The following is a 72,089-nucleotide window of genomic DNA, read 5'->3' on the forward strand; positions in this document are numbered from 1 at the left end:
TAGTTGGTGAAGTGGGAACAGTAGTTGTTGGATACGTAGGTGGTAAAGTAGACGTTGCAGTTTCGAGCGTGGTTGTTGTTAAGGTAGTTGGTGAAGTGGGAACAGTAGTTGTTGGATACGTAGGTGGTAAAGTAGACGTTGTAGTTTCGGGCGTGGTTGTTGTTAAGGTAGTTGGTGAAGTGGGAACAGTAGTTGTTGGATACGTAGGTGGTAAAGTAGACGTTGCAGTTTCGGGCGTGGTTGTTGTTAAGGTAGTTGGTGAAGTGGGAACAGTAGTTGTTGGGTGCGTAGGTGGTAAAGTAGACGTTGTAGTTTCGGGCGTTGTTGTTGGTAAGGTAGTTGGTGAAGTGGGAACAGTAGTTGTTGGATGCATAGGTGGTAAAGTAGACGTTGTAGTTTCGGGCGTAGTTGTTAAGGTTGTTGGTGAAGTGGGAACAGTAGTTGTTGGATACGTAGGTGGTAAAGTAGACGTTGTAGTTTCGGGCGTGGTTGTTGTTAAGGTAGTTGGTGAAGTGGGAACAGTAGTTGTTGAATGCGTAGGTGGTAAAGTACAAGGTGTAGTTTCGGGCGTGGTTGTTGTTAAGGTAGTTGGTGAAGTGGGAACAGTAGATGTTGGGTGCGTAGGTGGTAAAGTACAGGGTGTAGTTTCGGGCGTGGTTGTTGTTAAGGTAGTTGGTGAAGTGGGAACAGCAGTTGTTGGCAAAGTAGATGATGTAGTAGAATTTTCGATCTCTGGCAATGGAGTTGCTACTAAAAGGTGAGAGAATATAAGTAAATACCCATAGTGCAGTTTTATTTTGTAGAAGTAGAGATGATACTTACTACTTAAAACGACTTCAATCACCAGATTGTTGTAATTTGGTTGGCGAACCGAAACGTTAGCAAGTGAGGGGCCTGAAAATATAACTAAATATGAAGCATTCAAACATAAACATAAAATATAAAGAAAAATTAGAGATTACTTTCGCGCTTACCAGTTTTCAGCGCACCAGCCGAATCTGCGATCGAAAGTTTGAAGTGTTTGAAAAAACAGAAAATTGACAAAAATATTAAAAATTATTTTCACACTTACCAGTTCCCTCCGCACCAACTTGCCCGCGCTGCCATAAAATAAAAGCGACTCCAGTCATTATTTGCCAAATCGCGATAGTTCGTTTAATTTCCATCATTTTTTGCGATATTCCTATAAGCAACAAAACAAATTTGAATTTTTCTAGAGGAGCACACAATGGAGTACTCAGAGAGAGGAAAAGATGCCTACAATTAATTCAGCTACTTTTTTTATATATCGATGCAGCATCGGCTAATAAAGGCATGTCACAAATCATAGTAAACTAGTCTAAAAGTCACACAACGTGGCTGAAATGAGCTTCTGAGGACAATAAATCTAAAACTTACATTGAAATTGCTTTAACGCTAATGAAATGAAATAATCCCAATATCTTCACCCTTAATTTCCGGTAGACTAGCGTACAAAAATATGGTTTCACAATTTAGACTCTTCCCTAACGAGATATGGTAATTCAATTCCTGGAGTTCAGTTACAAATCGAGAACCGGTTACTCCACAACCAGAAAGAGCAGACTGACCTTTAGCGTCGATGCACGTTTGAAAAATTGAACCCGCATTCAGAGGGACAGCAGAGGTTGGACGAGTCTCGTGGTCTCTGATGCCGAAGCCTGGGTAATTTAGAGACCCGAAACTACAGCCAATTGGGGCTGAGAAAGCATGGAAAGCGACTATTGAAAGTGACATTATTCATCGAAAACAAATTTCTGAGGAAAGATAGTGGCTGGACAGTCTGAACTCGCTGGCTATATCTTGCAACACGACAACACGCTGGCCCATTCCTCGTTTATTGTATAGGAATTTTTAGCGAAAAAATAGATTCCAGTGTTCACGCATCTACTCTAAAGCATGAATATGTCCATCTGCGTCTTTCTTTCTTTAATATTTTTAAATTGTTTTCTAATTTATACACTTCTTTTATTTTTTCAAGTTTTTATTATTTTTTATTAAATTTTTTTATAAATTTGTTATTAAACATATATTTTTTTATAAATAGTTCCTTTTTCGTTATTTTTTTTTTAATTTTTGATTTTGTAAATTTTTGAAATTGTGTTTAAGTTTTTACGAAATGTTTATTTATTTCATTATTTATAATTTTTTAGTAGTTTTCGTTTGTTTTTTTGTACAAACTTTTTTTAATTCTTTTTTACGTTTGTTCATGAAGAACAAAATTTTTTAATTTTTTTTAACCTTTTAATATTTTAATAACAAAGTTTTTAATTTTTTGTTTTGTTGTTTTTTAGTTTTTACCATTTTTCAATTTTTTTATTATTATTAATTTTTTAATATTTTTCATACAATTTTTTATTAATGTTTTTTATAAAAGGCGGAACTAAGTTTTAAGTTTATTTATGTTTATAAGACAAAATTTATATATGTTTTATTATTAAATATTTTATATTTTTGTATACTTGTTTATATTTTTTTTATATCATACTTCCCTACAATTTTTTTAATACTTTTAATTTCTTAATTTTTTTATTAATTGATATTTGTATTATTTTTATAAAAAAAAAATTTTTTTATAAAAATTTTTGAGAAATATTTAAACCTTTTTTTTTTAATTTTAATAATAATAAATTGAATAAAGTGAAGCTGAGCAATTTTATTTACTTAAAATTTTCTTTACTTCTTTTCGTTCTAAATACACATCGATGTACCTTTCCTTTGAAATCAGTTGCTTATTTAGCTTATTTACCACCAGGACCAAATGGAGCACCAAATGCAGGACTTTATAATTATCTTTGATTATTTATACAGGAAATGTTTTAAGGCCACGCGACAAAGTAACTAACTACTCACTACTTCCACACAGTTAATTCTGTAAAAATGGACCCTGCCTGTTTAAATATTAAATACTATATTTAGTCGTAGGCTTAATAAACCTGTTATATATTTGCTAAAATTGCATAGTTGAATTTAAAAAATGTGCGTATCGGCATTGAACGTGTTTTACATAAGATGTACATGCAAATGTGATTGAAGCAAATTCTAAATAGAGCACGCGTAACATTTTTTCTAATATTACATGTGTTATTTAAAATTAACAAATATTTTAGCGTAATTTTCAAAATATCAATAACCGCAATACACGCGTCGGTAGACTAGAAAGCTTCAATAGGAATTCCACACTCGGGTGTGCTGTAGCTGGGTGTAGGAGTCATGACGAATCTGCATATGCAAGGTGGTCGCACAAGAGCAACAACAGCATTTGCGTGTATTTTGTTATCAGTATTTAAATAAACAAAGAAACAGGCCACTTTGACATATATTAAATCGTAAGATGGGGGTTTTAAAAAATCTAAAGTGAAGCCTAAGGTCACTAGTTTGATATCTTTTCAATTACCAATTAAATTTAAATATTAAATAAAATAAAATTTAAACAGGGGGTTTTCATAAATTTGAGCCCTTTATGCCATATAAAAGCGGAAAAAACCGAGTAAACACAGATATTTTGAGCATTGAAGAGCAAACAACGCGGTCTTATCGTATTTAAAAATTAACAATTTTAAAATGCAATTCAACTCAATGAACTAAAAGAAGAGCTGCTCTTGAAAATTTCGTTTCAGTATGGTTTTCATCATCATGCTGGTCTCCTTGTCGCGGGGATGAGGCTTAAGTGGTGGTTTGACCCCCATATCATGGGGACCAACCCAACACGAACTAAGAAGGAAGCTCCATACGAGGATTGGCTAGCCATCCACCCACTTTACGGCAAAATTGGTGGCCATCCAATCACCATATGAATATGATATATGATAGGCGGCCGCCGTAGCCGAATGGGTTGGTGCGTGACTACCATTCGCAATTCACAGATAGAACGTTGGTTCGAATCTCGGTGAAACACCAAAATTAAGAAAAAAAAACATTTTTCTAATAGCGGTCGTCCCTCGACAGGCAATGGCAAACCTCCGAGTGCATTTCTGCCATGAAAAAGCTCCTCATAAAAATATCTGCCGTTCGGAGTCGGCTTAAAACTGTAGGTCCCTCCATTTGTGGAATAACATCAAGACGCACACCACAAATAGGAGGAGGAGCTCGCCCAAACATCCAAAAAGGGTGTACGCGCCAATTATATATATATATATAATCACCATATGAAGATCACCGTACCGACGTACCTGTTAATCCTTAACCCTCATCATCCCATCATCTCCTCTCCTCATGGGGTATGTAATCCGGAGCTTCCTTACATCGTCTTGGAAGGTCACAAAGCTGGACGATCCCAAGGGCGAGTACCGAAGCGCTACTTTCGTAGTCTGCAAGGACTCGGTGGACGCACTGGCGCGATCTGACGGTGTAGTAAGCTATGGGGTTTCGTCCATAACACTGAGGGTCTATAATAAGGACAATACGCCTAATTTAAAGGACCCGGTTGGAGCTGAGATAGGCCCCACGGCGGAATCTGGCTCCGGTCCTAACACCGCTACAGCGGTGTTGTTAGATAGAGTACTTGATACTACTCTCACTGATGAGGAAGAGCTATTGGCGTCAGATTCAGATGATCCCAACAAAACGGTGGTGGAGAGGAAGCCCAGTAACCATGACGTTAAGGGTTCTTCAAATTAACCTTCACCACTCAAAGGCTGCGTCCGATAACCTCATAATCCACCTGACCAAAGGTGGACATCATATTGTCCTGATTCAAGAACCATGGGTATCACATGGACTTGTGTGCGGACTAAGGACTCAAAAATATAAACTGATGTATGCTCGCAACAAAGGTAATCCTAGAGCGTGCGTACTAATAAGGAAAGGGATAAATGCTTTCATGCTCTCTAATTACAGTGACAAAGCTCAATTGACCATTAGCACGGAGTCGGGAAATGAACGGATGTGGCTCTCTTCCTGTTACCTCGCACATGACCACGAGGAGCTACCGAGATTAATATTCAAAGATTTGGTAGCGCAGGCGCAGAAGCTTGGCGGAAAGCTAATTATTGGTGCGGATGTAAATGCGCATCACGATATATGGGGCAGTACTGATACTAACGCCAGAGGTGAGTGTCTCTTTGATTATCTGATAGGAACTAAACTACAGATTTGCAATAAAGGTAATAAACCTACTTTTGCCATTAGTAATAGACAGGAAGTGTTAGACGCTACTTTTGCTTTTGACTCCATTATTAACAGAATTAGGAACTGGAAAGTTTTGGAAGAGCATTCCTTCTCTGATCATAGATATATCTCGTTTGGGGTTAGTAAAAATCTACCGAAACCTAAGCCTGGTAGAAATATCAGGAAAACAGACTAGGAAAAGTATGTAGATTGTATCGGGGTTACCCTAGGAACATGTCCATCTGTGGTACCACAAAGCTTACAAGGACTAGAAAATTTGGTTGACAAGAAGACTGAGGGGTAAGTCCAAGCCTAAGTGGTGGACGGTTGAACTAACTAAGCTTCAAAACACAAGCAGAAGCGCTCTTAATGAAGCATAGAAAACACGTCTCGAAGAAGATTGGAAAGGCTATAAAGATGCTCTGAGAATCTATAAGAAGGAAATCAGAAATGCCCATAGGCAATCTTGGAAATCCTTTTGTGAAGAGGTTGAGGGGGCAACTGAGGCCTCCAGACTTCGTAAGATTTTAGCGGGAAGCCCTCAAAATTGGGAACTGCTACAGAAAAGTGATGGTTCTTTCACTACAACCAGTAAAGAGTCTCTAGAACTTTTACTCGACTCTCATTTTGCAGGCTGCTCAGACATTACTGGGCATGACATGGAAGATACAGTACACTGTCGTGAAGTCAGAATAGACGCTATATCTGAGGATCGGCTCTTATGGGCGATTGAAAGTTTCAAACCTTTTAAATCACCGGGCCCAGATGGTATTTACCCTTTAACAATGTTGAAGGGGGGGGGCGGCTTGCAATTACGGCAGCATTCACTGATCTTAGGGTAGAACCGTGCTTGATAGACTTCATTGGCAAAATGCTAAATAGCAGAATCATTGAAGCGGAACTAGGAAAATCGGTGTTCAGGAGATTGGTAAGTATAGGTACACCGCAAGGTGGAGTCTACTCACCGTTTTTATGGAACGCAGTTGTAAATAAACTTCTGTTAATACTGGAATCGGTGGGCTGTAAGGTAATAGCTTACGCCGATGATGTTGTTATTGCTGTCTCTGGTAAATTTGTATCTACATTAAGAGACCTAATACAAAATGCTCTAGATATAGTTTCAAGGTGGGCAGGAAAGTATAGTCTAGGAGTCAACCCAGGCAAAACACAACGCATATTGTTCACTAGGAAACACAGAATCCCTCAGCTAAGTCCAATTATGCGCTAGGGGGAAGCTCTTGTGATTTCGGAAAAAACCAAGTACTTGGGACTAAACATAGATAGGAAACTGACTTGGAAGTCAAACAACTTAGAAAGAGTCAGGAAAGTGAACCTAGCTTTTTATGCCTGTAAGAGAGCTTTAGGTAAGACCTGGGGAATTAAACCTAAGGTTGCTCATTGGCTTTACACTGCTGTCGTCAGACCCATTCTTCTATATGGAAATGTTGTCTGGTGGTGTGCTATGCAGAAAAAAACCCATTCTAATTTATTGAATAAGGTGCAGAGATCAGCGGAATTAGCAATATGTGGCGTCATAAAAACCACGTCATCCATGGCTTTGGATATCATACTGCATCTGCCACCCCTAGATCTCTTCTGCAAATACTCAGCGGCTTGCACCGCTTTAAGGCTCAAAGCGAGCTCACAATGGAGGACTGTCACACATGGGCATTCAACCATTTTAGACTCCTACACGGATATACCCAGTGACTGTGATTATCACCCTCCCATTCTTTGCTTCGAAAGGAATTTCCTAATGAAAATCCCTTCTAGACTGGAATGGCTTGAAGAAGATCCAACACCCACCATACCCGTTAAGATCTACACGGACGGATCTAAAATGGACACCGGTGTAGGATCAGGGTTCTTTTACGAAGAGCTTTCTATTAGTGAATCCTTTAAATTACCGGATCACTGTAGCGTTTTTCAAGCGGAAATAAACACTATTCATGGTTAAAGATAAACAGAATATCATCAAGGAGTGTCTGACGTTGTCGCCAATCTCTAAATGAGATGGCTAAACAATATCGTATAATCTTATGTTGGATTCCAGGCCACAGAGATACACCAGGGAACTGTAGGGCAGACCAACTTGCAAGAGAAGGTACCTGTATGCCAGACCTCTCGCAACTTGTAAGCTTCTCATTAAGGACGCACTAATCAATTCTGCAAATCAGAGATGGATTAGCGCTGACACCTGCGAAATTGCTAGGCAAACATGGCCAAGGCTAAATTTACGTCTGTCCAAGAGTATTATAAAACTGACACAACATTGTCTCGTAGGAAATCATGGCAAACCTCCGAGTGTATTTCTGCCAGGAAAAAGCTCCTCATAAAAAATTTCTGCCGTTCGGAGTCGGCTTGAAACTGTAGGTCCCTCCATTTGTGGAACAACATCAAGGCGCACACCACAAATAGGAGGAGGAGCTCGGCCAAACACTCAAAAAAGGGTGTACGCGCCAATTATATAGGTATGTATGTATATATTTCTATAACTTACTTAAATTAATTTTTTCATTTACATATGTTCTGACTAAATAAATTTCTTAAGAGAAAAAATAGATATTATTATAAATAAATAAAAACAAAGAAAAAACATAGCCATTTAGCTGATTTTTTCATGTAAAGGCCAAAAATGGTGATATTTTTAAATTGGCGACATCAGAATTCGTTTTAGAGGTATGGTTCCTTCGGCATAGTTTCTTATTTTGATCCCTAGAATACGATTTTCACAGAGCACTGAGCGATTTTTAAATCGACCCTCCCTAATATATATTTATAATATATATGCGAACGGCAAATATTTTTATGAGAAGCATGTTCATGGCAGAAATACACTCGGAGGTTGGCTGCCGAGGGGCGACCACTATTAGAAAAATCTTTTTCTTAATTTTGGTGTTTCACCGAGATTCGAACCTACGTTCTCTCTGTGAATTTCGAATGGTAGTCACGCACCAACCGATTCGGCTACGGCAGCCGAATGTATCCCGTAACAAACATCAAATTTACTTTATCCCCTGTTTTTCTGTGTGACAAATGGAAAATATTTTTTTTTTTGGCAAAACGAAGGTTAACCGTTGAAGTGATTCTCTTCTAGTTGTTGAAACCGCTCTCTAATTCAGCCGAATGTGATGGTGCGTGCGTGACTTCAGGTTGGAAACTCGATGCCGCTCATAAAGCTCCTCATAACGAACGCTCGTTCGGAGCTGGCGTAAAACTGTAGACCACTCCACGTCTAGAAAAACATCAAGACGCCAATAATGTACTATCAGGTCAGTCTATAAGTTCGTGCGTTTTTTAAAGGTGGTCTTAGATTAATAAAAAAGATGTTTAAAGTATTTATTAATCAATAATATATTTTCCTTCATTATTTACAATGTCTTCCCAACGTTTAGGCAAATTTTTAGATCCCTGCTGAAAAAATTTTTTTGCCCTTGGAACCAAAATACGCTTCTACATATATCCCTTTTTATAGCTTCTTTTGAGGAGTAGTTCTTGTTACTCATATGCGATTGAAGCCCACGGAAAAGTTGATAATCACAAGGTGCAATATCCGGAGAGTATGGTGGAGGCGCAATTAGCTCCCATCCGAGCTCGTTCAGTTTGCTTTATGTTTGCCTTGCGGTATGAGGTCTTGTTTTGTCGTGGTGAAACAAAACTTTGCGTCTATTCACTAAAGACGGTCGATTTTTTTAAGTGCCTCATTCAGGTTTGATAGCTGATGGGAATAATAATCGACAGTTATCGTCTGGTTTAGTTCCAGAAGTTCATAATAAACAATACCGGCCATATCCCACCAAATAGACAGGAGAATCTTCTTGGTGTGAAGCAGTGGGCAAAAAGTAAGGTGAATTTGGTTGTAAAATGAAAAATCTTTATTTATTCTTGTAAATCAATTTCATCCTCTTCAAAACAATCCCCTCTCGATGAAATACACTTATGCCAACGAGTTCTCCAATCCCCGAAACATGCCAAATAGTCCATTTCCGGTATAGCCATCAGTACCTTCTTCGATTCAGCTTTTATCTCCTCAATCGACTCGAAACGCGTTCCCCGGAGTGGTCTCTTGAGTTTTGGGAATAGCCAGAAGTCACACGGAGCCAAATCAGGCGAATACGGTGGTTGCGGAACGATATGCGTGGAATCTTTGCCGAAATGGTCACGAAGAACGATTGCAGTGTGAGACGGTGCATTATCGTGATGCAAAAACCAAGAGTTGTTGGCCCATAATTCTGGTCTTTTTAGACGAATTGCTTCACTCCAACGACGCATAATGCTCAAATAATATTCCTTATTAACAGTTTGGCCAGGTGGAAGGAATTCATAGTGCACCACACCCCGAAAATCGAAAAAAACTGGCAAATGGAGTGGGGTAGCCGTTTCTCAGGCTCCCTCCACGAAATAAGTTCTTCATCCCGATTACTTCTTTATCACGGCCGATAACTGCATAGCTTTAGACTCACAGTCGATAAGAAAGGAATCAAATATAACACGAACATTAATTCACTGATGCATTTTGCTTCACTTTCATAACCTTCTGTACATAGGTAGTTGCCAATAGAATGATTGTAATATTTACTATATCAAGCATCCCACGCTTTTAACTCTAATTTGAATTATTCTATTTGTATATTAATTTTTGTTATAATTCTGTTCTGAGGTAGTTGACTATGACTGATCGTTCGATTAGCTATACTTCATTATAGGTCTCTTTGTCATTAAAAATTATTCATCAGCAGTAACGATATGGTTCAAAAAACTTTCATCTCCAAGCCGTTGCAGCAGCTGAGAACACACATTCACTCTCTGCTAAAGGTTGGCGACGGAAAGTCTATGCGGAACCCATTTTCCCAGCTTTGAAACCTTTCCCAACTGGACCAGGTGCCTGTGAACTGTTCCATGCTATGAATTTAACCTCTGAGCTATCACACCAACTGTCAAATTTGGCTCAGCTTTCACGAGTTCGAGCAAGGCGTCGGAGTTAAAGACTTCAGGACGACCAGCGCGTGGGGCATACTCCACGTCACAGTTACCACTTTGGAATTTTGAAAACCACTTTTGAGCAGTCCTTACACTCGCGGTATCCTCTGCGTGAACAGTGTTTATTTCTGCAACTTATGGACTGACCTGATATATACTATATATATTTATATCGGTAATCGATATGAGGTATCGATAAATCTTCGAATTTCTTAGCAATTGAAGGCAATGGACTGTTTTATTTTCAAAGCGCGATATCTCAGTGAGAAGTGGTCATATCGAGGTCTACAATAAACAAATTGCAGCTGGTTAAACAACGTATCCGCTACATGCAGTGGTTTAGTAGGAAACCAATTTTCCAAGTCCTTATACCCAAAAAAGAAACTTCGCTACTTTTTGTGGTTGAGACTTAAAGCTTCAAACTGCAGTTTTTCTTTTACAACTCCCGTCTGAGCATTTTAACTGCAATACATTGCCTTAAGATAAGGGAATATTTTTTGGACCCTTAATTTTGTTCACTTCTTCTTCTTCTTAATTGGCGCTATAACCGCTTACGCGATTTTGGCCGAGTTTAACAAAGTGAAGCCAAGTCCTTCTCCACCTGATCTTTCCAACGCAGAGGAGGCCGCCCTCTTCCTCTGCTACCACCAGCTGGTACCGCATCGAATACTTTCAAAGCCGGAGCGTTTGTATCCATTCGGACGACATGACCCAGCCAACGTAGCCGCTGGATCTTTATTCGCTGCGCTATGTCTATGTCGTCGTAAAGCTCATACAGCTCATCGTTCCATCGTCTGCGATATTCACTGTTACCAACGTGCAAAGGTCCAAAAATCTTACGCAGAATCTTTCTCTCGAACACTCCAAGCGTCGCTTCATCGGATGTTGTCATCGTCCAAGCTTCTGCGCCATAAGTTAGGACGGGCTTGATGAGAGTCTTGTGGAGTGTTAATTTTGTTCGTCGAGAGAGGACTTTACTGCTCAGTTGCCTACTTAGTCCAAAGTAGCACTTGTTGGCAAGAGAGATTCTACGTTGGATTTCAATGCTGACATTGTTATCGGTGTTAATGCAGGTTCCTAAATAAAAGCAGTCTTTTACAACCTCGAAATTGTAACTGTCAACAGTGACGTGGGTGCCGATGCGCGAGTGCGCCGACTGTTTGTTTGAAGACAGGAGGTACTTCGTTTTGTCCTCGTTCACCACCAGACCCATTCGCTTTGCCTCTTTATCCAATTTGGAGAAGGCAGAACTAACTGCGCGGTTGTTAAGGCCGATGATGTCAATATCATCGGCATACGCCAGCAATTGTACGCTCTTATAAAAAATTGTGCCTGAGCGATTAAGTTCTGCGGCTCGCACGATGCTCTCCAACATCAGGTTAAAGAAGTCACACGACAGGGAGTCACCCTGTCTGAAACCTCGTTTGGTATCAAACGGCTCGGAGAGGTCCTTTCCAATTCTGACGGCGCTGTTGGTGTTGAGCAACGTCATCTTACATAGCCGTATTAGTTTTGCGGGGATACCAAATTCAGACATCGCGGCATACAGGTAACTCCTTTCCGTACTGTCGAATGCAGCTTTGAAGTCGACGAAAAGATGGTGTGTGTCGATTCTCCTTTCATGGGTCTTTTCCAAGATTTGGCGTATTGAGAATATTTGGTCGATGGTAGACTTTCCAGGTCTGAAGCCACACTGATAAGGTCCAATCAGTTGGTTGACGGTGGGCTTCAGCCTTTCACACAATACGCTCGCTAGAACCTTATAGGCGATATTTAGAAGACTAATCCCGCGGTAATTGGCACAAATTGCAGGATCGCCCTTCTTATGGATTGGGCAGAGCACACTTAAATTCCAATCGGCAGGCATGCTTTCATCCGACCATATTTTGCATAGGAGCTGATGCATGCACCTTACCAGCTCCTCGCCGCCATGTTTGAATAGCTCAGCCGGCAGTCCGTCGGCGCCCGCGGCTTTGTTGTTCTTTAGCCGCGTTATCGCTATTCTCACCTCGTCATGATCGGGTAGCGGAACGACAATTCCGTCGTCAACGATTGGGGTATCGGGATCTTCACTTTCTCGGTGACATGCGCAGCTGTCACTGTTTAATAGGTTCGAGAAGTGTTCCCTCCATAATTTAAGATTGCTCTGGACGTCGGTCACCAGTTCGCCGTCTTTGTTCTTACAGGAAAACGCCCCGGTCTTAAAACCTTCTGTAAGCCGCCGAACTTTCTGGTAGAATTTTCGGGCGTTGTTCCTGTTGGCCAGCATCTCAAGCTCTTCGCACTCACGTATTTCGGCCTCTCGTTTCTTCTGTCGGATAATACGTCTCTCTTCCTTTTTCAGCTCTCTGTAGCGATCCCACATGGCTCGCGTTGCGCCCGATCGCAGCGTGGCTCTATAGGCGGCATCCTTTCTTTCTGCGGCAGCATGACATTCCTCGTCGTACCAATTGTTTTTTCGGGCTCGCCGGAATCCGATTTCTTCTTCGGCGGCGGTACGTAGAGAACGAGAAATGTTGCTCCATTGCTCGCGCATGCCGGTTTGTTGGGCAGTACTCTCTGAGAGCAGGAGTGAGAGTCGAGTGGCGAATCTTCTGGCTGTCTGTTGTGATTGCAGCTTTTCGAGGTCGAACATTCTTTGCGTAGGTAGATGCACGTTTTTTGCTGCACAGAGGCGCGTGCGCAGTTTGGCTGCAACAAGGTAGTGATCCGAGTCAATGTTGGGTCCTCGGATCGTACGTACATCTAATACACTAGAAGCGTGTCTTCCATCTATCACAACATGATCGATCTGGTTTCGCGTTTTTCGATCAGGGGACAGCCAGGTAGCTTGGTGTATCTTTTTATGCTGGAATCTGGTGCTGCAGACTACCATGTTTCGGGCCCCAGCGAAGTCGATCAGCCTCTGTCCGTTACCGGATGTTTCGTTGTGTAGGCTGAATTTTCCGACTGTGGGACCAAAAATTCCCTCCTTGCCCACCCTGGCGTTGAAGTCGCCAAGCACGATTTTTATGTCGTGGCGGGGGCAGCGCTCATAGGAACGTTCCAGGCGCTCATAGAAAGAATCTTTGGTCGCATCGTCCTTCTCTTCCGTCGGGGCGTGGGCGCAAATTAGCGATATGTTAAAAAAACGGGCTTTGATGCGGATTGTTGCGAGACGCTCGTCCACCGGAGTGAACGACAGTACTTGGCGACGAAGTCTCTCTCCCACAACAAATCCGACACCGAATTTGCGCTCCTTTACATGGCAGCTGTAGTAGACGTCGCAAGGTCCTATGGTTTTCTTTCCTTGCCCCGTCCATCGCATCTCTTGGATGGCAGTGATGTCAGCCTTTGCTCTCACGAGGACGTCAACCAGCCGGGCAGAGGCACCTTCCCCATTAAGGGACCGGACATTCCAGGTGCATGCCCTCAAATCATATTCCTTATTTCGTTTGCAGGGGTCGTCATCAGCATAGGGAGGTCTCATCCGAGGCTTTTTCAAACTTTTCATTGGGGGGGGATTTTTAAGTGGCGGGTCCCAAACCCAACGCACAACCAGCTATCCTGGAATGTTTCGCCTTCTCACGTTAGCTCACTCCCGAACGGGTGTTCGGAAGCTACCCAGAGGATACGTGGGCTAATCCCGGCCGTTGTGAGCTGCTTGAACCATATGTAGAAGAATCGTCCTGGCCACTCCCAAGTGAATGGCGATCAGTAACTTTCCCCACTTGCGTGGACTTCTACACATGGAACCATCCTCCATTTTGTTCACTAGTTTAATAATATTTAAAAAATACTAATTATAATAACTAGTATCGCCCTGTAGTCGAAATTATATCTATTGAAATTAGATTCATCGAAGATAGAGTATCGTGTGATCGATGCCAAGCAGCAAAAAAACGGTGGAAATCATCAAGGGATTCGCAGCAAAAATTCACCGAATGAAAAACCGGCACCTGGACGCAGGTATGCAAGCATAGACTTTGTAATGAGGAAGTTGTAATGCCACGAAAGCGGTTCTAGGGAGAGTCACGGCTTCAAACTATGGGGAAGTTTTTAGTCTCCGTACGTACCATTGCTGCGCCGGCAGCTTTGATGACCCATTAGGCATTTTAAACCTCTTCATCAGCAAAAAAAAGCAAAAAGAGAAAGGGGAGGCTGCGTGGCTGAATTTTTTGTTCTTTTAATACATTATATTAACTTTGCTGCTGGTTATAGGTGGATTGGAATAAGTAAAGATATAAAAGACCGAATTAAACGCTTCCAATGTATTGAGATGAAATCCAGTAGATGGATGATATCCAAGTCTGCTATTTCCACAGGCGTTGGAAAACAAGAAGCACCAAGATTCATAAATTTTACCTCTTTGTTATCGAAGGTACCGCTCTTCATATGGTCTGAGAAGAAGCGGAAAAGATGGTTATCGATCGGTGCAAGGTCCGGAGAATTCGGCGGATGCTGAAGGACCTCCTATTCGAGTTCTTGGAGTGCCTCTTTGACGACTTGTGCAACATGGGGCCTGGCGTTGTCGTGAAGGAGTATGGTTCAGTCGAATAGCCTCATTCACGCGGTATAGCTGGACAATGTAGAGCTCCTTGCTGTCCGTGGTATTGTTTTCGAGCATTTCCCAGTGCACTATGCCTTTGCATCCCCACCAAACCCATATCATGATCTTCGTTGGATAAAGATCCGACTTGACTCTCGGCTTTGGCGTATCTCCTGGAGCCACTCACTCCTTTCTTTGTTTCATATTGATGTATAGGCACCATTTCTCATCTCCTGTGACGATTCGGAACAAAAAACCGAGTTTATGACCGCATGTTGCTCAATGGTGAGAAGCAAATTGAAGGCATCTTTCTTTGATTATTTTTCGTTGAGCTCGTGAGGTAGCCAGAATTCCAGTTTTTCGATAAATCCCATTGTATGAAGGTGATTGAGAATCGTTTTATGATTGCAGTTCGTTTTTTTTTTTCTCTGTGACCTGTCTCTTTTAAACGTGATTTGAGACGTTCTTACTCCAATTCGAAAGGCCTTCCGCTGTTCCGCTGCGAGACGTATCATCGACGTAAAATCATTTGAACTTTGCGAACCATTTCCGTGCTGTAGACTCGACCATGGCACCTTTTCCATACACCGCTCAATTGCCCCGGGCTGCTTCGGCAGCTTTTTGACCACGATGCAATTCAGAGAAGAACATGTTTCGAAAATATTGATTTTTACCTCCTGGGTATTCCATTTCTAAGCCTCAAAACGAATAAAAAATTAAACAACTCAAAAATACGATTAACAAAGTTTTAGCAAAGAGCAGAGCAGAAAGATTTCTATCGAATGGATACTTACTCTTTGCCAAACAGCAAACAAATCGTTGTAAAATAAAACAAAATAAAAAAATGCAGGCATTATTCCCCAACCCAATATAAGTAAATGCACTGCCTGCAACTTCGCAGGGACAGACTACAGGTAGCCAAGCAAGTCCTAATCTTCTCTTTACGCCGAAGGGCCACCTCACGGCTCCCCTATGCAGCCAGCTCATCAGTTCAGTAGTTCTCTTCAATACCTCTGTGTGGGGGACTCATTTCAGTTTAACATCAAGTTACTTTTGCATTCTCCGTGGGAGTAAATATTAACTTCGTTGACGGTTGTTACACAAGTGAGCAACCAATGAATTGCATCTTTGATAGCACCTACTGCCGCTTAGAACACACTACCGTGTACCGGTAGCCTGAACTTGAGATGCATGAGTAGTTTCTCACAAAACGCCTCTATATTATCAAACTTCTAGCCATCAGTGAACGCCTGCCTTCACTAAGGTCTTCCTCCAAGCTGCACCCCGCGCATTCAGTGTTGATCCAAAAGTTTATATATTAAAAGAAAATTAAGCCCTAAAACTTGTATTTTTTTTGGGTGCACATATTTTTTTGCCAACACTGTACCTTTTTGACTATGCGATGTAGACACGCTGGAAAACATTACTCACGGCTTACTTAATTCGGCGTCTGAATTACTACATATTTGGGTGATAACATGAATTACAGCTATAACACTAGTTTACACCAAAAATGGTCCTCGACCAAAAAGCGTTTTTTAAACTAATTTGAGGTCGCTAAAACCAAAAATGAATTTTTTTTTTTTTCAAAGAACGGTTTCCGAGATATATCCAAAAAACCTGTTTTTTGGGCAATAGTGCAGTTATTACTTGCAATCTCGAAAACAACGCGCGCCATTTCTTTGAAGTGCATAAATTTCGAAAGGCACACATATGACCTACATGGCAATATATAATTCGTGCCAATGGAAGTCGTAGTTTTCGCAAAAGAGCTGTTGAAAGTAAAAAAAGGCATTTTCGACGTTTTTTATTAAATTATCAAAGTTTATTAACTTTTTTCTGGAACAAAAATTTTTTTTATATCGACATAAGATAGGTTTTCTGAAAGACAATTTTGTCACCTACATTTTAAACCTAAGTTTGTCTGAATCGACGAAAAATTGTAGAAATTATGACCCATAAAGTCAACGCGTGTGATTTTGCAGCTTTTGACTTGGCTATGTTTGAGGTTGAAAATACACTTTTACTCTCAAACTTCTTCTTTTATGTTGCACGGAATCTTCACGAAGTTGCATCCAGCAGTAGTCGCTCATCATTCCTTGAAAAAACCCAAATGACTGTGAAGTCGGTGCATTTTTAACGACATGCGAGCACCTGTTAACAAAAACAAAGTTAATTGTAAATTTTCCAATAATTTTCCAATCAATTTATATGATAAATATATTTTGGAGTATGTACGTTTTACAATACTAACCAATAGTTTTAAAGTATTTCATCAGTACATGAATCAATTGACGGCCGTTGTTGCTCCCGGTGTTTCCCAAGAATCCATGAACAACTTTTTGGAAAGCTTTCCAAGCTTTAGCTTTGGAACTGTCAAGGCATTGTTGAAATTCTGTGACCGTAAAAAATTTATTTTTCTGTGGACCGACTAATATACCCGCTTTGATCTTCTCTGTTGACAATCTTGGGAACTTGGTTTTCAAGTATTTAAGGGCTGTGTTTTCCGGTTTTTTTGCCAAAGCTTTCACAAAATTCTTCAGTAGCCCAAGTTTTATGTGCAAAGGGGGAAAATAACTTTTTTTTTCAACAAGTGGTTTTTGGTAACGTTGTTTTTTCCCACGACATGCTCGATGTGCTTGGGGAACTGACGGACTTACGACATTCAAAATCGAAGCTGTTATTCCTTGAGAACTGAGGGACTCTGCTTTTGGTGTTGGTGGTTCACGTTTTGGATATTGGATAGAATGAGGTGCGGTTTTTGTCACTGATGATACGTCGGGATACGTACGTAGCTTTGCTATATTTTCCTCCCTGAAGTTTAGTCAGGCAAAAATAGCAATCACTCACATGATCAATAGGATTCCTCCACTAAAATGGCTTACCAAAAGATAAGTATGACCGTGAGTTTGGAGTCCACGTTTTCTCCATATTTTTTGCTCGTAAACCAAAATATTGCTCGTAAGCTGCTAATATATGCGTGGTCAGCTTTTTTCGAGCACTTTCTTTGAAGATATATAAACCACAAATAAAACAGAATTTATCTGGTGCGTGCTTGCACATTTCAGTGTATTTTCTTATAACACAGATATAAACAAAGAAAAACAAAGTAAGTTCTGCTCTAGTGCAAGGTGCAATCTCAACTGCCCGACCGCCAGAAGGACTTACGAAAGGAGCCTGTATAATTTCATCATCTCATTATTCTATTGCTCTCTTTCTTTCACTTATGTATTCCGCGCCTTACGACCAGACCTTACTCGACAACAGAGTCAGTCTCTTTTCCTCTGTCATCGTGCACAAATTTATACTTGCCATGGGGGCCACCGAAATATATACAGACGTACAATGGTCATACTTCTTATTTAGCTGGAATTGGTACAATGGGCAAATAAGCCTATTCTGCGACATATATATATATATATATATACAGTCGAACTTCCATATAGTGAATTCACACGGGACCTGAAAATCACTTCACTATATAGAAACTTCATTATAAAGAAACATTGATTTTTTATGTAATTTTATTGAAATAATCAGTGAGTTTGGTTTGAATTACAGTCTTCCATTTTTAATTTTCAATAAAAGCTTCCAAATCATGTAGAAAGTTGAAAACATTAATCGGCACGTCGCTCCTCATTTCCACAAAGGTTCTAATTACGCTAATGGATGAAGCAGCTTGTATCAACGTAGGTAATGCCTCCTCAGTTTCTGCCAATTCTTCAACGGTCAAATCGTGTTCATCGTTATCTGAAATGATATTTACATATTAAATTTTTGTTTGACTATAAAAAATTAAATGCTTACCAGGTTCAGCTGGAACTCCGCGACTTTCAAAAATGCTGTTGAGAATATCTTCTTCGGATGGGTTGTCCAAAGTCTGCACACCATTATCAACATTTACGTAGTCATCAAACGATGCTTCGATATTTGGTACTTTTTTAAATGAAGACTGTAAAGCAGCCAAATCCTCCGCATTTTTTAAAATCACTTCCTTATTTTTTAAAATATTTGATAAAGTGCTGGGAAGAACTCCGAATTCATTGGCAATATCTTTTTTTTTTTCTTTCCTTCATTAACTTTGTTAATCATTAATAACTTTTTTTCAAGCGAAATGCTGCTTCGATGCGTCATTTTAACTTCAATCACTGAATAAAACTGTAATAGCTCAGCTCTTTCTGTTTTAATTTTGGGATTCCCCTCATTACAGTTTGTCCACATCTAACTGTAATTTTTTGCAACAAAAAAATTTTGAAAAAATTCACTATATGGAGACAAAAACTTAGGACACTTGAATTTCCAGCTGTAAAATTTGTTCATTATATAGAAAACTTCACTATATAGAAATTCATTATAAGGAGACAAAAATACACCGTAAGTAGAACGAAAAAGCAGTGTCTTCGAAACGAGTTCATTATAAGGAGAGCTTCATTATATGGAAGTTCACTGTAGAGAAGTTCGACTGTATATATATCTATTTGTATGAAATAAATATTGTTTTTAATTATAGTGAGCCTAAGAAGAGTTATTTTGAGTGACTCAATACGCAGGCTGGCATGATTTACTTTTGTTCGAAACCGTATTGTATACATCAAACGACAGACGATGAAATTGTCTTCATTCACATCATATGTTATAACTTCTAAAATTTTTCGTCGATTCAGACAAACTTAGGCTTAAAATGTAAAATGTTGTTTTCGAAATTGCTAGTAATAACTGCACTATTGCCCAAAAAACAGATTTTTTGGGAATATCTGGGAAACCGTTCTTTGAAAAAAAAAAAAAATATAAAATTCATTTTTGGTTTCAGCGACCTAAAATTAGTTTAAAAAACGCTTTTTGGTCGAGGACCATTTTTGAAAGTGAAAAAGTGTAAACTAGTGTAATGTACAAAAACGTAAGCGACTCGGTCAAAAACAAAAAAATCTGGTGTACGAGTATAAAAAGCATGTATTTAAAATATGTAACGCAATTAAAAAAAATAGTAATAATAACAGAAAATTTTACATAAAAACCATGTTTTGAAAAACTGCTTACGTTATTTGTTTACTACTACAAGTGTAATAAATACAAGCGCCTATCAGCTTCGCTCTTCATGCAATGCCGTTTAAAGAAGCAACGACTTCTTGACATTTCCGGGGTTGCTTTGCGCTGTGGTCACGTGTGCTTGGCGCTAGCTGTTTATGTTGTTAATGCTGCTGTTGCGGGCGTTGGTGTTGGCGTTGCAGTATTGCTGACTCATCGGTGCTTTGTTTAAGGTTTCTTTCTTCTTTTCTTTCTTCGAGGTAGCCAACTTCTCGCCAGTTTCTCATTGATCAGTTACTCCTCTTCTTTAAGGGGTTAGCAGTAGTTTGAGGCATTAAAAATGAATAATTTTGTTAATTTTTTTCCAGAGTAATTTAATTGATTCCATAAAGTTATTAGTAACACACATTGGACTGCATTAGTAAGTAATATTTTAACTTAACTATACTAAATTCTTATTCAAAACATTAATTAGGACAAACTTTCGAAATTTGTAATTAAAATTAAAATTAAAAATTGGTAAAAACAATGTCGCGCGTTCGTTATATGGAGAAAATCTGCAATACCATCAGGGAAAAAATTATTAAAAATCAACGGCAATTTTAGTTTATTTAAACAAACACTTTATTCTATTAAAATTTAATCGGAGGGTTTGGCGTAACAGTTCTGAGGCTTTGTTGTTTGGCCGAACGAAATTAGGCGATGACAAGTGGTGTTTATGTTATATTTACATTCTGTCAAAAAAGTACCGGGAATTGTTCAATAGAACGCAAAATAATTTTTAATCATCAAAATTTATTTTATCGCTTTCAAAATAGGCTACATTCGCATCAATATTCATATGCCAACGATAAGTCCAGTCATCAAATTACCTTTTAAACGCATTTGAAGAGATCTTCTTCAGCTTCTTCAGCGAATTCTCCTTAATCGACGCAAAGCGACGTCCGCGGAGTGTCAATTTAAATTTTGGGAAAAGCAAAAAGTCACAGGGGCTAAGTCCGGTGATGATATTTGTCGAGTTTTTGCTAAAAACAGTGTTTACAATATGAGCGTTGTGAGACTGTGCGTTATCACAGAGCCAGATCCATGAGTTTTCGTTCCACAACTTGGGTCGTTTCCTACGCACATTCTCTCTCAAACGTCGCATAGCTTCCAAATACAATAATATTCTTTATTTACCGTAGAATGATTTGGAACGAAATCCGAGTGAACAACACCATGATAATAAAAGAAACCGAGTAGCATGACTTTAACTTTTAACCGACTTTGGCGTGGCTTTTTGGGGTTTGGCGCCCTTCAGTCACCTGTTGTCTTGTTTGCATGTCAAACTCATATATCCACGTCTCATTACTTGTTATGATGCGCTGGATAAACGTCGGGTCGGAATTCACTAGGTCCATGATGTGGACCAGTTCTAATCACCCCCGTCTGAGAGTCTTTGTCTCCTTGTGACATATTGATGTTTTTTGTCATTGCTCCGCCTTTTAGAGCAAATTTGCTAGTATTAGGCGTTCGTGAGTGTCGTTCGTCAATCAAAGAGTTAGTGCGTACGTGTATGCTGTTGTTGTAGCAGCAATACTAAACCATGCCAGTGTAACCATGTAGTCAGTACCAGTTGTCTTCGTCTAACTCATCTAAAGGTAGGCCCAGGAAACTTGCTGTTTCGACAGGTTGGGTCCAGAGGGAGAGGGATGTTAGATGAGTGAAAAAGCGAGAAAGATTGGTGAGACAATTGATCACTTTGGCGCACAGTCCATCAATGTCATTGCCCGACGCCATTATCGTCAGCGTAGGAGACCAAGGAGACTCACTCTGGTGGCTGGGGGAGCTTCGATATGCACCCTATGATCAAAAAGTACCGGGAATGTTTAATTTAAACGAACCACGCACGTGGGAATCGGTCCATATTTTTTTCTTATATTGGTAGGACTCTAAGACACACACCTGCGCCATCGGATCGTTAGTGTCTGCCTGGCCGGCCGGAAATGTGGGCAAACAATTCTTGGACTTTGCATGATGACAACGCGCCATCGCACCGAGCCCAACACCAAGTAAATACCATCGTGCAAGCATCGTATTCACCTGATATATTCCCGTGCGATTTCTTTTTTTTCCCAAGTTGAAGTTACCACTTCGTGGAAGGAGATTTCAGTCGATAGAGGAGATCAAAGAGAATGCGACGTAGGAGCTGAAGGCCATCCCTTCGTCGGCCTCCCAGTGGATCATGAAGGACTGGAGGTCATATTTTGAAGGTGATAAAATAAATTAATCTGAAATTTAACTCTGTTTTGTTTTATTTAAACATTCCCGGTACTTTCTGAGCATAGGGTAGAAGTTGAAGCACCGGACAGTCCAGTAAATCCAAAAGGGAGGCGAGATAGTTAGTGTCAGACAGCGTTCTAACGAGAGGCGCATTAGCACTATATAATGTCCTCCTAAAGCCAACATGAAAACGGCGAAAATTCCTGCAAGGAACATTAAAATGTATTCTTTCTAGAAGAAACGGGCAGTCAATTTGTCCTTTAACGAGATCGAAGATAAAAGGAGCTGCCTGAAACGTACCTCTGTCACTTAATGGACAGAGACTAATCAAGCGACAGCGTGAGTCGTATGATGGTTTGGGGTCTGAGAAATTGAGTGAATGTAGCGCGAAACGCACAACAATTTTTTGAACCCTCTCCACTCGATTTATATGGACTGCATTATAAGGTCTCCCAATAAAAGAGGCATAATCTAATTTGGACCGCACAAATGCAGAGTATAAAATCTTAAGAGTATATGGGTCGGTCAGTGAAGTGCGATGAGCGACGTCTAACAAAAGCGAGCATAGCAAGTGAATTGGAAATGGCATAATTTATGTGCGCGATGAAATTAAGTTTAGAATCAAAGAAGACCCCTAAACCTTTTATCACATCAGACGAAGCAAGATATGTATAATTGATATGATAAGAGGTATAGAGGGGGTTTTCAAGCTTAGAAAATGAGATTTTATGACATTTTTCAATATTAAGAAATATACGATTCATAAGGCACCAGGAAAATAAATTATTCAACTCGGACTGTAGGGCGGCTGAATCACTAGAATTTCTTATTTCAGCGTACACTTTTAGGTCATCAGCATAGAGAAGAAAATTAGCGAAGGAAAAGCAGGAACAAATATCATTAATAAACAAAAGAAATAAAAAAGGTCCTAAAATACTACCCTGAGGTACACCAGAGGTGGCAGTGTACTGTTGCGAAGAAACTCCATCGATAACTACAGTACAGCATCTCTTTATTAAATAGGATCGAATCCAATCAAGGAACATAGAATGAAAACCGAGACAAGCCAATTTAGTTACTAAAATCATATGGGAGATTTTATCAAAGGCTTTAGAGAAATCCGTGGAAATCGCTGTTCAATAAGCGTCGCACTTCAAATGTAGGGGTAGAATCTCTGAAAAGCGTAAATTTCGCTACGCGAAATGTATGAATACTTTCTGGATTCGTTCAATTCTAGCAGCATGGCATGTATAATACGCAGACCAAATAAAGCATGCATACTCTAGTTTGGAACGTACAAATGTCATATACAAAAGCTTCAGGGTATAAGAGTCGGAGTAATCGGAGATATTAGTGCAATACTTACCGCATAACCTACGGATACCAGACAAAAAAAGTGAAATGAGTTTTTTCTTTCTTACCATTTTCAGATGTGATTTTTGTATTTGTTTAAATATTCGTTTTATATTTTAGAATATGTACAGGGTAGTCCATATAATGTTTTGTTTAATCATTTAGACATTTAACCATTTAGACAGCGACAGCTTTTTCCCGTACGAAAAGGCTCGTATCGAGTATTCCATCAATAAGCCACTTTTTTGCATCTCGTGACACATAAAATCTACCACCTTTTGTTTGAATAGTATCTACAGCCTCAGATAGTGTCCTCCTGTTCCAACTCGACTTCACCAGATTCATTGCGAGTGCCAGTTTGAACCACGAATACGGTGTCCACGTTTTAATGCATTTTCTTTGTCATAATAGTATTACTCAAATCAGCCTCAATACTACCACTTATTTAGTCTTCTTCTTCTTCAGCCCTGGCACACGTAACATTGACAAATCTTCTATCAAGCTCTTCTCTTTCCTTCGAATGGGTTCCTAACTCTAGAATATTTTAGTAAAAGTGGAAGAAAAGTAAAATTTGAGGAAAAAGCATTTCGTTTATACGAGGGGCGCCTTTTATATTATATGTCGGGATTAGAGAACAAAAACAAATTTTAATCATCAAAAATCTCTTTATTGTTTTTCAAAATATTCTCCATGAAGATCTATATACTTTTGCATGTGTTTGAACCAATTGTCGAAGCACTTTTGCCACTCTGATTGAGGTGCCTCCAAAACATGCATTCTGAATGCCGCAACCGCTTCTTCAGGTGTCGAAAAACGTTGACCTCTCAGTTTGGTTTTTACCTACGGGAATAAAAAGATGTCTAACGGTGCCAAGTCAGGACTATACGGCGGATGACCCATTAATTCGATGTTTTGGGTGCTCAAAAATGCAGTTGCTTGAGCCGATGTCTGAGAGCTCGCATTGTCCTGGTGAAGGGTGATTGGTTTTCCTAATTTCTTGGAAGACAACTGACAAACAAATGGTTGTGTACCACTCAGAATTTACTGTTCTGCGTTGTTCTGGTGGTACGGTTGCGACATGTCCAGTTTTTCCGAAACAACAGGCGACCATTTGCTTGGAAGTGCTTCGTGCGCGAACAACTTTTGTTGGATTTGGCTCATCTTGAAACACCGATACAGTCGACTGCTGTTTACTTTCGGGCTCATACGCATAAATCCATGATTCATCACCTGTCACGATGTCACAGACGTATTTCGAAGCCGTGCGATCGTATTTTTTGAGCATTTCCTTCGACCAATCGACACGAGCCTTTTTTTGAGCGATTGACAAATTGTGTGGGATCCAAAGCGAACAAATTTTTTTGACAGTCAAATGTTTATGCAATATTGAATGTATGCTGGCCCCACTAATGCCTAAGATTGTCTCAATCTCACGACAGGTCACATGACGATCTTGCAATATCAGTTCGCGCACAGCATCAATGGTTTTCGGAACAACAACTGATTTTGAACGACCTTCACGAAATTCGTCTTGGAGTGAACTACGACCACGATTGAATTCACCATACCATCGATAAACACTGGTCCTTGATGGAGCTTCATCGCCAAAAAATGAATTAAGTTCATCCATGCAATGTTGCTGAGTTAATCCACGTCGAAAGTTGTAAAAAATATTCGCACGAAAATGTTCACGATTTAATACCATTTTTGGACCGAGATGAATCTTTTAAGTTACTGTAAACAACACAAATAGCGCTGATATTTCAAAACGTTCTGAGTACGTAAAAGCCAACAAATTTCAAATTTTGCGATACAGCTGTCGGTTGCCAGATTGCAACACCAGGGTTGCCAAATCCCGAAATATAAAAGGATATCATAGATCATTTTTATTGGGGCAGTGCGCGCAAAAGGTGGTCGTTTTGGCAATTCGAGGCCGTTACATTTTAATTATCGATTACGGAAATACATAGTGGGTAAGATTGTTTTGAGAATATGGAAGCTATCAAGAAGAGTACATTTTGCAATATCTCCTTGACCAAAAATATAGGTACATTTTTATTCCTCAGCAGTCAATATCATATGTAGTGCCAGCTATACAAAGTCCCGTTAGATTCTGTAAGTAATTCAACCCAATGTGAAAGTCGTGTAGATGAATGCCCTTCGGCGCGATTTTCGCATGTTATTTATATAAGGTAAGAGGGGCTTTCTTATCCCATTTCCTCTACAATCATAATTCAATCACAAATTTCCCCTATTTCCCCCCTTGGATCCGCCCCTGAGCGTTGGTAACTAGCCTTAATTTACGACACTCAAGAGTTCAGCGAATGAAATTAATGATTTGATCATCGTCCTGGAAGCAAACATCTTTGTTATCAATCGGCACCACCTTGGTAGCGTTCGAGATGCATCTAAGACCTCTGCCGTACTAGGTTAGATTATAGTGGTAGCCTACTATGGCTCACACTCAGGCTCGTAGCCCATTGTGAAGGCGCATGGGAACTTGTCCTAATCTCTCCTAAAACCAAACTGAACTGATTGATATCTTGAAAAATTCCTGATTTCCACAGTGCGGATATCTCCATACTCATTGAAAAATTGCCTGCTAAAAGTGGTAAAACTTCGTCTGGACAGAGCAGGATAGCGGCGCAGAAGGACCAGAATCGTTTCTTCCTATTATTTCATATAGATAACTTACGGAGAACTCATGTGTCTGCGCAGCTAGTCTCTGATCTTGTCTGCCTGTTAGATAGTATCCTGCTATAAAATAAATGAATGTGTTAAGGCTATGCTTGTTTTTTGACTAAGCAGAGATCCGGTGTGTTTGGCACTTGGGAGTTGGCCACAAGTGTCCGTGAACTTTGCAGGTAAGTGCAACTTTTGCTAAAATAAATAGGCTTTATACACCTATTTCATTGCCTACATATGTGCTCGTTGGGCAATTTAATACCGAGTGTCGATAGTTCAGCTGCCCTACATGTTGCAATGGCCAGAAGCCCGTAATACATCTATGCGAAGTGACTCAGTCATCTCGCTGAAAGATGTGCGGCATTTCAGACTACCTTGCGGTTAGCGATTGCTTTGTAAGGGATTTATCGTGCCACGCTCTGAAAAAAGTAGTATCTATTCAATACTTCCTATGTGAATGCCGTACACTACAAAGAATGCCCTACAGATTGCTGGGGAACTACTCATTCAAAAATCGGCACAGTGCAATTTAGTTGGAAAAGTTTATTTTCGGTCGGTATTACAATGTGCCTTTCTGACCACCAAATGAACTCTTATCTGAGCTAACGTAGGAAGGATACGATGACGACTAATTGACTTAGTAAAGAGATAATGAGCCATGCCATAAGATCTCAAAGAAATTTTCAGACTGCTTGACTCCCTTTGATCAGAAGTTGGAAAAGTTAGCTTGAGCAGCAGAGTTGCAACGATGAATGAACTCAGGCAGCATCTAAACTGATGTACTCGTATGTCAGGTACATCTATAAGTCGTCCTTTCACCATTCGTATTGTCAATTCTGATTTTTCTAAGTGAGGTTGAAAGCTAAGCTAATGGGCCATGACGTGATTAAAGTAACGCCCGTCGGTCTCCTGCGTCACACCTGTACAAAGTGATGTGGCACTTGTCTTCTTTAAACTGCATCCATCAGCAATGTAAATAGGCCTGTAGTTAAAAATAAATGCTCCCATTTTCATTTTCTCATTTTTCAAAGTCAGGCTAAAGGTATTATTTCTTATTTCAATGTTACTAGTATTGCCATTCACAGGCCATCATTTATCAATAATAATGGTTACTATTTTCCTATTAGGTTCTGCATTAATCAAAAATATATTGCATACATAGTTTTTGTACCAAAAGACGTTGAGTTTTGCTTAAAGCAGAGATCACAAATTCTTAAGAATATAAGCACCCACATACAAACATACACGAGTATACTTATAAGTATTTAGATAACTCTTCATAGCCGGCATAGACGCACGTCTTGAATGCATTTCGTCAACGCTTCAAAAAATCTACTTAGATAAAGAGTTCAGCACAAGCAGACCACTGTTGATAACAACAGCTAAGAAGCTGAGGTCAGATCTCTGTTTGCATATAAAAGCCACTACCAAGCGCATCTTCAGTCATACTCTGACGGTGACCTGAACATTGGTGTGCAACAGTGGCATATATTTTCGGAAAAGTGAAATATTTTTAATTCCATTAATTTTGTTTGTGATAATATAAAAGAAAAAAATCGTGATGCGTTTCGCGGCCGTTTGGCTATTGGCGGCTACGGCCGGTTTTACAGTTTTAGGACTGAGTGAAGCGAATATTCCTGGTGGGCAGCAAACAAGTGAGTGCAATGGATAAGTGAATTGTGAATTAGTTGCTTGACCAATTGATGCTGCAAATGGCATTGAATTTCCTTTATATAGGAGATACTTATATAATACATAACAGTAGCAATCTAGCTAAGGTGGTTAAAAAAGGTGGAGACAAAACACCAATGAAGGCTTGCTAGGTGCGAGTGCAAATGCATTAGAATGCTTCAAAATTATGGTCTCAAAATAAGATGAAAAAAAAGCTAGGGATTTTGTGTATCTAGTCCCACCTGGCGTAAGAGATAACATTTCCCTTGCATAATTGGCCACATTGGTGCTGAAGATTACTTGGTTGCGTTGCTATCGACCCATCTTCAGCAACCTCTGAGTCACTTCGGTGATATATTATTTGATATCACTGTTATTGTCATCTGAAAATTGTGGCACGTACGCGTCACTAATGTCGGGAAAAATTGAATTACCTTCAACCCTTTCGTCTAGAAGGGACTAATTTTTTTTTTTTAATAATTGCTCTACTATTATTATTGTTTTTTCCCCCAACTTGAATGTAAAGAGTTTCATTTTTAATTTTTAACTTTTTTAATATTTAATTTGTTTTTTTTTTAATAATTTTCTGATTAAAAAATATTCCGATTTATATAAAAATAATTTCATTTTTAATATTGGAATCTTTTTACTATTTGATATTTCTTTAATATTATTGTTTTTTTTTGTTTTGTTACAGAAATTTTTTTAATAAAAAATATTCCGATTTGCATACAAAAATTTAAGCTTTTAATTTCTTACTATTTTTTATTTTGATTTTAAAATTTAACTTTTCTAATACTTTTTTTTTAATATTTGATTTGCTGTATTGATATTAGATTTAATATTGTAGATATTTCTATATTGGAATTTTTTTAATATTTAATTTTCTTATTAAAAATATTTCGATATATTCATACATATTTAAATTTTGAAATTCGTAATTTTTTAGTTTTTTTTTTAATTTGTCTTCTTTTCTCAATCAATGCCATTTTTATTAGAAAATATTGCAACTTAAATGCAAAGAGTACGATTTTTAATTTTTAATTTTTAACCTTTTGTTTTTTAATAATTTTCTGATTAAAAAATTTTCCGATTTAAATATAAATATTTCCATTTTAAATATTTGAATTTTTTACTATTTGATTTTTTTATACAATAGTTTTTTATATTGTTTTTTTTTTTGTTACAGAATTTTTTTTATTAAAACATATTCCTATTTGAATATAAAAACTTAAGTGTTTCACTTTTAATATTTTTTTAATTTAATTTTTTCCGATTAAAACATGTTCCGATTTAAATATAAATATTTTCATTTTAAATATTTGAATTTTTTTACCATTTGATTTTTTTATATTGTGTTTTTTTTGTTACAAACATTTGTTTATTAAAAAATATTCCGATGTGAATATAAAAATTTAAGTGTTTTACTTTTAATATTTTTAATTTGATCTCTTTCTGATTAAAAAATTTTCCGATTTAAATATAAATATTTTTATTTTAAATATTTGGATTTTTTTCCATCTGATTTTTTTATATTTGTTTTATTTTTGTTACAGAATCTTTTTTATTAAAAAATATTCCGATTCGCGTATAAAAATTTAGGTGTTTTATTTTTTAAAATTTTTTAATTTGATTTTTTTCTCAATCTACACATTTTTTTTATTAAAAACATTGCGATTTAAATATAAAAATTTACTTTTTTAATATTTACCTTTTTCAATAGTTAACTCTTTTTAAAATTTGATTTTATTTTCTCAACAAAAGAGTTTTCTTATTAAAAAATACTCCAATTTTAATTTAAATAAATAATTTTTTTAAATTTTATTCGAAAAAGTTAAAGAAACAATGCTGGATTTAAAAAGTGTATTTGATTTGCTTTTATTATTTAAATTTTTTATTAAAATAAAATTTTTCCTCGCACAAAAAAACAAAGAACAAAAATAAAAACACTTTAATATTTGTATTTAATTTTTTTTTCAGTGAACAAAGCCACTCAAATTGCTGGCAACAACAATGCAGTGACCAGTTTATTAAATGTTGATCCGCAAGCGAACGTGGGCGTCAATGCCTTGAATGCGATTCCTCAAACATCTGGTGGTGCTGCAAATAATATTGGAGGCCAGCAAACGCGTAAGTAAAAAACCACTTACTCAACTAGTTACTCTACTAGTTATTCACTGTGAATTAAGAGATAAACTTCAAACTGCAAATTAGTACCTACTAACTCTTTGACCTTAACCTTGAGTTTCATCTATTTTTGTGTACTGATGAATAACCAATTTTGTCCTTTCAGAATCTGCTGGTAATCGCATTGCTGGTCAAGGAAATACTGTCACGAATCTCGCAAATGTCAGTCCTCAAGCAAATGTTGACGTGAATCTCTTAAATTCTATCTCGCAACAAACCTCTGGAGCAGCTGGCGGTGGCAATAGTGGTGGAGCATTTAATAAAATTAGCAGCCCCATCGAACAAGAAGCAGTTTATACATCCAGTGGTGCTGCGTACACATCCAGTGGAGCTGCATATACATCCAGTGGTGCTGCATCTACATCCAGTGGTGCTGCATCTAGCCCCGGTAGAGCAGCTAGCAGCCAAAGTGGCAGTGTTCAAAGTAAAAATAAAAGCTGAGATTCCTTAAGAACTAAAAATAATATGAAACCTTTCCGAATTGAAATTTTCTAGCACAAACTCCGACGTACTCGTATCAATCACCGGTTGATCCGCGCGCAAATTTTTGTAGACAATACTTAAACTCGATACGTCGTGCAGCGCCTGCTAGCACTGGCAGTGCGACAGGAAATAATCTTGGTGGCACCCAAACTCGTAAGTAAAAGAAAGACAGAAAACTCGAGCAGAGTCCTATTGCAACTTTCGTAATGTATTTGAAATATTTCAGTAAACAGAGGTGCCAATATTGTAGGAGATGGAAATAGTGCTACGAGTCTTATCAATGCCGATCCACAAGTGAATGTTGGCCTCAATTTGCTCAACTCAATCACACAAACGGCTTCTGGCGCAACTGGTTCTGGAGGTGGATTAGCAGGTGGTCCCTTAGGAGGCGTGGGTGGTGCGACTAATAACATCGGGGGCAAGCAAAGTAGTCAGTTTTCAATGATTCCTGATAATATATCCGGCAGGCAAACAACTAATTCTGACTTTTTCTTTCAGTGGACAAAAGCACCAACATTAGGGGTAGTGGCAATCAAGTCTTCAGTTTGTTAAATTTGGATCCTCAGATAAACGCGGATGTAAACGCTTTGAACTCTATTAGACAACAATTAATTTCTGCGGCTCAAACTCGTAAGTTAATATAGAAATAATTCTTGTAGATTAGTAAACAATTCGTAGTTGGAATTGTTAGAATTTTTTTGCTTCTACTGCAATTTTATATTGAAATTTTTCTGACTTGGAACTTTCCAGAAAGAACTTTAGCACTTATTGCCAATGATCCGCAAGCGATTTCTTGCATACAATACTTAAACTCGATCCGTCGTGTGGTGCCCACTACACCTGGCGGAGCATCAAGAAATAATATTGGTGGCAGCCAAGCTCGTAAGTAAAAGAAAAAAGTAATAAATAGAAGAACTTGGTTGCAACGTTTGTAATGTCTTTGAAATATTTCAGAAAATACTGGTGCCCCTACTAACCTCGACAGTGCGGCAGGAAATAATCTTGGTGGCACCCAAGTTCGTAAGTAAAAGAAAGACAGAAAAATCTAGCAGAAAACTGTCGCAACTTTTGTAATTTATTTGAAATATTTCAGTAAATAGAGGTGCCAGTATTGTAGGAGATGGAAATGGTGTTTCAAGTCTTATCAATGCCGATCCCCAAGTGAATGTTGGCCTCAATTTGCTCAACTCAATAACACAAACGGCTTCTGGCGCAACTGGTGCTGGTGCTGGAGCAGCAGGCAGTGAAAGCGGTGGATTATTAGGTGGTCCACTGGGAGGCAAAGGCACCAGTATTACCGGTAGTGGCAATCGAGTCTTCAGCTTGTTAAATTTGGATCCTCAGATAAACGCGGATGTAAACGCTTTGAACTCTATTAGACAACATTTAGTTTCTGCGGCTCAAACTCGTAAGTTAATATAGAAATAATTCTAGTAGATTAGTAAAAAACTAGCAGTTCGAATTGTTAGAGTTTTTTGCTTCTACTGCAGTTTTATATTGAAACCTCTCTGATTTGAAATTTTCCAGAAGAAACTTCAGCACTTATCGCCAATGATCTGCAAGCGTTTGCTTGCACACAATACCTAAACTCCTTACGTTGTGTGGTGCCTACTAGCACTGGCGGAGCAACAAGAAGTTCTGGTGGCAGTCAAGTTCGTAAGTAAAAGGAAAAAGGAATAAGTTAGAAGAACTTTGTTGCTACTTTTGTAATGTCTTTGAAATATTTCAGAAAATACTGGTGCCCCTACTAACCTCGGCAGTGCGGCAGGAAATAATCTTGGTGGCACCCAAACTCGTAAGTAAAATAAAAACAGAAAAATCTAACAAAAACCTGTAGCAACTTCTCTAACATATTTGAAATATTTCAGTAAATAGAGGCGCTAATATTGTAGGAGATAGAAATAGTGTTACGAGTCTTATCAATGCCGATCCCCAAGTGAATGTTGGCCTCAAATTGCTCAACTCAATAACGCAAACGGCTTCTGGCGCAACTGGTTCTGGAGGTGGATTAGCAGGTGGTGCGACTAGTAACATCGGGGGCAAGCAAAGTAGTCAGTTTTCAATGATTCCTGATAATATATCCGGCAGGCAAATAACTAATTCTGACTTTTTATTTTAGCGAACAAAGGCACCAACATTAGGGGTAGTGGCAATCAAGTCTTCAGTTTGTTAAATCTGGATCCTCAGATAAACGCGGATGTAAACGCTTTGAACTCTATTAGACAACATTTAGTTTCTGCGGCTCAAACTCGTAAGTTAATATAGAAATAATTCTAGTAGATTAGTAAAAAACTAGCAGTTCGAATTGTTAGAGTTTTTTGCTTCTACTGTAATTTTATATTGAAACCTCTCTGATTTGCAACTTTTGTAATGTATTTGAAATATTTCAGAAAATACTGCTACTACTAACCTCGGCAGTGCGGCAGGAAATAATCTTGGTGGCACCCAAGTTCGTAAGTAAAAGAAAGACAGAAAAATCTAGCAGAAACCTGTCGCAACTTTTGTAATTTATTTGAAATATTTCAGTAAATAGAGGTGCCAGTATTGTAGGAGATGGAAATGGTGTTTCGAGTCTTATCAATGCCGATCCCCAAGTGAATGTTGGCCTCAATTTGCTCAATTCAATAACACAAACGACTTCTGGCGCAACTGGTGCTGGAGCAGCAGGCAGTGAAAGCGGTGGAGTATTAGGTGGTCCACTGGGAGGGTTGAGTGGAGCAACTAATAACATCGGTGGCAAGCAAACCAGTTAGTATTCAATGCTTTCTGAATACGTCGGGCTGACAAACAACTCATTCTGATTTTTTATTTTAGTGAACAAAGGCACCAGTATTACCGGTAGTGGCAATCGAGACTTCAGCTTGTTAAATTTGCATCCTCAGATAAATGCAGATGTGAATGCTTTGAATTCTATCACACAGGAAGCAGTATATACCTCCAGGGGTGCTGCATCTTCTTCGGGTAGTACAGCTAGCAGCAGAAATGGCGGTGCTCAAACTCGTGAGTAAATAGAAAAACAGGATGTAACATGAAATCTCTCTGACTTGAAATTTTCCAGAACAAGCTCTAACGACTCTCACTACGGACGATCCGCGCGCGAATTTTTGCACACAATACTTAAACTCGATACGTCGTGCAGCGCCTGCTAGCACTGGCAGTGCGGCAGGAAATAATCTTGGTGGCACCCAAGTTCGTAAGTAAAAGGGAGACAGAAAAATCGAGCAGAGTCCTATTTCAACTTTCGTAATGTATTTGAAATATTTCAGTAAACAGAGGTGCCAATATTGTAGGTGATGGAAATGGTGCTACGAGTCTTATCAATGTCGATCCCCAAGTGAATGTTGGCCTCAATCTGCTCAATTCAATAACACAAACGGCTTCTGGCGCAACTGGTTCTGGAGGTGGTGCATTGGGAGGCTTGGGTGGTGCGACTAATAACATCGGTGGCAAGCAAACAAGTCAGTATTCAATGATTCCTGATTTTATTTGGCAGGCAAACAATTCATTCTGACTTTTTCTTTCAGTGGATAAGAGCGCCAGTGTTAGAGGCAGTGGCAATACAGTCTTCAGCTTATTAAATGTTGATCCCCAGATAAACGCAGATGTAAACGCTTTGAACTCTATTAGACAAGAATCAGTTTCTGCGGCTCAAATTCGTAAGTTAATATAGAAATAATTCTCGTAGATAAGTAAAAACTCGTAGTTCGAATTGTTAGAGTTTTTTTTCTTTTTGCTTCTACTGCAATTTTATATTGAAACCTCTCTGATTTAAAATTTTCCAGAACGAACTTCAACACTTATCGCCAACAATCTACTAGCGATTGCTTGCACACAATATTTAAACTCGATCAGTCGTGTGGAGCCTACTACCACTGGTGGAGCGGGACGAAATAATATTGGAGGTTCTCAAACTCGTAAGTAAAAAATATCTATGAAACTTTAACAATTAAAATAAATTTTATCAAATTAATATGTTGCCGCTTTTGTAATGCGTTTGAAAAATTTCAGTAAACAGATGTGCCAATATTGTAGGAGATGGAAATATTGTTACGAGTCTTATCAATATTGCCTTCTAAAACGAATTTATGTATATTGGATACTGCTCACTTAAAATGAAGACTATTTTTGAAGAGTGTAGCTGGTATGGAAGGAAGAGCTTCCGCGACTATCTCAAATCCCATTTGTGCTCAGACGTACCTTATATGGCATATTCCGGCTTGTTGAGTTTATTCGAAGCTATTCTGTTCTAGCCAAGGAAACCGTTACACATTTCATGCTTAAAGAATTTGCGTCAAAAATGCTCTGTGCTGTTTAGCTGGAGAAGAAGTTTAGCATTTGTTGATTCATACCGAGCGTATAGTGAACGAACTTAATGCTTCCATGGCTGCCTTCCTTTTAGCATAAACTCAAAATTCTTTAAATAAAACTATTCTGGGGAATAGGAATAGGCAATTGACTGCTTTCGAAAGGTGCATATATCCAACTCAGGAACTTTAAATTTATGGTTGATGGAAAAGCGCTTAAATATTACCTTCCATCCAACTGTGTTCCTTTTGTCTATCGCAGCTATTCGAGCTGCGCTGTTAACTGTCTTAGGTTAGGATAGGTTGAACTGGTTGGCTTGATGTTTGGCTATAGTTGGCCACACATAGACCAGTTTGGGGCATAGCGAGACCAGATGGAGCTCAGTAGTTATGCGTTTTGAAAGACGGGTGGATTCTTGGTGCCTGTTTCTATTGGGAATTTAAGGAGCCATTTCCAAACGACTGCTGAGATACCTTCCCGTCCATCAAACTGTGGTGGTCCCAACTATTTTAAGCGTGTTTCGAACAGCGCTTAACTGACTTGGCTGAAATATATTTCAAGTGTCGGCATTAAAATATATTTGGCATTTATTATACCCAACTCCAAGTAGGTTTCTCCGTGCACTCCGGGCTCTTTGGACTGTAATGTCAAAGCTAAATAGCCAAAAAGGTTCAAGATTAACAGACGATAAAAGGTCTTGGCTCTTCAGGTCTATGACACGTAAGACGGCGAATTATTAATCCTATCGCCAGCGTTGCTTGATACTTTACTGGAATCAAGGCCAGATAGGAATGATAATCAGGCAGATCCGTACGTCATGCGGTCAGCGTCTCTCGTGACGGTTGAAAGAGAAAAGGCAAATATTTAGTTTCTGCTTCCCTTTTATTAAATAAATGCAAGAGCTTACTTATAATCTGAGTTTCTTCACTACCCAAAATTTACACCCCTATTCAGATCTGCCTCATTCTTCACTTCAAATTAACGAAACTCAACTCCCTAAGAACTTGTACGGACATAGGATAATCATTGACAACTTTCGCTAATTCTTTTTATATTTTTAATTCTTTTTTACATTTTTGTATTGTAATTCTTTTTTACATTTTTGTATCCATTTAAATATGGCTAATGTTTCTTTACCCTTTGTTTTTATAGAAAACAGCGGTACTAATATTGAAGGTTCAAGCAATCAGGGTCCTGGTGCTGCTGATTGGGAATGTGAAAATATTGGTGGCCAACAGCAGCGTAAGTATCGTCTCATTTTTTGCGGTTTCATAGAAAATAAAATGCAAATGTTTTTTTTTTATTAATTAAAAAAAATCTAATTTTATTGTTTTCATTTTTTTAGGTAATTCCGGTACGGACATTGTTGGCAATAATAATCAAGTAATCACTGGCGCCGATATAAGTCCTCAAATCAATGCAGATCTTAATATTCTGAATAGTGTGAGGCAACAAATTCGTTGTAGAACGAAAGCGTCAACACATTTTCTGACATTACCGCCCACACTTCCTCCGACATTACCGCCCACACTTCCTCCAACATTGCCTCCCACACTTCCTCCAACACTACCGCCCACTCTTCCTCCAACACTACCTCCCACACTTCCTACGACAGTACCGCCCACACCTCCTCCGACATTACCGCCCACGCTTCCTTCGACATTACCGCCCACACCCCCTCCGACATTACCGCCCAAACTTCCTCCAACGGTACCTCCCACACTTCCTCCGACATTACCTCCCACGCTTCCTCCGACATTACCGCCCACACTTCCTCCAACATTGCCACCCCCGCGCCCTCCGACATTACCGCCCACACTTCCGCCAACACTGCCTGCTACATTACCGCCCACACTTCCTCCAACAATTCCACCTTATGTACCTCCATTCCCACCGTATTCCCATCCATACCCACCACATGTTCCCTATAACTATCCACCAGTCCCACCCGCACATTACTATACGCCATCATCTGCACCATCAGCACGGACCAATTGCTTTGAAATAAGCGATTATGATTTAGCTGGGAATAAGGAAAAAATCCGTATAGTGTGTGTTCCTCGTCCCTCAGATCCGGGTTCACAAATAGTTTTGCCAACTGTATATCCGCCAGCACCAATGCAACGTTGCTATCGCCGTCGTTGCAATCATCAAAACAAATCACCGGATACTAATTGCTGTGTTTCAAATCAGTCTGACGAAAATGTACCTGCTCCTGTGGACTCTTCCTCTGGAGAAACGGATTCAGAAAGCTATGGGCAGGTGGAGTCGCCATCCCGTTTAAGATACGATGACTATTAAAATTAATATGTTTTATACCTGATAACTAAACAACATTGAAAATAAATGCAATTCTTTCTCACAAATTCCGATTTATTAATTTCGTTTAACTTTTTAAATCTTGCAACAGATTCGGCAGTCTTTAAGCCAACTAATTTAAAAAATCTTAAATTTTAGCAAATCTAGTCTAAGTCTTAGTTTAAAGGTAAAAAGATTCAGCTTTGGAAGTTTGGTGACAATAGATAGCATTCAGTCGACCCCTCAGAGCGACAGTTTTTGAGTTCAATTACAACTGGGGCATCACCCATTAAAATGATAATCGTAGAAAACGTTTTTCGAAAAGTCGTGGACAAACCTTCGAGAGCATTCCTGCTCTAAAAGAGTTTCTCATAAATATCAGATGTCCGAGTCATAAAACTGTACATAAATTCATAGAAAAATATCGCAACATGCACCGCACTTTGGGAACAGGTCGATTTAAAAAGCTGCCAAAGATATACCTGTAGACATGTCTGACACCCTACCTTAGGTAGGTAAAAACGAGAATGTGAAAAAGCAAAGAATGCTATGAAACCTCAAGCCTCCTTTTAGAAGAAGGTACATTCCAATCTCTTTACGGGAGGAATGCCTAGTGGACCAATATGCGCCCATAGTGATTTGAACAGTAGAGCGTGCAAAGTTATAGAAGGATATAGTCGGCTACATATGTTCCAGGAAAGGCCGTTGAATTGGTAAATAAATCTTATAAAGCTGTTGTGAGCATTTTTAGATAGTTTTGATCAGGCCTCTTTGAAACATGTAACCTGATACCCACTGATCTACGTACTCATACACCTCAATACCGTCAATACCGTGAACAGAGAAACACTTCGATTATGCATCTATCACTAGTAGAATAGCCCAAGATGGACAGGCTTAATCATGAAGGCTAGAAATATAAACGAGCATCATACATGCGAAGCCTTAAGGAATATTAGTAAAAATAGAACAACGGAGGATGGTTCCATGTGTAGAAATCCACGCAAGTGGGGAAAGTTACTGATTCCTATGCACTTGGGAGCGGTCAGGACGATTCTTCGGCATACGGTACAAGCAGCTCAGAGCTTCCGGACTTCGCGAAATGTCCGGTCCTTGAACGAGAAAGGTGCGTCGTCCGGCTGGTTGATGCTCTCGTAAGAGCAAAGGCTAAACTGATACGATGCAAAGATATGCGATGGACCGGACAAGGCAAGAAGAACATTGGACCTTGCGACCTCTACTACAGCTGTCATGTAAAGGAGCGCAAATTCGATAGAACGATGCGACCAAAGATCGCTTCTATGAGTGCCTGGGACGTTCCTACAAGTGCTGCACCCGCTCTGACATAAAAATCGTGCTTGGAAACTTCAATGACAGGGTGGGCAAGGAGGGAATTTTTTGGAATTTTTCAGCCTGCGCAACGAAACATCCGGTAACGAATGGAGACTGTAAGACTTCACCGGCGCTATAAATTTCGAAGTTTGCAGCACCAGATTCCAGTATAAAAAATGGTCCAAGCAACGTGGCTGTCTTCTGATCGAAAACGCGATAGATGGAAGACACGCCTCTAGTGTTTTTACGTACGATCCAAGAGCCCAACATCGACTCATTATAATGTTGCAGCTAAAAAAGGGGCATGCCGCTGTGCAGCAAAAAAATATACATTTAGCTACGCAAATACTGTATGACATCGGGAAGCTACAACCGCAACAGACCATTCGGTTCTCACTCCTGATCCCGGAGAGTACAGCCCACCAATCCGGCATGCAAGAGCCATAGAGCAGCATTTCTTGTTCTTTGCGTCATTCTGCAGCGCAAAGAATTGCGGTATTCGAGATCCCGGTGTTTTTAAATGTCGAGAATTTTGGGTTTATTCTGAAGGAAAGTTCACTTTGCCCTGTGTTGATGAATCTTTTGAATTGGCTGCTTTGCCCTTTTCAGCTGTTTGAGCGAGTTATGCTTATTATTCCGTCGTGCAACTCGTTTTTTTAAATCGTAATAAAATTATAATTACCGATTGGATCTCGAATTTAAAATTCTATTCTGTTCTTCACAAAACAAAAATTGAATAAAAATTAATTAAAAAAAAGAACACGTAATCCTTAAGCTCAAGTAATTTGTACTGCTCTTCTTACACCACCGTCTAATTACGCCATCGGTCTCACCGAAATTCTTAAGCTTCAACAGAAATTATTTTAAAAATGAGATTTATTGAATTTTTATATTTTTTTATAAATGCATGTTCCAAGAGGAGGCAATGGTCCACAATGGACTGTAATGTCAAGATGAAGGGGATGTTCTAAGACGAATCCTGAAATTCTGGGATTGCATAAAAGGTATCCCGAGATTAAATTAAAAGTATCTGAGCTTTGAAAGTATCCCGCGATTATAGTAAAACTTTGACGAAAATTCGGGATCAACAATAATACTGATTGCACAACAGCCAATAGTCGCTAGAGTTTCCGGCATACCTACAGCGCATAATAAGGAATTACTTACGCGACCGCAAACTCGTCGGATCGAGTCAACCCCAGAGGATCCTGATTATGTAGACGTCACCTCCGGAGCGTCACAAGTATCGATTATCGGCCTCGACTCGTGTCCGATAGTACTTTTCTATTCAGATACGTGTCCGATAGTACTTTTCTAATCAGATACGCAGTCGATATCGCCGCATTTATCACAGCATGAAACTTTGAAGAAGCCCGATAGGGACACAAACTTGGCTAGATTCACGTGATCTCAAATTAACCACAGAGAAAACGGAGCTAATACTTCTAGTCCAGACGCACATCCCGCTGGAGTTTAGCATGCAAACATGCTCAAATACGCTAGTACAAAGAAGTTTGTAAGTACCAGGGCATAAGACTTTGTGAGCCCAAATACATTACTCAGCCGCGTGGTGGCAGAAAGTCGTAAAGATGACACCCCTCCTCAGTAGGCTGATGGAAAATTTAGGGGACCAACTCAAAGGAAACTTGAAATAATGATGGCTACGTTTCCGTTCTTTTATACGGAGCTGAACTGTGGGCTAAAGACAAATCACTGGTGTTAGCTCCTTGCATCGGCACAGCTAACAGCAGCTCTGAGAGTTGTGTCTACCTACCGTTCAGGGCCAACAGGGCAAACAGTGCCAGCTGTTCAAGTGATAAGCGGCTCAATATCGACAGATGAAAATGTTGTAGGCATTAAATAATGAGAGGATGGAAGTGTAAGCAAATTTGCAGCGAGCAAAATAAATGAGGAAATAATAAGGCTGTGCCAAGACCGCTGGAGAAACACGCGACAGATGGACGGCCAGGCAAATAAAATACGACCTTACATAGTACAGAAAGAACTTCGGTGAAGAAAATTTTTATGCAACCCTTTCGGGATACGCGAATTTCCAGAAATACCTGCTCAAAATAGGGAATTTCGAATACCCCACACGCATGTACGGGGATGCAACCGAGGATCATGCTGAACGCTCCTTTTTCCAATGCATGAGTTAGGAACAAGAACGTTGAACGCTGGAGAATGCGGAAAATATAGGAAATAAATATAGGAAATGTGGGAAATCATCAATAGTTTAGCTGCAGAAATTTTCCGAATGAATAAACGGGATGTGGATGCAGGGCACAAGCATATACCTTGTAATGAGGAAGATGGAACGCCAAACGAGGGCTTTGATGATGCATTTGAAACCTCCTCATCCGCAAAAAGAGAAAAAAGAAACTTACCTATAGAACACCGTGATCTTCCTAATAAAGGAAAGAATGCTTACACCAAGCCACTAAGTTCGCTCTATTAATAAATGGTACATGGACCGCATCACGTTTCATCAGCTCGCACGAAGAACGGCACTTAGAGTTGCTTTAGCCTACTTCACTGTCTCTGGCACTGCAGTCTATGTGATCAGCGGAGACATACCCGTCGACCTCATGGCACGGGAACGAAGGGATACTTGGGACTCCAAGAAGAAACACGTCATCACTAGCATCGCGCAACGGAGATGCCAAACCATGCTGAGGTGGCAAAGCAGATGGGACATGGAACCGAGTGGCATATGGGCGGCGAAACTTATTCCATTAATTGTTAAATGGGTGCAAAGGAACCTCGGGAAGTGAACAACTTCTTAACTCAGTTCTTCTTGGGCCACGGATACTGCCGGAGATACCTATATCGCATGCGCAAGGTGAGCGATCCCAAGTGCATATACTGCAAGCGCCGATCGATGACGCTTTACACAGGTTTTTTATTTACGACCGATGGCTCGCGGAAAAAAATTGCTCTAAAGAAGCAGATTAGCGACATCGCACCGAGCAACACAATCAGCAAAATGCTTGAATGAGAGAATAGCTGTAATGCGGTAAAGAGATACATCGGAAAAAAGATAGACCTCGTCACAGTCCAACAAAGCGAAGCCGCATAGATAGAAGCACAAGTAGATGAGCCTGTAGCATGAAAGCTGGCTACAAATAGGGTATACCCGGGCGTGGGTGAATAGAATTGGTTCTTTATGGATGCCGCTCTGAGCCCTCCCGAAGTAATACACAAAGTAGTCACGGGAAGGGTGTCTCCCCAGAAGGAGGGGAGGGATTGTTTTAGTGGCCACACCACTTGACCCAGTCGACGACGGTCGCTGTAAGTGCGAAGACAATTTGAACCCTACCTCACTCACCGAAAAAAACGCTCACTAATATCTTTCACTTTTATATCAATCCTATGAATAACTTATTAAGCCGCCTTGATATGTGCTTAAAAGCCAAAGCGTTCATCTCTGAGCTTGATAAATGCGGATGCAACAAACGGGGAATCAATTCACATATCTCTCTCTCTCGTCACTGTCTTTCCTCTCAAAAGGGACAAACGAATTACTCTGTCTAAGCTAATCAAATTCTAATACTTACAAATCTTTGGCAACGTTGCCCTTTACTGCACGCAATACCTTCACCATATTCGAGGAAAAAATAAAAAAACATCGATTTTTACCTGCTCCGAATTTGTGCTCTTAAAAAATTCTAAAGCTTCCTGGTCTAAGACATGTCGGGACTTATGAGGCCAATTCTACTACTTTCTTTGCTAGTCGACTCAGTTTAAAGCGTCATCCAAATTTCTCATAAAAAGTGTTGCATACTTTGCCGCACCGCCAAATTTACACATCAGCTCGACATCTGCTGGCGCCAAATTTTTAAATATTCATTTCCTTTCCTCCCCCTGAAACACCCTTGCAGGCTGCAATAAAAGGTTCATTTCCCTCTGAATTCATTTTGCTACTTTTTTGACAAAAAATAAAATTAACACAAGGCGCCAGCCATCAATTACAGGCCTTATATATGGTTAGTTTGCCGGCGTAAAAGGTGAAAACGCCCGAAGGGCGGCAATAAAATGTGTGACGCACACTTTTCGAGCGCCCTAATGAGAGCATCCGCTGGCATAGGTAGTAAGCACATGATTGATGTTTGCATCATGAACAATTCGCGCTTTCTTATATTTAAATTATTTCTTTTTGTTTTTGCCTAAACAATATCACACCTTCGCGCTATCGCAGGCTTTTGCCTTCGTATGGACAAATTTTTTGTTTCGTTTGCCATACAAAAGCGCGTTGATGTTTTTATTGCGTTCATTACAAATTTCATATTCCCGTTGAATTATGTACTCCAATTACTTAGCTTAGTGATAATAACATTGGCCACAGTTGAGCGCCAAACAAACAACCAAACGGGGAAATAACAAAGCCCCGCATTTCTGAAACTGTTAACTACCCCAACTTGGCTGGTTGTGCCCGTCTACTGGTCGCAAGTTTCACAGCGCGTGCCTGGTGTGTTAAAGCAGTTTTGGAGCTTCCTTCGGTCGTTGCCAAACAAGCAAAAAGTTTTCTTATTAAACGTCCCGCACTCGCCCTCGCTTCTTAGCCAGCCGTATGTTCCATCCATTATCTTTGCCATCTCGCTCTGTAATATAAATTTGATGCGCTTTCTATTGTTGTTAACTTTTTCTTTAATTACCTCTGCGTTAATTTTTATTTCGCCTTGGTTTGAATTTTAAACATCTCACCCTTGTTAGGCCTCATTTTATTGGATTACCTGTAAATAAATGTGAAAATGTATGTTGAATGATTAAGAACTTGCTTAAATATTTATTTGAGATATCTTCTGGGAAAGGTTAACTCCCTGCTGGCTGCAGAAGGGACGTGCTGAAACTTTTCAAATCATCTTATAATTTGGTTATGCAGCTAAGTGGATAACTTAGTGAAGTAAAAAAACTAACGCACGCTACGAGTTAGACCCTTAATTTTGTTTCGAAATACTTTTTCTGTCTGTTGAATATTTTTTTAGAAAAGCCGAACATATTTTTAACACACTTTTATTAGGACGGGTTGTATGTATATTATGTATGTATGTATGTATGTAACGGAATCTTTGAGCTTAATTTTCACTGGTTTCTAAACATCTGATCGACTTGAAATTTTGCACACCTATCAAGGACCGATGACAATGCAATAATTTGATAAAAGTTTTCCATTATCCTTATAAGGATTGCCAGGATTAATATTTTCTTTTTTTACCTGTGGGCAAAAAGTAAGGTGAATTTGGTTGTAAAATGAAAAATCGTCATTTATTCTTGTAAATCAATTTCATCCCCTTCAAAATAATGCCCTCTCGATGAAATACACTTATGCCAACGAGTTTTCCAATCCCCGAAACATGCCAAATAGTCCATTTCCGGTAGTGGTCTCTTGAGTTTTGGGAATAGCCAGAAGTCACACGGAGCCAAATCAGGCGAATACGGTGGTTGCGGAACGATATGCGTGGAATTTTTGGCGAAATGGTCACGGAGAACGAGTGCAGTGTGAGACATGTGAGATAAATTTTCGATTATCCTTATTAGGATTGCCAGGATTAATATTTTATTTTTTTAACAGGGGTTTTTAACAGGGTTATTAGCTCGGGTTGCATGTATGAATGACTGTAACGAAATCTTTGAGCTTAATTTTCACTGGCTTCTAAAAATCTGATCGACTCGGAACACACAACATAGATGACTAGATGGGAAACTCTTATTCTCGTGAGAGCGCTGAAAAATGTGCATTTTTTATAACATTTGCCGATATTGCCATACCGGTAGAAACATGAATTGGCTATTTTTTTAAACAAAAATTGGGAATTTTTAGTTTCCACACCACCATTGAGGTTAGTATTTAATGTGCGGTTGTGTAATAGTATATTACTCGTAAACACCTCCATATACTAAAAATAAAAAATAGTTAAAAAAAAACTAAAAAACACGCTTTTATTCCTAATCGAACCAAAAAGTAGAAAATAAATTTTAATGACAAAGGGACCTATAATGAAGTAATAGCAAATCGAAGGGTCAGTCATAGTCAACTACCTCAGAACAGAATTATAACAAAAATTAAGATACAAATAGAGTAATTCAAATTAGAGTTAAAAGCGCCTATCATCTAAGCGATTGCGGCCGAGTTCAGTAAGGCGCGCTAGTTTTTCTTCCTCGGTCTAACTGATTCTAATTAGAGGCAGCTACAGGGTGGGTCATGTAAAATTTGCTTTTTGAATCGGCTATAAAAAAAAAACTAATCAATATTTTTTCAAATTTTTTTTTTTCTTTTGAAGATTGAACATTGTCATTTATGACGGTAGTAGTATTACAGTAGGCTATTCGATCAACCCAATTTTTAAGCACATTTTCGATTGTTTGGGCTCCAATTTCATGAATGGCAACTTCAATTTTTAATTAATTAATTAATAATTGTTTTAAATCATCAATCGTCTCTGGATGGTTCGCATAGCATTTGTCCTTAACGGCTACCCACAAAAAATAGTCCAACGGGCTTAAATCACAGCTCCGAGGCGGCCAATTGATATCGGAATTTCGGCTAATTATTCGGTTTTCAAAAACGGTAGCCAAAAGTTCGAGTGTAACTTTGGCAGTGTGACAAGTTGCACCGTCTTGTTGAAACCAAATGTCGTCCATGTCGTCCATGTCGCCCTCTTCAATTTTTGGAAACAACTCGTTGAGCATGTCACGGTAACGCTCGCCATTTACTGTAACCGCGGCTCCTCGCTCATTTAAAAAAAAAAATGGCCCGATGATACCGCCAGACCAAAAACCGCACCAAACAGTGACGCGTTGTGGATGCATTTGCTTCTCTACAGTAACGTGTGGATTTTCTGAGCCCCAAATCCGACAATTTTGCTTATTGACGTAGCCACCGATGTGAAAATCAGAAAAGAAGAAGCAGACTCACCACTTTGGAAATATGTTTTCAAATGTTTCCAACGCTTTTCCAAGCTTTCTATACCGCCTTTGTAAAACGATTTTTCTTTGCCTTCAAAATAGGCTTCAGTTTCGGCGATTACTTCATCATTTGAACCAAATCTCTTACCACGGAGCATCTTTTTAAGGTCTGCGAAGAGCCAGTAGTCGCTGGGGGCCAAATCTGGAGAGTATGGTGGATGGGGAAGCAATTCGAAGCCCAATTCGTTAAATTTTGCCATCGTTTTCATTGATTTGTGACACGGTGCATTGGCTTGGTGTAACAACACTTTTTTCTTCGCCATATGAGGCCGTTTCTTTGCGATTTCGTCTTTCAAACGCTCCAATAACGCTATATAATAGTCGCTGTTGATGGTCTGCCCCTTCTGGAGATAGTCGATGAATATTATTCCATGCGCATTCCAAAATACAGACGCCATAATCTTGTCAGCCGACTGCTGCGTCTTTGGTCGCTTTGGGCGGCCTTCACCGGCTGCATGCCACTCAGCAGACTTCCGATTTGACTCTGGAGTGAAATGGTGGATCCATGTTTCATCCATTATGATGTGCCGATGCAAAAACTCCGACTTATTGCGCGTAAACATGTCCAAACAGCTCTTTGAATCATCGATTCGTTGTTGTTGTGTAACAAATGCTTCTTTTTGTTGGAGCAGAGTCCGAGTAATGTTTTTCAAGCCATTCCTGGCATTGAACAGTATTTTTTCTCATTAAAAAACAATGACAAATCACCACACGGAATTGCTTTGAATTCATTTTTTTTTTAACTCAAAAGTAGCGTTACTTAAAGCACTGTAACTTGTATACAAATGGTCGGATTAACATATGATTTTGACAGTAAGCCTAAAAAGGTTGCCAACTTTCGAAAAAAATATTGATTTAGTACTAGTGTCGCCATCTATGTGTCAGTCACACACATTATTGAACGTCTTGGTATGCGTTTGTCGTCACAAAGCTCATACAACTCCCTGCTCCATCGTCTGCCATATTTGCCAGCCCAACATCTTTCGCAAAATCTTTCACTCAACCACTACATGGCTCGTTTCATCGTTCAAGTTTCTGTGTTCAACAACAGCTCGAGCCTGATGAAAAACTCCTTGAATGTGCGCGTTAAGAGTGGAATTACCTGCTCAATCACCAACTTAGTCTAAAGTAATGCTTCAAAAGGCAATTGGTGATGATTTCATATTCCTTAAAGCAAATTTATAAGGGACATCCATAAATTGATTTTCTGAAATTTTTAGCCTAACGTAAATGTTTAGTACATTTTTCCAGATCACTATTCTTGAATCCTTTCACTCTCGTTTCAATCGAGCACAAATATAATCAGCCATTTACTGAAGTACTCGTGGTGGCATGTCGGATTACTTTATAGTCTGAGCGTTATGTTGCCACTGAATCTATGTATATACGAGTAGTGTAATAATACTTTCTCCAAAATAGAAACTGAATGTAGAGCTATTTTAATATATCTAGCTAAGCGACGTGGGTCGCTTTACATAGAGGAATGGAAATTGCTGGCTGCAAGCATAACAGATCTTAATTCAGCCAACTCTGCCCAGTATGTGGGCAACTCTTTATCCTCAATAAAGCTCTGAATGAGGTCGGTCTACATCACGCAGGCCAACAATAGATGGACCACGGAACCCATCCATGATGTAACTGGTCAGGGCAGGTATAGAATGCTTGCCAACAGAACTAGGTTCCTGATTTATATCGACCGAGATTAGTCATTAGTTCAGTAGTTGGTACTCGTAATAATAATAACCACCGGGCGCTGCCCAATGGAAACACATGGGAAGCGTATGAGGACTTGTGTTCCAGGAAGTCCCTATGTGTACAGGAAGGCCCTATGATCCACCAAGAAACAACGGGAAAATATATATATACCTATATATGTATATAGATGATGAACTGTGATCTGATGATGAACTTCCTTACTCGTGAAATCCACGACAATTTCCCTTGGATACTGCGACAAAGCCATTCTTCAAGAAAAGTTTAACCAGTTGGCAAACGAACTCGAGTCTAACTGGCAACAAATAAGCCGCACAAAAACCGAAGCTAAAGAGTTCCGTTTTGCAGCAGCGAGTTGCGAGTGGCCAGCTGCAATAATAGATAACGTTCCCATCAGAATGGTGAATAGCTTTAAATACTAGGATTTGCATGTTAGTGAAGTAGGTACTTTCGAGCGAGAAATTACACACCGAGCTTTGAACTCAAATGTCAAAGCTAAAGGGTAAAATCTGCAAAAGCGGTGAACCAAGTAGTGAGGCGACTGTTTCAGATATACATATATACGTACAATATATTTATATACATATACATATACATATACACCCTTTTTGGGTGTTTGGCCGAGCTCCTCCTCCTATTTGTGGTGTGCGTTTTCATGTTTTTCCACAAATGGAGGGACTTACAGTTTCAAGCCGACTCCGAACGGCAGATATTTTTATATTTTTATGAGGAGCTTTTTCATGGCAGAAATACACTCGGAGATTTACCATTGCCTGTCGAGGGGCGACCGCTATTAGAAAAAACTTTTTCTTAATTTTTGATCTTTCACCGAAATTCGAACCGACGTTCTCTCTGTGAATTCCGAATGGTAGTCACGCACCAATCCATTCGGCTACGACGGCCGACTGTTTCAGATGGAAGAGTTAAAAATATCTCCTGGCAGACAACCTAAAATATGGGAAATACTACGAAAAAACGACTTCTTACTTCTGTTGCGATGCCGAAGCGTGAGTGAAGAGACGACTCAGGACCAGGTGACCTGGAGATATCGGCTAAATACATGCTAGGCAAAACAAAGAAGATGCATACAGGTGTGGGCGGAGAGGATTGAGACCTTTCTCTGTCACTGTGCCGCTTTAGCGTAATTTACTCGTCTTACTTCTTTGGAGATCTGGCAGACTTAGAATCCGAAGCCAACCACAATATTTCATCGTTTGTTATAGAGGTGAACTGGTTGTACCACATTGTGCATTAGAAGGGGAACTTGAGTTCAAATTAATGGTATTACAATGGGTTTGCAGGCCTAAGTGGACTTTTCTAAATCCTTTCTTATAATCCTTTCTTATATCTAACCTAATCACAAGTGTTCAACAGTTTCTTTCTCTAAGAAATCCCCACAGCTTCTGCAATGGGGATTGTGCGGGTGTCCAAGCTTCCCCGTATGAGTTCGGATCAGCGGGGGATCCGCTGCGCTTTAAGCGAAATAAATTCCGCTCTTTAACAACGGTCGAGGGGGCATCGATGTCTGAGGTGGGGACAACTGAAACCGGTACTATTGACCCTTTCCTGGCAACTTCAGCGACAATTTTATTTCCCTCTGTGTTCCTATGCCTTGGAACCTAATATAGATAAGAGAAATATTTCCTGCACGGTCGAGACGTTTGATTCCTCCTTAGAGGAGTTCACCAAAATAGAGCTGCAAAAGGGCCTTAATCGCAGCTTGACTACCGGAAGATAATTATGCTCTTGCTTTGCCACGAAAGATACTTTATTGGAGTTCAATCGCAGGTTCTACGTGATACATCAAGTGCTTTGTTCTAGCTGCCAAAGTCAAAACAGTCGACAGTTCAAATGGCAAAAGCTAGTTGGTCACCGTGTAGTGAACGGAAAATATTGTAACTAATCTTGCTGCGATTAAGACATTGACAATGCCATGGTTCACACCCACACTCGTCAACTCCTGTAAAGGGGAGATCAAATCTCTTGGATGTGCAGGTAACATTTCTCTGATCTGAGTGCCGGAGCATAGGAACATAGAGGTAAATGAAATTCCTGACGAGCTTGCCAGAAAAGGCTCGACTGAATTGGTCTCAGAATCCTTCTACCCAGCCAATGGCATCCCCTTGAATGTAGTTACATGAGAATTGCACAACTTATTGGGTTGGGGAAAAAGAAATTTCGTATTTGTGATCGAAATTTGACGCTTTATTTAAAGTACTTAGAATTATCCGATTCAAGTCAAATATGCCCAGTTTTTTTTCGCAAACTTGTTGCCATTAGAAGGCAGCTTCATTATTCCCCCTTTATAGAAACCCCCCTCCTTATTTGCAAAAAATTCAGAAAACCAGTTTTCGCAAGGCTCTTTTAAAGCCAACTTGGTATCACCAAGGGCGTTTTGCATGGACCGAAAGAGATGATGATCACTTAGTGCCAGGTCCGGACTATATGGTGGGTGTAGGACATCCCATCCGAGCTCCCGCAGCTTTTGACGGGTCATCAAAGATGTGTGAGGACGAACGTTATCCTGGTGGAACACAACACCATTCCTATTGACCAATTCTGGCCGCTTCTGGTCAATCGCCTGCTTCAAACGGTCAAGTTGCTCACAGTAGAGGACCGAATTAAGGGTCTGGCCTAGTTGAGCAGCTCATAGTGGATAATTCCCTTCCAATCCCACCAAACACACAGCAAAACCTTGCTGGCGGTCAATCCGGGCTTGGCGATGGTTTGGGTCGGCTCGCTGCTTCTCGACCACGATCTTTTTCGCTTGGCGTTGTCGTACGTGATCCACTTTTCATCGCCAGTCACCATCCGCTTCAAAAATAGGTCAACTTCGTTCCGTTTTAGCAGAGAATCGCAAGCGTTGATTCGGTCCAAGAGATTTTTTTGCGTCAACACGTGTGGCACCCAAACATCCAGCTTTTTTCGGAATCCAATCTTCTGCAAATGGTTCTACACCTAGTTCCTGACTAATCGAGCGAATGCTCACATGCCGGTATCTTTGGATAATTTCAACGATCTTATCAGTCTCTACGGCGATTGGCCTACCAGTACGGGGTGCATCTTCGACATCTACTACACAGTATCAGGCCCATAAACTTCACAAATTTTTGCCGCCGCCTTCGTTGTATTTTTACCTCTAAGGTAGTAAAAACGAAAAATTTCTTGCTTGGTGGACTCCATCTTTGACGCGCTATAACTTAAGACTGAAACGTACGATCACAACACTGTGAAAGAGATACTTGAAGTACAGATTATCGTCTTCAAATCGCTGTTTAGTGTGACCCGATGCAATAAGTGCAACGCAAGATATGCTTAAATGTCGCGCTCAATTGATAAAATACGACATTACTTTTTCCCCAACCCAATATTTCTCACAATTGCGCAGAACAGATGGAACTCTCTGTCTTTTTATGATATTTCGAAAACCTTTTGGCCCCAGTACAATAGACGCTGGACGCAATTTAATTTCCAAACTCTTAGCTGTGTTTACTGGTTGTTGGACGACGGGCACACAAGCGGAAAAGCAAGGTTTACCATTTAACGCTTATTATAGAAGCTGTGGGAACCTTTTAGAGCAGGACACTGTTGAGCGCTTTCTCTGTAAATGTCAGGGCTCGGCAGCTAGATGCTTAACGTAACTGGGTGCTCATTTCTTCGACAGGCTGGGGTAGTGCGCCAACCTACATAAACCCAATAAACTTCTCCATTGCATCAACAGGCTGTAGATATCTGCCCGTTGGAGGTCTCAATGGAGCACGTAAAGGTCAAAATAAAGATTTCCAGCACTCAAAATAATTTTTTTTTATATGTAGAAAAGAAGTTATGAAAAAACAAAATTGTTTATTAATTTTGTGCCACCTTGTATATAAACTTCAATCTCATATAAATTAGTAATAAAACAGCATTTTTAGGTTGTTTAAACTTAACTCTGAACTTACTTCAGGAATTCTTTGAAAAAGTCAACAGATTTTGCAAGATTAAGACTGAGCGCTGCCAACACAAACTAATGCATACTTACAGGCGTGCAGACAAATGAGTTCAGCAACGCCAACCTCGATGCTAGAATCGTCCATGACGCAGCTGTTGCAAGACAGTAGACAAATAGCCAAGAAAAATTTTCATTTGAAGTGCTAAAAAGAAGACACATTTATTGTGGTTGTTTTTGGCTCTCCTGCTGGTGCTGCCTGTTTTATAGCTGCTCGTATTTGTATGCGTTGTAAGGACATTGCACGTGCAATGAATTTTTAAATAAAACCATTACCCCACAAAGTCAGCCGAATGTGTAGATGAAAGTGAAAGCATACAACTAGGCGTTGGGCACAAAGTTTGAATGTAACAGTAAACTGAAATATAAAATGAAATGTGCCTCAAATAACTACGAAATTGAAGCAGCGGCAGTTGTCAGCATTTGTATCTAACAGATACGCGTTACTAATATAATATTTATTTATTTACGTCTCGAGTGCGAAATGGACTTGTGGGTGCTTTTATTTTATTTTTATTCACCGCCAAACTGTTACGCGTTTTTTTATGTTTCTTGTTTTTTTGTTTTTTGTTTTTGTCCAAAATAATGTGTTGTAATGCATTTTTGTGGAAAATAGGTGGCGTGTTTGGCATGCGTAAGTGGAGTCTGCTACATTGGCGTGGCATGCAACAAATAAATATCTTTATGCACCTCTACTTACATACACTTGTGTGCACAATACTAGCAGAGTGGCATATTGCAAATTTTTACTATTTATTGATTTTTTAGTTCATTTCTTATGTTTTTTATAAAAATTTTGTTCATATTGCAACAAAAATCAAGTTTCAAAATTTGTACAAAATTAAAAAGAAAAATCAACATATTCCACTCAAATTTACTCAAACTCCTGAAACTTTACGCTTCAAACTTTTTAGACAAAATTTTTAGAAAAACTCTAGGTATGCAATTTTATAACCTATTCAATTTTGTCATAATATTGTGCCAGTTTAAAGTAGCTTAAAATTCACCCTGATTTTTGATGATTTTTTTTGCGAACGTTGTTATAAATTTTCCTCCAAATAGAGAATGTCGGAATTTTTTTTATATGGAGAAAATGCACAAGATCGCCAGCAAAAAACAAAAATTTCAAAAATCATTGCGTTTTTTAAGCCAGTTAAAATTTACACATTTTTAGACCAAAATTGAATGGGCTACAAAACTGCATCTACAGAATTTTGCTAAAGATTTTTATAGTTCAATTCACTAACACATTTCAACGATATTCGCATTAACGACAATTTTAACGATTTTGCCATTCGGTAACCCATTTCATAACGAAAATCGGTAAGAGAAAATCAGCTGTTTTGGTTACCAAATCAATTTTCGCTAGTTAAACGACACAAAGTTTTGTGTGGTTAAATCAGGCTATAAAAAAAAATTTGTGATTTAACTAAAAAAGGTGAAATTACACTATCCAAATTTTATTAAATGTTTGGGCTCTCGCGCAGTAAATTATCGTGCGCTCTAAGATGTGGTCAATGTTTTCCATTTGGCTGCAGGGGAATTCAAAAAACTATTCCAATTAACTCCAGACTTGGCTGAGAACTTAATTTCTCTGCTCGACAGTCAGCTTAGAGGTTCCAGCATAACAGCGATTTCGTCTAAAAAACAGGTAAATCTTGTAATCTTCCAGCTATTCAATTCTAAATTCTGTTTTTATGTTACTGAGTTCAAACTGCGATTTTGTTATCAAAGGCCCCAAAGAAATCTAACAAATACCCGTAGGTGAGCAATGAGGAATATCCATGGGCCCGGCGACCGTTAGCCGTAGCATACATCGAGTGACAGATGCGATCAACAGCTAGCCCATGTTTTGCGCAAAAGTGAGGTACCCTATGACCTAAGTCGAGCGGGAAGCTGCAAAAGAAATTTTTTATTGAGTTGCTCGGCAGGGGCGCGGCTTCTTTTAGGAGCTGTCGATGACATCCTCAAGCAAAATATGTACACAAAGTATTAAGTAAATATTAATTTCAAATAAGCAGTTATTTTATTTTACTTAGGTACTTTGTGCGAATAAAATTCAAAATTGAATGTAACAGCTTGACTACTAAATACTATGTATTTTTCTTCTTTGCGTTATTCGCTCATTTTGAATTTAATTTGACAAAGATGCCACTCTCTGTCGGTTTGAATAAATAGAAAAAGTAGTGTAAACAGTACTTTTATGAAAAAAAAAGATATACAATACAAAAATTAAAACTTTCCAATACAAAGCGTTGCTATTATTGTGAGCACAGGTGTTCATATAAGTACATACATACATTTTCATGTATAAGCTGCCTCTGCTACAAAGAATATAAATTGCGGCACTGTGTGGTAAATGTTGCTCGACCCTTGTTGCTTCTCCACATGCATTTGTGCATGTGAATGTGTGCTGCATCTTTTATTTTAGATTCTTTGAGGTTTAGTTCATATTTTATTTACACTCAAGATGATTAAGCATAAAAACCGCAAATGTTCATTGAATGCAGTGCAAATGACGGAGAGTGACCGAGAACAACATTAATGGCACGAAGAAAGCGAAGGTTAATGGAGATGGATGGAGAGCCCACCTACATATAGTAAGTGTTAGTGTTTTATTCTCTAAATGCATATATACTCCCACATACATACATACATACTCGTGTCTTTACTCCAACAAGTGTTGTTGATAAGTAGCGTAAATGCGGAGTTAATGGAGAGTAAGCGTGAGTGCCAATGGTTGGCATGGAAACATGAGTATGCAATTACACTTAATATACAAGCAAAAGCAGATTTTATGAGAGAAAATGTAACAATATCACTTACTGTAAAGCTAAAATGTAGTAAAGTATGGGTTTGTTTTAATATAGAAAATAATATTTAATGGACTAAGTAGTGAAGTATTATAAGGTGGCGCAAAATTAATCATTCAATTTTCTTTTACTTTTTTACTAAATACAAAAAGAAATGATTTTGGGTGATGCAAATTTTTGTACAAAATGTACAGCCCAATTAGGAGCCAAACCAAAGCATATCAACCAGGAACAAAATTGTGCAAAAAGAAGGAAGGTTAAATGATAACAGAAAATGGAAGAAATATTGACCAGATGGCAAGAAGACTTTAGTGATCTACTGAATATAAAAAATGCCGCAGGCTACCGTCCACACTCTATAAATGAGACATACTTTACAGCAGAAAGCTTCATAGAAGCGAGAGAAGGTCTGAAAAAGTTAAAATAAATGCAGAATGTTAAAACTTTAAATATATTATAAGTATAAAAGCGATACCTTTAGGAGTGGGCCTACGTGTAAACTCAGAGAAATCGAAATAAATGCACCTCACAAAAACTCAAGTGATTTTGCACACATTGAAGACGATTGTGAAAACATACAGAGAGTGGACAAATTTAAATACTTGCGACTCTTTAGCAGGTAATTCTGACCCTTCCATTGCAATAAATAACCAAGTAACGCGGCATAAAATTATTCTAGTCTCGATTGCTATCAAGAGCTTAAAAGATTTTGACGTGATAACGTCTTATAATTCGATTTAACAGGCTGCACGCACGAAAAAAAGTGTCGTTACCTTGCTCATTTGTCGTTACCTTGCTCATTACCGTTACCTTGAATGAACTGCAAGCGAAAGCGCGGAACGAACGACAAAGCAAACAAAGCAAACGAACGGCAACGTTCGATATCTTGCTCTCTCCTACTTAAGTGAGCGTATATATGTATGTATATGCGCATATGTACATATATAAATTCACGTATTTGTATTTGCATATGCCTTCTTATTGATTATTATTTATTTGATTTACTTGAAGAATTTAAAATAAAACCAAGTTTGTTAATAATACCTGCTGTTTTAATGTTATTATTATTAATTTTTTTATTATATATGAAGGAAAAAATGTATGGCAATATTTACCATATACCTTATAAGATATGTTGTATACTAATATATGTACATAAACATGCATATACATATACAATTTCGCGCTATTTTCAAAACGAACAAATCTATATGTAAAGATGCATACAAGTCATATGGACATATCAAATATATGAATCTGTTCCGTACGCAAGCAAATGTAAGCTAATGTGCTTGAACTGCAAGCGAGAGCGCGGAACGAACGACAAAGAGCACAATCGGTCCCCGCGCTCGGCAACGTTCGACATCTGGCTCTCTCCTAATGGAGTGAGCATATATGTATATGTATGTATATGCGCATATGTAGGTATATAAATTCACATACTTGTATTTGCATATGCCTTCTTGCTGTGTGCATGGTAATGAACCATTTCTCTGTTGAGAATAGGACGATGATAGAAAAAGTAGGAAATGAAAGGGAGTGTTTCGAGTGTAAAGTGTCTTGAGAAAGTCAAATCGATGATGATGCCTCTAAGTGTTGTTGACTTATTAACGTCTGATGCACAATCGAAATTGAAGATATCTTTCATGAATTTGATAAATGTTTCGTCATTTTTCACGTTTGTGTAAATGTAACTTGACCTATTCCATTGCAATTCCATTTACCTCCTCCTCTATATCCAAACAAATAAAATTAAAATTTTGTTTTGAAAATTGCAACCATTCCATCAATATTTTCTTATGACGTTGTCACGTTAAACTATCGTCAGTAAACCGACTTTACAGACAACCTCTGTTTTTTTTTATTTTTTTTATTTTAATTTTTTATTGCAACTAGTTCATAAATATTTACAAATGACTAACAAGCAACTTAATTATGATAACATTACACAATTTTCACTCTACATGACATAAAGCATTTTATTAGTCTTTCTTTATGGGCAACTGCAATCTTTGCGATTTCAGTGTTGATGGAGTTTATTTTAAGGTCGCGCTCAATGTAAGAACTCTTCTGCAGTACCATGGTGCTTTGACAATGCACCTAAGAACCTTATTTTGGAAGTGTTGGATTTGGTTTTTCGTACTTTGACTGGCGCACCCCCATAGCTGCGCACCATAAATTTAAAGCTTGTAAATTAACAGCTTGTTTTCTATCGTGAGAGCTGATCTGCTACCCATGAGCCATTGCATGTTTTTGAGTTTGATGTCCAATTCTTCCCTCTTTTTCTTGACATGCTCTTTTCACCGAAGTTTGCAGTCAAGTGGTACCTAGGTACTTCGCATAGTTTGAGTTTGGGACCTGTTGATCATCTATGTATAGTGGTATGTGTTGTATTTTAGTGTTTATGAAAATTACGTGTACAGGTTACGTTTAATTTTCCATGTATTAGTCCACTGGCAGATCTTATTTAACGCGGTTTGTAATGTGGATGTCGATTCGTTTTCAGTTTCACCAACTGCAATCAAGGCGGTGTCATCTGCAAACGTTGCTGTGACGTAATTAGGATCAGACGGTAGGTCATGTGTAAAGATAAGGTACAGCAGAGGCCCAAGAACGCTGCCTTGAGGTACTCCTGCATTTATTTGTCGAAGACTTGAATAAGCATCATCTTGCTTGACTCGAAAATAGCGATCTAATAAGTACGACTCCAGGATTTCGTAGTATTGCTTGGGAAGTATTAATTTTAGTTTAAAAAGCAAACCTGTGTGACAAACTTTATCGAATGCCTTTGCCACATCGAGGAATACGCCAGAACATACTTTTTTATTTTCGAGTGCTTTTTCTATTTCGTGCGTGATCCTGTGTATCTGGTCGATTGTAGAATGTTTACTTCGAAAACCAAACTGATGTGTTGAAATTATTTATTTTCATTCTATTCTTTTATTGAGTCTTTTAATCAACAGCTTTGAGATCACTGGTAGGAGTGATATAGGTCTATACGATAAAACTTCGTGTCCAGGTTTGCCTGGGGTTTTTGGAGCATAATAACCTCCGCAGTTTTCCAGAGAATAGGAACGTAATGAAACTTGAAAGATGCATTCATTATGCTAGTGAGAATTTGGAGTCTTCTAGGTGGGAGCTGCTTGAGTATTTCTGTAGTGATTATATCGAAACCACGGGACTTTTTATTTTTTAGCATTTTAATTTCTCTTTTTAGTTTGGTGCTCGTGACTCGTGGAATTTCTTCAAATTCTTGGAGCACGGATGTAGACAGGCTTTCGGATGTTGCCTCATGAGGTGTAAAAATATCAACTAGATAATCTGCATATAGTTCTGATTTCTGGGAATTGTTATTAGCCCATTTTCCTTCTTTTATCTTGAGAGGAGGACAGTGCATTTGTGGCCTTTTTAAGTACTTTGTGCATTTCCATAAAGAGTAATCCACACGACGATCGTTGGACAATGAATGCAAGTAACGAGAAAACCCATCATTTTTAAATTTCTTTATTTTCCGACTAAAGAGCTCAAAAGATGGCAATCTATAATGCGCTTGCAAGATCCATACTAACATACAGCAGCCAGGTACTTAAAACAACAGCAATCGACCAAATACTGAGGTTTGAAAGAAAGTCACTGCGAACAATATATGGCCCCTTTCGGCGAGACGACGACACATATCGGATAAGGTACAAAAAACACAAGCTGGGCCCATTGATACGTAATGGAAACGCAATACGTTTTATAAAAAGTCAACAAATCAGATGGCTGGGGCACATACATACCTATACATAGAAAATACCCAAATGGAGAGCTGCCAGTATAACGTTCCATAGAAATCAAAAATACGGAGAGGTCGGGTGAGATCTAATTGACGCTGGGTTGATGAGGTCACAGCCGACCAGCGAAAAATGGGGATCACAAACTGGAAAGGCGTAGTTTAGCATTGATTGTTTGTTATTTAATTTTTTGTATTTTCTATAAAAATATAGTTCATTATATAACAAAAAGTATATGACCTCAAGTTTTAAACTTTGAATAAATTTCCAAAATATTCAAAAAAATATTCCTCAAGTTTACTCAAACCCCTTAAACTTTGCTCCTTAAACATTTTAATGAGAATTTCTAGCAGATATCTGAGTACTAACATTGTGCCATTAAAGTGATTTTTGGTCATTTTTTGTCGACGGTGTTATATTTTTACGCAAATGCTGGCGGAGTTTGTCCCCAATGGCTGCCACAACAAGAACCTTTAACAGATTAACTTTAATTAGAAAATTGAATCGAATTGTATTGTATTTGAGATGGTGACGCCATTTTTCCTATTTTTTCGAAAGTTATTGTATCGTAAGCCGTTCATTACTGGCTCACTTTGCAAATGCGAAAGGGACTTATGATTATGATTACATGAAATGTGATTATATTTTAGTCTAGAAGGCGTTGCAGAGATGCTAGCTAAAACGGAGTGCTTCCATGAGATGAAGTCACCACTGATTGTACTTAATGCTAAGATTTGTTCAGTTAAGATATACGCACACATACATATTTTCCATTAAAACTAATATACTTCTTTCAATAATTGATAATACATTTTTGGAAAAAAATCACAAAGCTTGCACAGGTCTTTACAATAATACTGAATAAGTCACAGCTCAGTACCCGGCATAAAATCTTACTTACATGGAAAGAAACGTAAAAGTAGGTCAATAAAATAAATTAATGAACAAGAAATAAGAAAATACCACTAATGAACTCACTAAGCAAACATAATATTTATTTCACAATACAAAATTCACTCCTTAATTCCAATGGCCTAACTTACAGACTTGCCCCAAACCACACCCCCTTCGCTGCAAGTGAATGGAAAAAATCAACTTAAATTTGCATATTTTCGCATGCAACAGAAATGGGCGTAAGTAATTCAGGATTGAAGACTGTAGAAAAATATTGAATACATTGCACGAATGCATGGCTGGTAAGGGATGGGCTTTCAGCGCCTCTGAGTGAAATGCTTTCGTATGAAATTTACAAATCTAAAGCGACTACACTTCATTGCGTCCGAAATAGAAAAATACTACCTATTTACATATCAAATGAAATGGAGTGGCGAGGATTAGTCTAAAGTGGTATGTTAAGTTGTTCTTGTAATACTCGTAAGCTTGTAATGCTTTTAGGTGCCAGAGTTGCCGTGTTTGGGTTTTTACTAAGAAACATTTTTTTAATTTTTCCTCACGATAGTTTGGAACAAAAAGATTCAGCGGCTCCGTTAGCTGAGTCGTGTCGTCCGAATGGATACAAACGCTTCGACTCTGAAAGAATGCGATGCGGTTCTCTGCGTTGGAAAAATCAGATGAAGATAGACTTGACCTCACTAGGTGTGTGAGTAGGTTAGGTTAGGTTAGGTTAGCCTGGTTGGCAATAAGCCGCGCATAGACCTTTTGGTCCCTAGCGATACCAGATGGAGACCGACCTCTATGAATACCTAAAGTAGACATCATGTAGGACGTCAGCGCTTTTGGCGAATCTAAGTAGGGCTGGGAGCTCCGCTTTTGAGACGTCTTCCAGACCCTCAAACAGTGGGGCTCCCAGGCACCTTAGTCGCGTTTTTAATAATGCCGGACAAACGCACAGAAGGTGTTCTAAAGTTTCCTCATTCATCTACTATTTCGTTCCCCATAATGCCTTTGTGACCAGGTACCCAGTAGATATACAGCCTACTGTTTCCGGCTAGCCTTTCTATGGCCTCCCTGCTCCGTCGAACATTTTTGGACTTAATACAATATGAGCTTATTGCTCTTATTGCTGCTTGACTGTCCACGTATATATTAATTGTTGATTTCTTTCTTGTTCTAGAGTAGGCTAGCTCCGCGGCCTTCCCCACAGCAAAAACATCCGCTTGGAAAATACTGCTGTGGTCTGGCAGCTTGATAGACTGCCTTATTCCTAGTTTTGAGCAGTAGATACCCGCTCCCACTCAGTCTGGAGTTTTCGAGCCGTCTGTATAGATGTGAAAAGTTCTATGGCCCAGCTTCATGCCTTTGTGCCATCCCTCCTCTTCGATTGTAGTGCGAAACCTTCTCTCCCAATTAAAGTACGGAGTCATGTAGTCCGTGCCACCTGAGTTCCACTTTCCTATTAAGCTGTTACCGAAGGTTCTGCAGGTGAATACCCCCGCAGCCATTAGCCTCCTTGCGGATTTCGCTGTCAGGTTTTCCGCCATGAGGTCAATAGGTGGAATGCTGAGTATCATTTCCAGCGCCGCCGTTGGAGTGGTTTTCATCGCTCCTGTTGTGCGCAGAGCAGCGAGTCGTTGAATCTTTTCCAGTGGCATTAAGTATGCCAGTTTTCTTGTCGCAGTCCACCATACTAAGGCTCCATACAGCAATATCGGTCTAACTACTGCTGTGTAGCACCAATGCATCAGAGAGGGTGATAGACCCCAAGTAACACCCAGCATTCTTTTACATGCGTACAATGCATTACTGGCCTTTTTCACTCTCTCCTCAACGTTGTGCAATTTGCTGTCCAGTATTACTCCGAGGTACCTCGCATAATCTTTGAGAAATAGTTCGTTGTTGCTTAGCTTGGGGAGGTTCTACGCCGGAACTTTGTACTTCCTGGTAAAAAGTACCATGTCCGTTTTTCCCGCGTTTATCCCTAGCCCTGTGCGAGATACCCATTGGTGTATCGTTTTGAGAGTGTTGTTCATCACATTACTGATGGTGTCCAGGTGCTTTCCCGTAACAACTATAGCTTTGTCATCGGCATATGCCACTAGTTTTGGTGCCCCTCCGTCAAGTTTCTTAAGCATTTCATTTGCTACAAGTAACCATAATAGCGGCGATAGTACCCCACCTTGCGGAGTACCTCTGCATGCATATTTGGTGACGCTTGCATCGTTCCACTCCACTCTTACCTTTCTGCTAGCTAATAGCTGCCTTATGGTGTGTGAGTAAGTTTGAGAATAAATTAAAAAGCGATTTTAATTGAATTGTAGCCGTAGAGCACATGGAGACGCACTGAGGATTTTCTTCAGGGATGACGCCCGTGAAGAGGAAGCTCTTATGCGTACTGTTATGCTTTTATCCACAGAACACTACTGTCATTCTTTCTTGAGAAAAGACAACGGAGAATGGACAATATCCTTGGCCGTCACATTAGACTATCTCATAAACACATACTTCCCAAGTAATACCGAATGTATTGGGACAACAGTCAAATGTCCAACCTGTCTCTCAATACAATGTATGCCAAAATAGAAATCTATGGACGATGAAACAAAGCAGACAGCCGTTGTAGCCCAACCAACCCACCTAATATATTTTGGCTTTGGTTTTCAAGTGCTTATTATATTTCAATGGCAACACCGTTAGGCTCTTCCAACCTTGTTGGCATCAATTGACTTTCTTCATGCGCTAAGTGCTTGTTGCTCATATGTTGTCCCTTACTTTGTCGTAAGTAATTCAAATTATTGTGCGATTTCTTTACCAAATGACAAGAGCAGCTAAAAGGGAAACGAAGGGCGCAATCAATTTGGTGGCGGCAGCAGCCGAAGTGTACGCGTAAGTAAAGTGAATTTGATTTCGAAATTTTAAGACCCGCCCACTCCAATGAAATGCTCTAATGAAGTGACGTTGACTGGTTGCTAGCAACAACTTATTCTTGAAGAAACACAATTCACACAGAATTCCACATTTCAGGCACGTAGTAGACAAATGACATTTTATTTGTCGAATTTCGGCAAATAATCAGCTAGCTATGGGTCGCATACCTTTTTGTAGCGACGAGTTATTTGTGACAGCGATCGAACTTCTGTGCAGGCGCGTGTATGTGCCTTTAAATTTTGAGAAAAGGTCAATTGTATGTAGGATTTATCGAAATGGTAAATTAAAGTTGAAAAGAAACAAGCGCGTATGGAAAATTGGTCATTTAACGAGCCCATTTGTGTTGTTGTCGAAAAAACAATAAACAAAAAAGGTGCGTATGCAATATATGTCGGGTAATCAAAACGGGGAGGTCCATTATTTGTGACCCCTATGTTCATTGTCCCATGTAAGCCGACGCCGAACAGATAAATGCTGCTCCCCTCTCTTGTTAGGGATATTGAAAGTTACAGAGCTCATCCTTTTTTCGTGTTCAGAGAAAAGTGCTGGAGTTTGCAGCTTTCCAACTTCTGGTTGCCAGTGGTTAGGTCAATATGGCTCAGCAGTTCTAAGGCGCATGCATAGGTTAGGTATGGGGTAAATGGCTGCCCTTGCGAAGGGTCTACTTGGACAAAAATTAAAAGGAGGAAAGCAGATAGGATGGAACCAGACAGACGGAAGAAAAGGAAAAAGGGGCTTAAGATAAGAGATTGAACACCAACAGTAGCGATTTACGTGTGTATTAACCGCTTCGAGCTGCTGATGAATTTCACCAGGTGTTTGATATTTAAGCCCGCAATATCGGCAGGAGGTGTAGCAAAATAGTGGGAGTCCTTTGCCCGATGAGAGCAAGACAGCCGATAAGAAGGTGGTGAGATGATTTCAGAAAGAAAGAACTTGAAGCAATCCCATGCCTCAGGGCATGGACACTTAACGGACAATGTTGGGTAAGGATATGAACCAAATTCGAGAGTTGCGGCTTTGTAAGCCTTAGAAGTTCTCTCGAGTGCCCCCGAACTAGCCGTGACCAAAAGTATTTGTTACTTTGCACGTTTGCGCACTAGCTCAGCACTTGGTGAGTTGACGCGAGGCTCATCTTTCCACTAGCAGACCACAGGTTCGCAAGGGAACCCTAATCCACTGCCTCCTTAATTGCGGCTACTTCCGCTTGGAAAACACTAAAGTGGTTCGAAAGACTAAATTTGAGCTTAATAGAGAACTCCCCGCAGAATACTCTCCCACCAACTCTTCCGCCCAACTTCGAGCCATTCGTAAACATGTCTCCAAATGTTACACCCCGTCCACTCTTGCCTTGAGGAAATATGAATGCAAAAAGCTCAGCTGGGACCTAGTGAGGGTGTACAATGATCCAGTATGATAGGGGTCAACTCAAAGCTTTTAAGAATGCTAATACGTCCGTAGCTTTAGTCTATCTTATGACCCGAACACCTCAATCTGATTGCGGCGTGTGCAGCAGTAGTTTTTCCTGCCATGTCAACTGGTGCCACATAGCGTAGCGTTGAGCGCTAGAGTAGGAGTGATCCGAAGTGCCCCACTGATTCTAATAAAGGTAGACCTTTGGACCCTCTCCAGCTTTTAGCTGAAACCATCCTTTCCAGCGAGTTCCAGCAAACAAGTACTCCGTATAACAAAATTGACTCTATAATTGTGTTATGGCGACAAAACGTAGCTTGAGGCGAGAAGCCCCATCTTTTGCCGATAAGGCGCTATAATCATAAAAGCCGACTGCTGCCTTCCTAGTTCTCTCCTCAATGTTGGGCTTCCACGTTGGCCCTCTGTCAAGGATAAGTCTCAGGTACTTAGCCCAGTCAGAGAGCACCAAATGACTGCCCGCTATTTAGAACGAAAAATTATAAATATTTTATATTTCCTAGTAAATAAGACGAGTCCCGTATTCAGAGCATTTATCAAGAGACCGCGATTCGGGCGCAAAAGGCACATGCTGGAAATGTTAATCCCTACCATTAAAAATGGAACGCAATTTCATTCAAATTATTTCCAGGTCTGGAAGTTTGCACTAGACTTCCCTTGCAACTGATTTGTTAAGTATATATCCGCCAGTTTCGGTATTTATCTAACCTAGGCGTACTTCGATTTCCATGTTTCGCTGTTTCCCCTCTTGAATCGTCATTGGGTGATTGGAGCAACGCTTGGTCTTAACGGCGCCCCACGAAAACAGTCTAATGGAGTCAAATCGCAGCTTCTAGAGGGCCAATAGAGATCACCTTTTCGGCAGATTATTCGATTGTCAAAGATTCTCCACATAAAGCTTTTCTTGCATTACAAAGCTTGCACTCTTTGCGTAGTGCGTGGTGACCAAATAATATCGACGCCCTGGGCCGCGTCTGATCACCACCGAGCTTCCCAACAAGTGCTGAATTCAACATGAAACAGTGTTGCAGAGGAGGTCGTCTGAGACGTACCGACGACAGTTACAGACGCTTGAGTCATTCGTAGCCGAGACCATAAGGCGCATGACATTATCGCACACATTCTAATGAAAGAAATGGAAACCATCAGCGACGTATAACCTACATGGGTCCTAGGTAGAGAGCCTGGACGCAGGTTTCTTCTGTGGTTGATAGACACAATCACGTCTCTATTTTCGATGTAGTGCAAATGTGGTACCGGGATGGAAGTCAGCCGATGAGGGGAGGTTTGTTTTGTTCAATCAAAATGTTTGTGACGTTTTTATCCTCCCCTTTCCAAAACAAAAGGGAAGCCTACAATACTGAAGACTTCCAACGTATACCTTTGGGCTTTTTGCTTTTTATTAGTGATGGATGTAGAGATGCACCACCAAGGTGGATGAGACGTTGCCTTGGGAGAGCTGCACATTCGCAGAGGATGTGCTCTGGCCTTTTATCATCCAGCTCGCAGAAAAAAACAGATGCTTGCTTCTACTAATCCCCTGCCACGAATGATTTTATTTTTTGGATCTCCGCTTGAAACACTGGGTGGTAACCGAACGCATCGATCCTTAAACCTTCCGTTAGATACCCTTTTCAAAAACTGTTCGAAGATCCCGTTTAAGAGGTTATATCCATAAATAGGTAGAAAATTTAGTTTCAGGAAGCTGCCTGCAAGCTTAAGACGTTAGCTATAATAGAAATGTGTTAAATTCACGACCGAAGTCGGAAAAGTCTGGCCAGACACGGGTACCCAACGAAAGGTTAAAGTTCGACCCAGAGACACACGCACCTATCCTACTATCCCCAAGCATCGACTCGTCTATGTACCAGATTTTCGAGTCAGGTTGAAATTATGGATTACTTCTGTCCCAGAACATTCGATCTAAGACAGATATCTTGAAATTTAGTCAGAAGTCGTCGCAAGACGCAATTTCACTACAGGATTGTTTATGCATTTCGATGCGATTTCAATATATTCTGAGAAATATTTGACCCTTTCTTAGTGCTCGTAGAGTAACCCCCTTCCCTATCAAGATTGGGAAGGCAGGTATTCCTGGCACTGCATTGTGTGCGTCCGTGGAACTGAAAGGTTTAAAACAACGTTTCACTGAAATTATCTTCGTCTTCTTCGATTTGATAGCTTGCGTAATCTAGAGATCTAATTTAAAGAATTCCACTCTGCCCACTAATTGTCATTTAAACAAATTTCTACTGTAATTTGTGCTTTCCAACGACTTTACCACATTTTCGCTTGAGGCATTCCATCTCAAAAATGTTCAGCACTTTCAGAATAGTGTAGCATTTCGCAATCTTATTCCTCTTTTAGCCCTGCTCGCGCTCATTTATTATCGTAAAACGTCAAAACGACGCGTCAAGTATGATATTTGACTAATCTGACGTATTGTTGCATACCTGTACCACCCACTCACCACTCCGCTCACACCACACTTTCTTACTTCACTTCAAACGAAGTGTTCGCATTTCTGTGTGTAAATATTTTGTGGCAATTAAAGCGAAATCACCGTCACTCAAAGCGTTTGCCCGCCGAAGCGTTGGTAAGTGTTGTTGCGAAGCTGTTCGAGTTGCAGTTCGACGAGTTTACTCGCATCGGTGAGTTTAGCTAATTAAAAGAAAAAGAAGAAACGAAACCAAAAGCATAGTGCCTCATGGCGCTGGGTTGTGGTGAATAGGATGTTACTTGAAAGTTGAGTGAAAAGAGTAAAAACGAAATACTTTTGGTCTGTGTGGCCCACAAAGTATGCATTATATGCGCTGGAATTGTGCGCAATTGAGGTGTTTGTAGTTGTGGCAGCCCTCAAGCCAAGCCAAATAATGAAAGATTTAGTTAAACATATCCTGGGGTGTTGCACAGCACAACAGCCGTAAAATTCCTTTGAGTGTTGAAAAAGTTTGGGTAATTCCATTTTTTCTTTAATTTGACATAAAGTTGAAGTTTACGAAATAGCAAAAAAAAGGACAAAACCAAAAACGACAAATGCAGTGGAATCTAATTACACTTAATGCATAACACTGTTCGACAAAAATTTGCGACAAGAATGAATACTGGAGATACTTATACGAGCTCTGCTCAAGTTTAGGAAATTCGGGCTTAAAATGGTTGACTCTCATAGCTTTGGTCTTGGCGATATTGACCTGCAGTGCGACAATGCGTGCCAGCATCGCTAGTCTGTCCGCCTTCGCTTACCTGTCAGAGGAAGCAGATGTCATAAGCAAAGTCCTCACGATGCCTCATGACAACAAGAATGACAGAGAACAACCTTGACTTACCCCTACGTAGGTGGTAAATGGGTCGCTGATATTGCCATTGTGAAACACTGCCAGTTCGGAGTTCTCATAAGGAGCTCTGATCAGACGGATTATCTTAGCGCGAGTTCCCTTTCTACTCAATGCCAGCCATACTGCGTCTCCTGGGATTGTGTCCAACGCCTTCCTAAAGTCAACGAATATCACGCAAAGCTAAGAAAAGTAAATGTCTACTTTGGCAGCCCGGCGGCACTTAGAGATTTGCGCTCGTGGTTTGTGCGTACCAAATTCGTCGGGGAATGCCTGACTTCTCTCTCGACTGCATCCAATAATTCGATATTAAGCTCATTTGGATCGCCGGTCACAGTGGCAATGCGGGAAACTGCGGGTCGGATGAGCTCGACAGGGGGTCCACGTGATGGTTGCTTCGCAAAATGAGCGGATTTGGGTTTCCTTGAGGGGCGGTTGAGGAAGCTCCTGGGGCTAACAAAACACCAGCCCTCGAATTTGGTAGGTATCCTTGCCGGACATTGGCCGTTAAGTGTCCATGCGGTGATACTTGAGATTACTTCAAGCCTTTCCTGCAGAAGCTGTTTTAAGGACGAAATGGAATCATCTCAACACCTTCTCCTCAGTTGCCCAACTTTCGTCTGGCTAAGATTCAAATAACCGGGCTCTCACTTGTTTGCTACAGCTGCGGATATAGCAGGTTTAAGCACAACGCGCCTTGTAAATCGCAGCAGCAGATTGAAATGGTTAACGTGTTAAGTCACCGTTTCACCATCATCCTTCTTCTTAATTTTTCCCCCATTTTCCCTCTGTATGGCATCAGTGGAGTTTGAAGAAGTTGAAATAGTTTTACTAACGCATTCGCAATCTATAAAAAAAGTAGTTCATGGATCACCAGCATCTACTCTTCTGTATAGGTTAGGTTAGGTTGAAGCGGTTGTCCTGTGGGACACACTCAGGCTTACTAGCCCATTGTGATGCCGCGTGGGGAGCTTGTCCCTATCTCTCCTAAAACCAGTGTGTGTTTTTCAAAAATTTTAAAATATCTCTGATTTCTATAGAACCGACGTTTTCTAACTCATTAAACAATTGTCTACCCAGAATAGTAAACCTGCGTCTGGATAGAGCAGGGCAGTGGCACAGTAGGTGCGAGATTGTCTCTTCCTCGTCCTCATCTAGACAACTTCTGCAGAAGTCATGTGTTTGTACACCCATCCTTTGGGCGTGTCTACCTATTAGGCAGTGCCCCGTTATGACTGAGATCAATGTGCTAAGACTGTGCTTATTTTGGCTTAGCAGAGATTCTGTGCGCTTAGCATTTAGAGTCGGTCACAGTTGGCGGGCGATTTTGCAGGTGACTTCATTTCGCCATCTTTCGTTTGCTTTCTTTACAATTTATTCAAGGATGTGTAGCTTACATGTTTGTAAGGGTATCCCTATGTCATAATGTATGTGCTCGTTAGACAATTTAGTGCCGAGTCTTGCTAGTTCATCGGCTCTACAGTTACCCTCAATGTCGCGATGGCCAGGAACCAAGTTACCTTTAGGTGAAATGACTCAGCCATCTCGTTAAGAGATGTGCGGCATTTCATGGCTACCTTGGAGGTTGTCGACTGTTTTGTGAGGGATTTTATCGCCGCTTGGCTATCAGTGAAAATGTAGATATCATTTCCGGATATCGCATCACACTGTATCAGTGTCGCGGCTTTTATTATTGCCATCAGTTCAGCCTGAAAGACACTACAGTAGTCGGGGAGCCGAAAACTGAAGGATATCCCCAGATGTTCAGAATATACACCTCCGCCCACCCTGCCCTCGAGCTTTGTGTATACATGGATGGACTCGCCCTGTCTCACATCGTCCAGTTCCCACTCTTCCCTTGAGGGTAGGAGGGTCGTAAACGATGTAATGGCAAGTATAGGCGGGAGTACATAGTCCACCAGTCCGGGAAGCCCCAAAGTGCCAGCCAGGATTTTACCGTGGCCATAATCCGTGTTTGATCACTTGTTTAGAGTGTTCAGCCTTATTGCCGCACTGCGTGCGTTATATATTGGCTGCAGATCTACCTTCCGGTAGAGGTTTAATGTCGCATATAATGCTTTCGATGGTGTGGTTGACATGGCGCCGTCTGTATAGAAAAGTTTAATTTTGTAAATTAGTGTAATAAAAAATGTGAATGAAATGTAATAAGTTTTGCTGCTGTTGATATGATTCCTAATTAAATGGCTTACGGGCTTATAATGACGCCAGAAGGGGAACAATAATGAAGAAATACATATGATAAGTATTTTGGTAAAATTGTTAGTAATGGGTGTTTTGTTTAGCTGCATCAGAACTATCGATATCGATAGCAATTATTGGACAGCTGAGAATGGTAAATAGTTCATACATTTCTGTTCAGTAAGTTTTGTTAAGAGAAACGTTTAACGCCAAAACAACGCAACGGAATTTGTCAAAAAAAAAAATCTGTTCTCGAAGTTCGTAGAGTAAGGTGTTGACGAAGACGCCGAAATATCGATTCGTCGTTGTTTTTAACTTGTTGGCCCTCGACGACGTGGAAAATTTGACGTAAGGATCTTAACAGTTCGTGCGAGAATTGAAGCGAAATGACCTCATTTAGATTTATTATTGAGATTTATTAGGCAAAAGTAGTCAAAAATTGGGCTGATCGAATAGACCTTGTACCTCGTGGCTGCGACGAACATATGCCGAATATCAAATAAATTTTCAAAAATAAATGCCATGAAATTATCTACCAGCTTATAATAAAAAATTTCATTCCCATAATATATCTGTTTTGTATTATTATGCTGCTAAGAAAAAGCTCCTCACTGCCATGAAAAAGCTCCTCATAAACATATCTGCCGTTCGGAGTCGGCTTGAAACTGTAGATCCCTACATTTGGGGAATAACATCAAGACTCACGCCACAAATAGAAGGAGGAGTTCGGCCAAACACCCAAAAATGGTGTAAGCGCCAGTTATATATATATATTATCATTTTAAGTTCTCAAACTCCTAAAAACAAGAAATAAAGAAGTAAGTATTTCGAATGCAAGTTTATACTTGAAGTTATATTGCAATACCTCTTGCACAATTACAGTCTTCGCAGTTGCGAGGTCCCCCATGTATGTACACTTTCAGCCATATTACTCGTACGATGTTGAGAACTTTCTTCGATCTAAAAATACTTAAAAATCAATAAAATAATAAAAAAAAATACTTCCATCTGAAATCATAGGGGAGTCACAAAAAAAAAACAAATAACTATTTATCAATACTAACATTTCTATAAACACATTTTGTTTTTCGTGCTTACTTTTCTCAATTTGGGCTCAAGGTAGGTAGGTAGGTGGGGTGGTTGTCATAAAGACACACTTAGACCTGGAGCTTATCCTTACTCTACGTGTTGCTTTTCAAACCATCCCGTAGCTGTAATAAACGAGCAGAGTTAGTTAGTTCGTTAGTTTTAGATGGGCTATGTCCGCTACATCGGTTGGAAATGCTGTATCAAGAGTGCGCAGCCTTCTCATATCTAGGCTTTCACACTCACATAAAAGGTGTCTGACTGTTTCCTCTTCTTCTGTATTAAGACAGAAATCGCAGTACGGGAGTCCTAACCTTCTAGCGTGGCTGTCTATTAAACAATGACCAGTTAATACACCTATCATTTTTCTTATAGTTTCTCTGTTAAATCTTAGCAAGATCTTCGATCGACCGCTGTTCCAGTTCGGCCATGTCTGTCTGCTTAGTTCGCATGTTGTAAGGTTTTGCCAGCTTGTATTTACCTTTTTGATGGTTTCCCTGTCTACAAGTAATTTACAAGTGGCTATGGGCATGGGTGTCAGCGCCTTATTCGGTTCGAGATCGAGCGTTGTACCGGTTCGTGAAAGTTCATCCGCCTTACTGTTTCCTGCTATGTTCCTGTGGCCTGGTACCCAGATAAGGTGCACCTTGTAGCACTTAGATACATCATCTAGTAGTTTAAAACATTCTAGAACTGTTTTTGACGAGTGTGTTCTGGATTCTAGCGCTTTTATTGCCGCTTGACTGTCCGAGTAAATGAAGACTTCATTTGTGGATAATACTCTCGTTTTTATTTCTGTAAGTCTCTCTTTTATGGCAGTGACTTCCGCCTGAAATACACTGCAATGGTCAGGTAAGCGAACTGATTGGCATACTCCGAGTTTATCGGAGTAGACCCCTCCACCTATTTTGTGGCCCAGTTTTGAGCCATCTGTGTAGATGTTTAAGTCATTTTTCTTAACAATAAGCCCGTTATCCCATTCCTCTTTGGAAGGAAATACTGTGACAAAAGATTTATTAAAATTGATGTCCTTGGTCTTACAGAAATCCTTTGTGCCAGGAATGCAGGGGAATTGTTCTAAAATTGAAGAGTGTCCTCTTTGGTTCGTTCTGAGTAGGCCGATTTCTCTTAGTCTGAGAGTTGCTTTGGCAGCTGTTTGCTTACCGAGTTGCTCTATTGGTAAAATATTAAGCATAATATTTAGTGCATCTGTGGGTGTGGTCCTAAGGGCCCCGCAGACGTAAAGACTGGCCATTCTTTGTACGTGTACCATGGTTCTTTTAATGTAAAATTTATCTAAAGCCGGGCACCATACTAATATGCCGTATGCTAGGATTGGTTTGACAATTGCTGTGTAAAGAAAATATACGATAGATGGGGAGAGATCCCAACTTCGTCCTATCAGCTGTTTACAAGAGTATAGTGCTATTGTCGCCTTTTTTACTCTATCTTCGACATTTGCCTTCCAAGTTAGTTTTCGGTGTAGTATCAGACCTAAGTAGCCGGCCTCATCACTAATAGACAGTGCCGTTCCACCTAGAGTTGGGGGAGCTATATTTGGAATTTTGTGTTTCCTGGTAAATAGGATGAGTTCAGCTTTATTGGGGTTGACGCTTAGCCCATTTGCTTTTGACCAGTTTTCAACCATGTTTAGTAAATCTTGCATGACTTCTCTAAGTGTATTGGGAAATTTCCCTCTTACTACCATTGCAACATCGTCCGCTTATACTACGACGTGTTCTCCTCTCTCCTCTAGGCTCTTTAGCAAGGAGATTAATACCAGCACCCATAGGAGAGGGGACAGCACACCGCCTCTGCTAACTTTTTTCTTGATCTCTGAGGCCCCTAGGGTTGCGATCACAAATCTGCTAAAGAGCATGTTTTTGATGAACTCAACCAGAGCGCCAGAGATCCCGAAATCCGTCAGTGCCTTTATTATGGTATTCGTAGGATATTGTTGAACGCGACCTCGATATCAAGAAAGGCTACCAGTGTGAATTCTTTATTATAAATTGACTTCTCAATTTCTGTAACAAGTGAGTTAAGTGCTGTTTCAGTAGATTTCCCTTTACAGTACGCATGTTGTGAGATACTAAGCTTATTGGCCTGAAATTCTTAGGTGTTGTGTGTGAACTTTTTCCCGCTTTAGGAATAAAGACAACTTTTACCTCTTTCCATACTGATGGAACACTTTTAACTTTCAGAGCAGCCTTGAATATAGCCGTTAACCACTCCATGATGTAATTGAGTGAATGTTGTATTTGGGCCGGGAATAATCCATCTGGACTCGGTGATTTAAATGGTTTAAATGTGTTCACTTCCCAGGTTATCCTGGATTCAGTGATTATTTCTTCAATGTCAGAGTTAGGTCTTTCTATAGTATTGTTGATTAATATAATACGTTAGATGATTCGTTGCTGGGAAAGTGTGTGTCCACTAGCAACTTCAGAGTTTCGTCACTCGAAATAGTCCAACTCTTATCCGATTTTTGGAGGTATCCGGAGGAATAGTGTTTTTTTGAAAGGAGTTTACGCAGTCTAGAAGCCTCTGTGGTTCCCTCGATTTCTCCACAGAACGTTCTCCAACCAGACCTTTTCGCTTTCCTTACTTCTTTTTTGTAAATTTTTAGCTTACTGTAATAGCAGTCACAGTCTTTACTCTCTCGTGTCGCTTTCGCTATATTAGGGCACAAAGAATTGTCTATTAGATTTCACATATTTC

General features: G+C 39.6%; 2 protein-coding genes across 3 annotated transcripts in view; one reads left to right on the top strand and one right to left on the bottom strand.

Moving 5' to 3' along the window:
- The window catches only part of LOC128857662 (mucin-2-like), a 4,631-nt gene extending 3,848 nt beyond the window's left edge, over positions 1–783 (bottom strand). Inside the window, exons 1-2 of the mRNA XM_054093410.1 lie at positions 780–783; positions 1–732 (exon numbers count right to left, since the gene is read on the bottom strand). The exon at positions 1–732 is cut by the window's left edge and continues 3,848 nt beyond it. Of these exons, the coding sequence (XP_053949385.1) occupies positions 1–732; positions 780–783 (736 nt within the window). The remainder of the gene's footprint in view (positions 733–779) is intronic.
- Positions 784–27,426: 26,643 nt separating this feature from the next.
- LOC128858776 (uncharacterized transmembrane protein DDB_G0289901) lies at positions 27,427–36,963 on the top strand. Of its 2 annotated transcripts, XM_054095278.1 has the most exons (22): positions 27,427–27,615; positions 29,612–29,761; positions 29,925–30,242; positions 30,314–30,454; positions 30,528–30,731; positions 30,800–30,931; positions 31,052–31,183; positions 31,256–31,321; positions 31,395–31,709; positions 31,829–31,957; positions 32,031–32,096; positions 32,170–32,352; positions 32,421–32,552; positions 32,692–32,754; positions 32,828–33,049; positions 33,116–33,301; positions 33,360–33,494; positions 33,568–33,759; positions 33,826–33,957; positions 34,084–34,215; positions 35,759–35,848; positions 35,952–36,963. In XM_054095278.1, exons 1-22 carry the CDS (start codon positions 27,522–27,524, stop codon positions 36,905–36,907), a joined length of 4,170 nt encoding a protein of 1,389 aa, XP_053951253.1. In that variant the 5' UTR covers positions 27,427–27,521; the 3' UTR covers positions 36,908–36,963. The 2 variants fall into 2 exon arrangements, with proteins under 2 accessions (XP_053951253.1, XP_053951254.1); XM_054095279.1 differs by lacking the exons at positions 32,170–32,352; positions 32,421–32,552; positions 32,692–32,754.
- The last annotated feature ends 35,126 nt before the right edge of the window (positions 36,964–72,089 follow it).

Source organism: Anastrepha ludens, chromosome 3 (assembly GCF_028408465.1).
Source record: "Anastrepha ludens isolate Willacy chromosome 3, idAnaLude1.1, whole genome shotgun sequence".
Taxonomy (NCBI): Eukaryota; Metazoa; Arthropoda; class Insecta; order Diptera; family Tephritidae; genus Anastrepha; species Anastrepha ludens.

Bases quoted from the DNA above. Each gene is read 5' to 3' on its own strand.
- LOC128858776 (XM_054095278.1), top strand. From the start codon at position 27,522: ATGCGTTTCGCGGCCGTTTGGCTATTGGCGGCTACGGCCGGTTTTACA. The intron at 30,455-30,527 runs GTAAGTAAAAGA...GAAATATTTCAG, and splicing joins TCTTGGTGGCACCCAAACTC to TAAACAGAGGTGCCAATATT. The intron at 33,302-33,359 runs GTGAGTAAATAG...GAAATTTTCCAG, and splicing joins AAATGGCGGTGCTCAAACTC to AACAAGCTCTAACGACTCTC.